This window comes from Pinus tabuliformis, chromosome 5_2 (genome assembly GCF_031772625.1).
Source record: "Pinus tabuliformis cultivar Carrire ecotype Pingquan chromosome 5_2, CPIR1, whole genome shotgun sequence".
NCBI lineage: Eukaryota > Viridiplantae > Streptophyta > Pinopsida > Pinales > Pinaceae > Pinus > Pinus tabuliformis.
This window is the reverse complement of record NC_142306.1, coordinates 797,799,042-797,871,130: the sequence shown is the minus strand read 5'-3', so window position 1 is coordinate 797,871,130 and position 72,089 is coordinate 797,799,042. Positions and strand designations below refer to the sequence as shown.

Sequence of the window (72,089 nt, the reverse complement as noted above, 5' to 3'; positions counted from 1 at the left end):
TGCAACCATACAATGATCAGTATCCGAATTGCCAATCAAACATAAACCCTTCGCATCTTTTTCCAACACTTTAATTCCAAGCTTTTGTTTCCTACAGCTCTGAAATACTGGAAATATCCCCCTGTAGTCATTGACATTATCAATATAAAAAAAATACTCTTCAATGTTCAAACAAATCATACATATACATATGAAGAGAATCGTTTGGCTATTGGCTTGGAAATATGAAATCCAATATAGTCCGAACAAAAGTATTGATATGAAGCAATTTTTTTATTTTATTTTATTTTTTTAAGAAACACCTCGATTATTTCATGGAATTTAGCTATGTTGCACAAGTTTTTGGTACTTGGGTACTTTTGATACGCAGGAACGAGTGTCTGGTACAGCTATAAGTATTGCTCAAATTTACAGGAAACTTCAAATTGGAAGTGGCAATAATATAATATATTAAAATTTAATATATATTAAAAATAAAAATACAATAATTTTTCATCTAAAACTTGCCAATCAAATTCCATCGTGCAAAGAAATACGTAAAACCAAAAAAGATCTAAATATTAATTCATCAACGATTTCTCAATCACTGGTTCAATTCTTCACCCTTATGTAACCTCACCAATATTATATATATTACATCTATTTATAATAGAGATAAGAAAACATAAAATATATATTAATAGTAATTAAAAAAATTAAAACAATAGAGTTTAAATCCAACATTATTTTAAAAAGAGTTTGTATAATAAAATTATAAATTTCCAAGTTAATATATATTTTATACTTAAATAAAAATGAAAATTAAATTAAAAAATGTTTTTTTAATAATATTTATATTTCATAATTTCAAATTCTTCTTTTTTGGTTAGCATTCCATCTTTTGTCCATTCAGTTCGGGCTATAATGATGGTTTTTCTCGTGGCCAACAATCTTCCTAAATTTTTTTATATCCATCGGCCATCCGGGTATATGAGGAGAATGAATAGCTTTCCAATGACAAAGATCATGATTGGCCAGGCACCTCATCTTCATTTGGATAGAAGGGATTTCCATAAACAGGTTGTTTCTCTTAGTTCCAGACCCATATCCAGATCTAAACCCAGCTGCATACCCTTCCCTTCGCATAGTTCCATCAATTTAAGCAGCACCCAAGCTGGAAACGTCAAATACACCTAAGTTTGCACTTATTCATTGCAGTGAAGCTCCCAAAACGTCAAAAATCAGTTGCAGTGAAGCTCTCGAAAAGCTCCAAAGTACTCGTTGAAGCTCCTGACAGTTTTGGAGCATTTCCAATCAGCGCCCAGGAGCGGGGGAGCTTTGGGTACATGCTATCCAATGCCTGGGATCAGTACCTGTGTAACTATGGAATTTAATCTAATCTAGATTCAAACAAAATTTATTGATTTTAATTCCTAATCCAACTTGTTTCATTGCCTATGCATATGACTAGAATCTTCGTCATTTCACATCTCAACTAAGAGCTATAAAATTGCTACATCCCTTCTCAATTTGTATGAACCTTCTTCCCAAATGTCATCATGCAAAAGAAGAGCACGACAACATCAACATTATTTAATACCTCTTTCCTGGAGAGAATTCATGAAATAAAAATTGATTGGGAAGAAACAAAATCGAGTAAACATTCTATTGAAATTGACATAATTGTACTTGAAAGTGGTAGCCATTTTCTCATGGTAGCTTGAAAAAAGACCTTGGGGTTCTTATGTTGGAAATCTTGAGGAAAGTTTTTCAAATTCATGAATTTAATTGTTTTTTTCAGCATGTTAACCCTTGATTACTTTCAGGAGAAGATTCATACACTTGACACAAAATCTCAAGTATAAATTCCACAAACATAGGTTCTTCTTTGGCCCCTGCAACCTTCGTCAGCACAACCATCTTTTCCTTTGGGATAAAATGACGGTTTCCCCATAAGACCCCCTTCAATGCTATGGAGCTTGCCCCAATCTTGGAAACATAGAGATCAAAAAAATAATCTATATAAAATCTCCATCTATCCAGTTCACAAGCAACGGAATATTGCCTTTGTGTGGCTCTCGTTCAAGGAAGGTTCACTCATAGGCTAATTATAGTTGACTATATGAGGCACTCCATTTAAACCTTGTGTAAATTCCATTTCCATTTCCTTCTTCATCAGACAAATCAAGTTTTCTCCCATTAGAACCAACAAACTAAGGATCCAAAGCATCCAACATTGATTCTAACTTTTGAATGATTGACTTCCTTGCTTCCTTCTTCAAATGATTTGATCCCACAATTTAATTGACTATAAGCAAGATATTCTCGAAAAGAGGGTTGGATAATCACGACAACAAATTTTAAAATGAGGCAATCTTCACCTCCAATTTTCTTTTCACCTAAACAACAAGCATTGGAAAACATGACTACCATTAGTGTTTGAAGACCTATGTGGTGGATATGTTGTTGTAGTGATGTTGGAAATTGCTCCACAGTAGACATTTTTGCTTGTCGATGTTTCGAGTCTAAACCAAGACCCATCGTCAGGATCTAAACCCCTCAGAACCCAAGGAAGACATTGAGGAGGACCTTTGGTGGTATATGAACCAAGACAAGCTGTGTTCGGCCATATAATCTTCCCATTACTTCCAATATACACTTTTCTAGAAGTAATGTAGGACCACTTGCATCATTGCTTTAGAGGCTCGTTTCATAAAGATCACACACAATTTTACACATGGTGCTCCACGTCCTCGTTTAAAGCCATTTCCCTCCACTTGATCACACACTATGGACCATGGCTTTGGATGACATCCAACACATTTCGATCCATCTCACACTACAATGGCTAATGGCTCTTAATTTTTATTTGGCTTTGACATAGAGAGTTGAATACCTTGTAACTACAACAGATCTAAAGTAATGGGTAGCCTGCACATGCAAGTCAAGAACGATGACAACAGTAGGAAATCATAGCAACCTCCATTTATGTGGATCATTTACAACCCCATTTACATGCATCATTTACAACCCTGAAACCATAAGCAAAATAGCGGAGGGGGTGTAGTGGTATTAAAAATCTTCGGGAGAGGGGTTTTATTTTAACCTGTTGCTCCCACGTTAGACAAACGCCATTTTCAAAAAACGATAAATAGTGGATTCCCCCTTTTATGTTAAATTTTGAATGAAAGAGGGGGTTTGTGCTTGAACTGTAGCCATCGATTTGATCTAGCGGGTCCATTGCTTCTCCGAAGATGTACATTCTTTAACCATAACACCAACACTTAACTAGAACACTTGTAAGTCAATACCACAACCATCAGTCTATCTGGATTCTCTATCACTTTAATGTTATAATAGTTTTCATTTACATTTTTATTGACCAATGAATGCTTCACTGAACACTTGGCTCTCACCTCAATGCTCTTTGCTACTAGGAACTTGCTATCAGCATTTGTTGCTCTTCTATTTACTTCAAACTTCCAAGCTATGCCTAAAAAGTAGAAAGGTTAAAATACAACCACTCCCACTGATTTGTAATGGACAGAGACAATACTAGACTTCTCAAATTGTGATCTTTGACCAAGGTGTTTACACCATGCAATTTCTCTCCTCATTATACCATTGTTATCGATCCAGACTATGGAAGATAACATTAACTTTTTGTTTTAGAGAAAGGATGTTGCTGATGCATATCACATTACACACCATATTTGGAGAAGCACATGTTGTAGTAGCAACATAAGCCTATTTTTATTCACCTTCTTAGGAAGGAATTACAACACCACATTATATATTTTCATAACTAATATACTGATGAGGAAGGGGTACCAACATGTGTAGGCATTCAGATATTTTACTTGTTGTTTTCCCTGCTATGCTCAATTAGAATTCCCAAGGAATTATGCTACAATAATTTCAATTAATGTTGAAATCCAAAGCTAAAATACTTGGTCTAAATGATCCATATTTGTCTGTGATCACTATTTCGCTGAAATATTTCTATGGATTCTCTGTTGAAATATTCAATCTTTGTCACCATCAGATGTTCAATTGGCCTTTTGCAATGCATCAGAATCATGCTTGTGTAGTGGTTATCGAAGCTTATTGATTCTTCAAGAACATATTGCAAGTGATATTTGTAATTAGTTGGAGCCATTTGTACTAACCAAATCAGTTTTGGCTTTGCATTTTTCACCATACAACACACCTAATAGTTTTATTTTCTTGTTTATCTTGAATTACAAAAACCATTTTTGAGACCATCGTTTTCCAAAAAGGCTACCAGTTAATGAGATCATCATTTTGCAAGTGCTTGTATAACAACAAAAAAATTTGTAGTTGTGAAGAAACCCTTGGCTAGGTGCTACTTGGGAACTTTTACTCCTAAAATACTTTAAGACTTTAGATAAAATCATTTTATGTACTAACAAATGTGAAACTTTTTGATCTTTCAACAAAGAAAGAGATCATTATTCTGCATCTAAGCTTTGTTAATGAAAAAAAACAATTTAGTCAAATATTTAAACTTTCTCGCACTTGAGATCCATTGGATAGGTAGGCACTAGATTAGGACATGAGTAATATTTTAACTCTTTCGGACATTTTTATTAGAGGATGCTCCAATAAAACCAAGAAATGAACCCCTTCATTTGCATACCCTTTTCATTAGGGTGCAATCAAAACCCTAAAAAGGTTGAGTTACAGTGTGATAGGTGCACTAAAGAAATGCTACATGGAATAATGATTACAATAGTATATAGGCAAGATTAGTTCGTTGGTTGTTGAGTGATTTTCCCAACAAGCAATTTCTTGGTTTGGAAATTGTTAGATCTTATAAGCACTATATATGTGGCATGTAATTTGGTTTTGAGTGGAGTGAATATATGAATACTTTTGTAAGTAATTTGTGCAACATGTCTTCTCCTCTAATTTCTTTCTTGGTATTAAAGCCTATTTTGGCCTGATTTCCTTACAGGAAGGCCTAGAAATTGAGAGAGATTGGAAGGTTTTTATACTTTGTACACATATTAGTATAGGTGTGTGCGGATTATTGGTGTGTAAAAAACAATATTGTTATTTGTTTTATGTGACGAGTTTTATTGTTTTGTGCAGAATCCTGTCCAATCCATGAGCTACTTTGTAATAGGTCTGAACTAACTAATGCAAATCATGAAGAAATATCCAATGATACTCAAGAATCTTAGGTGGAGGATCTATTCCAATTTTTTCCATGTTGGAGTGTGTGTTGATTTTGGAGCAACAGATGCTCGAAGGTACTCCAGACAAACTAGGAGGCAACGTCCAATACCTACCTTGCTTCAATGTTCCCTATCTGCCTCAAATCCACCTCTGCGCTAGTGACCATCACAAGTGTTATTGCAGATTTATCCTTTCATTCCTATCTGGAGCACTTTGACCGTTGTGAGGTTCTATGGTGTAGGAGAGGATCATTTCCTGCATAGGGGATCAAGTGATAGAGAGGAAGAATAATAATTGTTGAAGTCTAGTGGTGAGACCTTCTCCCAATGTCAACCACTGACGTTAGATATTGGCATACTCTACCATTTAAGCCAAGGTTTTGCTAGATATTGCATTATTGTGTGTATTAAAGTGACATTGGTTGGCTAGAACAATATATACTGCAACAATGTATCGATGTAAACTGATTTGAACATGGGAAACATAATTCCTTACTTTTTATTCGAAGGAGGCGCCTTTCAGTACTTACTGATTGACTTCCAATAAAGAGGGGTCCTATATGGCTTCCACGATAGAGAGCTCCAACGAGAAACCCATATGAATTTCACGCAAGAGTATATTTATGAAATACATCCCAACACTCAATGTTCGACTAGTGGTTTCCATTCGGTTACCATGCAGCGTAGGTTCCATGGTGATGTAAATCTTAGAATGAGATAAAGACGGGAGGCACATGTTTAAATCTATTTTCTATGACGAGTTTTCGAGAATAAAGTCAGCGGAGTCAGTCTAGAGCATAGAGAGGTTTTGGTCAGAATCCAACGTTCTACTGGAAGCGTTGGGCTAGAATGCTAATGTTTACTAGATTGAAGTACACGAGGATGATCATGTTTAGTATATGAATATGATAAATCCTGAAATTCATGGAATTATTAATCGAATTATGGTTGGTATTGCATGGGTCATTGTGATGTAGAATTTATTCTTAGTTAAATTATTTGTTTGTAAAAGTGCAGAAACAACTAAAGAAAAAAGCAATATAATCAAACTAGTGGTTCTTGATGTTCTTCGATGCCGAGAAAATGCATCACTAATTTGATTGTATGAGTTTGTTATACGTTGATGGGTATTTTTATACATCGGGCTTCAAGAGCATCAACTACAAGTTATTTTTATGAGATCCATGTGTGTGAGACAGGTCAAGTTGTATGGTCAAATTTTGAACACATTCAATACCTAGACAACTATTATAGATAATTGCCAGATACAACTAGCTATGTCATCTAACAGATGGGAGCTTGTCCATAGGATGGTTCATTACTTGGCTAATTTTTCTTACAGTTATAACTAGCTATGTAATTTGGTAGAATAAAGTATTTTAACATTGTTGATCATTCATGTTCGTCGAACACAGTCAAAGGCATTTATGTTTTAAATGGAGTTCAAGTGACAACTCAAAGTTAAGGTGGTGAAGAAAGAGCGGTGTTTGCAAGATTCTAGAGTGGATATGACTACTGATGAAGAACATATGTGACTATGTGTAATTTATATTGTAATAATCTTTCTAATTATGTAATGTAATCATTAAAGGGGGGACTTTGAATAATTCTTACAATAGTATATAGGTAAGATGATTTTGTTGGTTGTTGAGTTTTGTTGAGAGATTTTCTCAATAAGAAATTTCTTGGTTTGAAAACTGTTAGATCTCATAAGCACTATATATGTGGCATGTAATTTGGTTTTGAGTGGAGTGAATATATGAATAGTTTTCTAAGTAATTTGTGCACCATGTCTTCTCCTCTAATTTATTTCTAATCTTTTTTTTCAAAAGTAAAACCACTGAGATATGTCATTAATAGTCATTGCATGATACGAGCTTAAAACATCTTGAATGCACCTCGGCTATGATGTGGAGCATATAGTGAAATCTATTTTGGACAAACTCCAAACATTGAGGGGATGAGAACACCTAAATAAAAGTTGGAGAAGAGAAAAATCCAGTAGATTTTGAGCCAATATAGAGGAAGTAAAATTATTTTGATTAGGTTAATTTGAGCTACAACATGGTCAAATTGTTCTAACATCAATCATACTCAACATGGGTTCCATGGTGAAATGCAGTCACCATAGGCATCATGGTTGAGAAAAATAGTTTATAAGTAACAACATTGGTTAATTGTTATTAATAACATCTAAATAATAACATTATTATTAACAATATACCAACAATAACATTAACAGTGCTACATTAGGATTAAAAACCTATAGGGGATTTGAATCTTGAATCTCACAATTTACATAATACATCATAACATGATGATTGCCAATTGAGCTACTCCATGGGCTAATATCATAATCTTAACATTAATACTAATAACATCAATATTAACAGTAACATTCATTAATAACATTAACAATATTGTATCATTGACCATAATACATTAATTATAACATTATACACTATTAGAATCATTAATATAATAATATTATTATATCTAACAACTCATTTTACTGTAATATTATAATGTTATTACTTTAAAACATTATGTTTAATCATTAGCAATATTTTTAATGTTATTAATAATATTAATATAATTAGCATTAAAATTAATAATGTTATTGTTTTTAATTTTTTTTTAAGGCTAGTTTCGTTGATTTATTATTATTATTTATAATATTAATACTAATATTATTATGAATAATAATTATTAGGTTATTAATGTTGAATGTTAATGTAATTAATATTGTTATTATTAATTTTAATGTTTTTATTAACATTATTAATGTTTAACAATAATAATGTTGTTATAAATGTTAATTTTAATATTTATGTTAATTTTAATGTTAATATTAAATATTTAATATAAAGTTATTTTTAATATTATTTAATATCTAAATGTTTCAATATTTAATTTTAATATAACTTTTATAAACAAATTATAATATAACTTTGATATTACTTTTACCTTATTTCATTAGCAATATATGTTTAATAATTTTAAAGTTGCTTGTAATCTAATGAACATATGACTACATCACAATGTGTTAAACAATAATCATGTGACAAAGCAACAAATAATAAATGTTGTTGCAATGTGACAAATATTAATCATCATCACAATGTGATGAACAACAAACACCATTAGAGTGTGATAAGCAATGTCACAATGTTATGAATAACAAACATTTTTGCAATGTGCATAACAACAAATGCCTTCCCATTGTGATCAACAATGAACCTCATCACAATATGGCCAATAATATGACTTTAATAACTTTAAAGGTGTTTGAAACACGATGAACAACAAATGATGTCATAATGTGTTCTACAACAAATGACGACATTATGTGATGAACAATGAACAATTTCGCAATGGGATGAATAATAGACATTGTCACAATGTGAAGAATACCAAACGCCATTGCAATGTTCCAAAAAAAACACCATTGTAACGTTGCAAACAACAAACACCCTTGCAATGTGACGAGAAACAACAAATGTCACAATGTAATGAACAATGCCATGTTATGAATAATCAACGTTGTCACGATGTGTAGAATAAGAAAAGACACTGCAATGTGATGAAAAATATATATAACCGCAATATGAACTGAAATATAAACTTATAAACTTTAAAGTTGTTTGAACCATGATGAACAACAAATTATGTTACTATGTGATGAATAATAAACATCGACACATTGTGACAAATATTAAATATCATTACATTATGATGAAATTCTTTTCCATTGTAATGTGAAAAATAATAGCCATCATCATAATGGAAAAAACAATAAATTCCATTGTCATGTGGTGAAAAATAAAAAAAATCACAATGTGATAAATAATGTTATAATGTTATGAAAATCAGCATTGTCAAAACGTGATTAACAATAAACATCATCTCAATGTGACAGACATAAATATCATCCAATTTGCCAAAAAATGTATATATACACTAATGGCATATGCATTGTACTATGGGTTGACCATAGTTGATATACATTAACATAGTTGTGATTGTAAAAAATGTTCAAGCATGGTCAATGATAGTCAACATGGTTGAACATGGACATAAATTCCTAACATCACAATAGTAAATCATGGTCGCTATGTTCAACATTATTACATGGTTGACCATAGTCAACATAATCACATAGTCAACATAGTTAACTATATTCATACACAGTCAACACATTCAACACAGTCAACCATAATCAACATATCCACATATAAAACATGATCAACCACAATCACCCATAATCAACCTACTCAAAACTTAATTAACCATTCTTGAAACAACTCAAAAATAGTCAACCATGATCACCATAATCAGCCATGGCCACCATGATCATCGATGGACATTCATGCTTAACCAGTTTATCAAGCATAGTTAACATGATCAACCATATTCGTCTATTGTTAAATTTTCCATCCATGGTTAGCCATAGTCAACCATGATCAACCATAGTCAAACATTCTCTTACAAGCTCATATGTGGTCAAACAAGCTAACCATGGTTAAACGTAGACGACAAGTTCAGTTATAGTCAACCAGCTCAACAATGGTCAACCATAGTTAACATTATCGTTAGTGGTCAACCATAGTTAACCATAATTGATCATTGTCAATCATTGTCATCAATGGCCCACCATGGTTAACTATGGTTAATTCTTTTCAATCCTTTGCCAACCATGGTCAATCCTCATCAACCTTCTCAACTATGGTCAACCATCATCAACCATGGTTCACTCTCTTTAACCATTTTCAAACAAGGTCATCCATAGTAAATAATGGTCAATGTTAATCAACCTTACTCAGCCATATGTTAAACATAGACAACCATAATTAACCATAGTCCACAACAATCAACCATAGCTAATAATATTCAACCATTTTACACCATAGAAAACTTAAGAAATTTTGGTCAATCAAGGTCAAACATGGCCAATCCATTTTCAATAAGGGTCTTTATTATATCTATTTCTTGAAGATAGTCTCTGGCTGAAAATTGTGCCAAGAAATCAACTCAACCAACTTTAGGCTCAACCTAACCCTTGAACAAGAGGGGGATCCCTAAGATGTTATGACACTTAATGCCATGACAATGAATGGTAGAATTTTAAGCACAGTGGCCAGATTTAGGTGTCTTTTAAGAGGTGGTTTCTTAGGGTTTTAAATCCATACATAATAATTAAACCTCTTCCTTCCTAAGTTTGACCAATGATCCAATATCCAACTATAATAGTATAAAAATCTTTAAAGAGTGAACAAAAGATATAAGAAGATATCTCAGTGACCAAATATTCAATCTAAGTAATTAAATCATAGGGAAATTCTTAAAGTGTGAGAAGATCCTTCATCATCTCAACAAAATATAAATCTCAATTTCACAATAGAAATAATCTAATGATGCAGAGGAGATCAAAGTTGGCAATATGTTTACTTGATTTTCCCAGTACTGAACATAACCTTGTAGTGGAATGTCAAGGAGGTTGATTCTCAACCTATCCTTTCCCAATAATTGATACAATCTCAAAATATATGAAGAAAGTAGATAATGTAAATTGGAAGCACATATGTATGATACTATACTGCTATTTGTTGGAACTATAAATCTTTGATTTAACTTTGAAGTATCAGGATTTTACAAAAATAAATAGGTTTTGTTCGAAAAGGCAACCATTCTTCATTACAAATGAAAAAATATATAGGAAATTACAATTCTGAAGTTGTTACAAACTTTCAAGAATAAAAAACTAACAATTTACTAAGAATAAATAATATCTCTAATTTGTTGCAAGAAAATATGGAACTGATAGGAGATTATTTACCTTTAAATCTGGGAATTAATTTCACTACGTGTTGATCCTCTACTAATTAAAATTTGAATTAAACCCTTTTCCTTCTGATCCTCTCGCAATTAAAATTGATTTTTTTTAAGTTGCTTATGAAAATCTACTAACTTCCCTTTAAACAGGGTCAACCCTGCTACCAGTTCAACCAACTATCCTTTTATCATGTTTCTAGATTAAATGAATGTTGTTCCTTTGCCTTTTGAATACTTCAATTCTTCCCTTGATGCTTGAAATAATTGTTTGTTGGTTGATTCTCTACCTTGAAAAATACTAGAAATACTATAATTCTTTCCTAAAACATTATCAGTTTCCCTTTAATAAAGCAAGCCCTACTGCTTTTTTGAATAGCCATTTTTTCTTTCAGCACATATATCTTTGAATTAATCTAGAACTTTTATGCCTATGTGTTTACCTCAATCCCCCAAGTTTAGTTCAAACACTAGTCAAGGTGTTGCTACCCATGTTAATTCTTTTGTTAATACTTATTGATAGCTTCTGCAAGAGAGGTGAATCTCCAAATTGATAGATTTAAGAAACCTCTACCAAATATGCATCAATCATGTTAGAAACTTTAATATTTGAGTTGTTTTCTACATATATGATCTTATGCTCTTCTGAAAACCCTAAGTTTTCATTTGACTGTGTTTTTCTCTTTTCATGTTAATATCTTCACTAGAACGAGTTTGTTGGACAAATTTAGTGTTATCTGTACTAAAATGGTTCTTTCCTTGAGAAACTTCAATACAAATTGGCACGAGATCGAACCCTTCTTTGGTGACAATAAAAGCATTTGACTCTAATAGTAGATGGTGTTTATCATTAATCTTTGTATATTTATCATTAAAATCATTTCTTGCATTTCCTTTTTCTGTTTCCTCTAGCACTCAAAAACATAATCATTAGTCTTTTATGTTCAATTGTATGATATTTTGAGACTTTAATCAACACCCTTTCAACCAATTCTAAATCAGATAAACACGTAATTCTTCCTAGTTCTTCCATCTGCATCATAATCAAGAATAGAACTAACAACTTCGTCCTTCATTTCTTTTATATCTACATCAATTTTTTTGTTGTTATCCAAGAGAAACATTGATACAAAATCATTAGATATCATCCTAGTATGAGTTTTAATTAACCTTATTATGACCTCAAATACACAACCAAGTCTAGAAACATACAAATGAGAAAACATGATCAACATAGTTGGCCTGATATTTGTACTGCACATGGACGTTGACAAAAATGACATAATGAATAATATCCTTGAAATGATCACAGCCAAAATGATGTCCGTCATCTTTTATATATCCCACGGAACTGACATCCAATTTAACTCATTTGATATGAGCATGCTGTTACAGGGAAAAGTGTCTATATATAACTGCTCTATCCCACTAAGGTGTGATAGCTACCTTAGAAACAAACAAAGTAAAGCTACTTTCGTTTTTCCTTTATGAAGTATAGATAGAGAGGAACAAAGAAGACCAACCTCTGTCTTGCGCTAATCTCCTGGTTCGATTCCTCTTCCTTGATAGTCTTTCGCTACTTGTTCCCTTGCACGCCTAGCTTCACAGAGTACCTGTAAGATCACAGTAGCATAGCACTATACAAGAACATGGATCTATAATCATAAACAATCTAGGATCAGATGTAAATTGACCATACAAATGCAGCAAACATAAATGACACAAGAGTATGGAGGAAAACTTGAATAGCTTTTATTGATAAACAAAAAAGAGCCAAGGGGAGTTACAACCAGTTGTTCTGACCCAGCATCATCCTCTCAGCAAGGAAGCCCCTCTTCACCTCATACAAAGCTTAGATCACCCAAAAATCTGATGTTTTATCTCAAGAAACGAATAGCAATTCCTTACAATATGCAAAATTCCAGCCTCTGGATCTCTAGGATGAGGGATCCATATATAGATATATGTAAGGGAGATGAGTCAGCTTGTGATTTGACTAGTGTCTTCCCTCTGATAGTTCTTGCTTCCACTTGGAGACTGATGGTCTCTTACTCATCCTTGGTCGAATTCAGAGAGGCAAGTGTCACAGGAGAAGTTTCTGGAAGCTTCCATTGCCTCTCCACCTTGCGGAATGACATTGCCATTTGTCATTTCTCGCCCATTGCACCCCATAGAAGGGCTTTTTGAAATGCAACGCACCCACACAATGTATTTAGGTGCAATGCAACACACTTTGCCTATGGAGCAGCTGAAATGATCCTGTTTTGACCAATTCTGAGCAGTTTTTCATGGAGAACTTCCGGGAGAAGCTGTAATCAGTTGACCTTGTTCCTTTAGGGGTTAGAACAACACTTTTAGGGACTTAGGAGCCCTTGGTTTATGGACATTTCATGCTTGGGGTTGTAGTGCCCAAAAATGTCTATAACACATGCCAAAGTTTCTCAATGCAATAAGATCTCTAAGATGCACCAACATTTTTGTTTGTAATATATTCACGCTCCTTCAATCTACAATAATGATTGTAGAGGCCAAAATTGTTATGCTCTTCGTTAGTGTAGGGATCAATGCATCTAATTTATTTCCAATAAGTTTCATGACTCATATCATCCTTGGGTACATCCAGGTTAGGACCATATTTCCTAATCTCTTTCTTGAAGCCACCGTAGAGCTTACTGGTAAAGTTTTTTGCGCATGGGATGCTCATAAATGCCTCTTGCATGTTTCAAAATGTGCTTTTCTCATTGGTTATAGCCTTGATAATTCCATTAAATTGATAAAAACAAAAAAAAATCCTATCCATGAGACCACTAGAATACTTTAGCCTTCTCAAATTTGTATCAAGCTACTACAAAACATGTGAAAACCCATTCCATACAACAAAGTAAGTACTACAAGATATGAATAGATGACTAACCAAGGCCTCTCATGCATTGGTTATCAATGTGGATGAAGAATGCCTCCTCTAGAAACAACAATTTTCCAAATAGATCTCTCCACCAAGTTTGATGTAAATTAGTATCTGTCTTTGTAAAAAGGGTACAAGGGAATCTTCAACAACATAGTGTGGAGTGAGCATAATTCATGTAATTTAACCAATGATCTTCCCACATTACTTGATTTTCCTCATCAATAACTCTCCTTTCACATCCCATTTCTCTTAGATCATTGCCAAATTCATGCTATAAGACGTCTACACACTCGATATTAAAACATTTCATTGTGCTAGAAACCAAAATAGTTACTATTATCTAGAAGCCAAAAGGAAAGAAGTAAGAACATGCTTGCAATCACGAAAATAAAGAATAGTTTTTGGTTTCTATAAAATTTATTAAGTATTCACAAATATTGTAGGTGTTATCAACATTAAAATGATGGATACAATTATTCAACTAGATAATTACATTAATGATCTTTGACATGAAATTTTAATGTGGCATTAGATATTTGTACATGGGTTTATAGACTATTGTGTTGAAGAGCACATTGCGATTTTCAGTTGTTAATTGGCTCAATGTATAACACTCGTAAATGGAATCTCATAATGATTTCATCTTCAAATGCTAAATTTTTAGTGGTTGAGGCTACCAAGAGACACTTTTAGCAATTATTGTTCCTGTTATTCCATCCTCTTCCCAAAATTTTTATCTCAAATTCCCCAAAAATAAAACAAATTTCTCTACTTTAATGAGGAAGCATAAGCTTTAACCTAACCAGGTTTTGTACCTCACTTCACACAAACAATTTCCAACTAGCTTATTCAACATATCCATTTCAAACCTTGAAATGATCTGCCTCGCCCTTTCATTACAGAGTGGTTTTGAAAGGCAGTTAGTGGGAGGGTCCTAGTGACTTTGGAAATCACTAGGGTGGCCTTCGTTATTTACTTGATTGTACCACATATGAAAAAGAGTTTTTTGCTAAAACAATCAATAGCGGACCCTGCCCCCCCCCCCCTTTGTTAAACATCGAATCGGCAGGGGGTCGCTCTTTAAATCTAATTCGTCCAACTCTGAGTAAGGATGCTAGTCATTGAAAGCTGCAAGTGCTTTATTCTATGTGCACTTCCACTAAATCAGTTGAAATTGTTGTCTCAATTAGAGAGTATAACCCATTCACAAACAAGCCAACAATCATCATTAATGGAGTATTTCCATATATTGAAATGTCATTGTACATCCTATATAAAAATAGTATAGGAATTACAAAATACAAGAAGATAATTGAAGTTATGGTTGGAGCTTCAAGCCTATCTGAGATGTGACTAGCTATAATTCCTCCCAACACTTTCCTGTAAAAATTTAATGATCAATGGATATCCAATCTAGCCATATGATACAATAATATTCAATTCTTATAAGATAACTAGAAGAGAAAAGTAATGTTGCTTCATAAGATGTTCAAGCTTCCCAAACTATTGACTAAAGTAGTAGATATTTATGTCTTCCCCAATGCAATAAATCTACTCTCCTTGATCTATGAGAAATATGTTCCATTCTTTCCATAAAATCTAAAAATGATTTTCAAACTCAAAATATGCTCTGTCATATGCTTTAATTATATTTTCTTTCTCTTTGATTTGAAAAATATGTCATTAATAAATTTATAAAATCTTAGAAGCTATTTGAGTGATTTCAAATGTCATATTTATAAGAGAAAGTACACGATCACCATAATTTAATAAAACCAGTGAGTGCTAGCAAAGAAGAAAAAACAACCATAATGGTTGTTACAATCTCCTTCATGCGCTTTCAACCAAGATGTCATCTTTTTGGTTTTCCATGGGACTTTATCCCACATGCACAACACTGAAATATTCTTAGGAATTTATATAAAAAAGTGTTCACAAATTTTATTGATGCATTGGGAAGAGTAGATTACTTGTTGGCTACTCCCCTTGGAATAGGTAGTTGACCTAACTTGACTAGGATGAAGTTTGGTCAAAAAATTGGATGCCAAAACTTTTTTAATTTTCCAATAGTTTATATTTTAAATAAACAATTATATATATATATCTATATATATATATATATATATATATATATATATATATATATATATATATATATATAATTTATTTAAAATTAAATTTTATTATTTAACTTAAAATATCGGATTTGGAAATAAAATGAAGAATGATTTGATTTCAATGTTCTTGGTAGTAGTCAACCATGCTATTTAGATGAAAATATTATTGTGAAGAAGGAACTTGTCATTCTAATGGCTTGATTGTAGACTATGTTGAAATTTGCAACAAGAAATGTTAAAAATAGCATCTAGAAATTCTGATTTAATTTGTCTTTGAATTAAATTGTAATTCTATTCTCATAGTAACTTGTGATAGTTAATTAAGTTAAATTGATGTAATTGACTTAGGAAATTTGAGTTGGAATTCGATCTAGAGTCATGTAGATTGATCCCTAAATTTTAGGGGCCAAGGTTGGGTTCTTTTGAGTTGTAATTAGATAACTCAGTCTAACTGAGTTATAGTCAGTTAAACTAGTTCTAACTGTTGGAGGAACTAGTAGGAGGTCTAGTACTGGGGGCGGGCACTAGCGCAGTTTCACTACTCCTCTAGTTAATTGAAGATTCACTCATAAATAACTTGTGCATGTTAGTTTAGAGGAAGACCTAGTTGAGATTAGAGTTCAAGGACAATGTACTTTTAGTTATATAATTTTCTAAGTTGCACAGATGGTGCACGCAATCAGTTGGGGCCTATAATGGATTGCACCGTTATGGAGAGTGGATATCCCAATTAAATATGGGTTAATTCTCTAAGGAATTGTGCAAGGAATTAGGGGCTTGGAAGGCTAGTAAAATAGCTAAGTGTTGGCCAAAGTTAGCCTAGGAAGAAAAGAGTTAGATTGTACTAGTGCAAGAATTGTTTAGGACAAACAAACATTGTATTTTCTTCTCAGATCTTCTAGTTAATGCAATATAGAGAGTTAGGGTTTTGAGAAGTTTCTTTCCCTAGAGAAATATTGTGTTATGTGTGATTGATATTCTTCCTTTTTTGCTTATTTTTTTCATCGATCAATTTTTGTTTCCACTGAAGAGTAGAGTAGATTCTTGTCTTCTGTTTTACCATATCAAATAAGTTGTTGAATCTACAAGTAAAAATCTACATGGTATCAGAGTTGAAGATATTATAGAAGAGGAGAATTTGAGTTTGTTGTGTAGGTGAAATCAAATTTGCAAGTTCATACTTCAGAGTCAGCAATATGTCATTCTACGGCCTGAGACTTGAGTATGCCTTGGAGGGAAACTCGAATTACATAGCTTGGAAGGACAGGATGGATGCAGTGTTGGAAGACAATGGCCTCAAGGAATTAATATATCATGACATTCCTAAGCCTCCAACATCGGATGCTAAAGATTTGGCTAAATGGAGAAAGTGTGTGGAAAAAGTGAGAAGGATTATCCTGGAAGGAGTTTGAGACCACATTTTATCGAGTCTCCATGGCAAGGATACTCCATACTCAATGTGGAAGGAATTGATGGACCTATTTCAAAATAGCAGTGACCATAGAAAGTTGACACTGAAGGAAAAACTCAGAAATATTAAGATGGAGAAGGGAAACTCAATTCCGAAGTACTTGAACAACTTCACCCATTGTCAGGATGAGCTTGGAAGTGTCGGGATAACTGTTTCGAAAGATGATATGGTGAGCTTTGCACTTCTAGTACTTCCTAAGAGCTCGCATAGTTACCAGGACTTTGTTAATGGGAGGGAGAAGCTACCAGATTGGGAGTGACTGTGATCGGATTTGGTACAAGAAGAGTTTCGGCGGAACGCCAGAGATGGGACCTCTTCTAGAGAAGTGGAAGAGAACTTTCCAATAGTTAGCAAAGAAAATAAAGACTGTAGGTTTTAACCCTGTACAAAAATTACCTGCATATGAATTCTAAAACACAGAAAATAAACAATTCAAGAGCATAACACATAAAACACATATACACAGAGATTTTCCCCTGGATCCCAAAACCGGGACTACTAGCTTGATTTTTCATTATGTTCCTTTCATTGTTATAATACATATTTATACATGTTGAAGCATCCAATACCATGGACCGAAAACCATTGCGTCCAATACCATGGACCGAAAACCATCGCATCCAAAAACATGTTCGAAAATCATGCACAAAACCATAGGTGGGTCTGCCCAACCTAACATAGGGTCCAAAACCAAAATTTTCCGGGGCGCTACCCCGGACCCCATAAAGTGGGGTTACGATTACGCCTCAAACCCCCTGTGACCCCCCCCGCTACACAATTGGTGCAACGAAGGGGGGCTTCGCCCCCCCTCTAACCCCCCGGTTAACTATGTGGGCTAATCGTGGAAAGAATATAACACAACCCAACATTCTCCCACTTGTTGTTTTCTTTCCACAGGGGGCCACAAGAGAGCTTAGTCATTTTTCTAGCCTTGAAACGCCCATTGTCTCTCTACACCAAGAGAACTTCTCAGAGCTCACAAATTTTGTCAATGCTTCTGCAATATTCTTCAAAGTGTCCACCTTTACCAGCAACACCTTTTTGCCTTCTATGATATCCCTCACAAAGTGATACTAAACACCAATGTGCTTTGTCTTTGAATGATATGCGGGGTTCTTTGCCAAGAAAATTGCACTTTGGCTGTCACAATCTATCCTTATATCTCCCTGTACTAACCCCATACTTGAACACAATCTCTGCAACCAAACTTCTTCCTTTCTTGCATGAGTGGCTACCATGTATTCTGCCTCTGTAGTTGACAGTGCCACTACAGATTGTTTCTTACTCATCCAACTGACTGCACCTCCAAATAGGTTAAACACATACCCACTTGTAGATCTTCTCTGATCTAGATCTCCAGCCCAATCTGCATCAACAAAGCCATGAATATCCAACATTCTGTCCAATCCTAATCTTCCTTGGTAGCACAAACCATAATCACTAGTGCCACGCAAATACCTGAAAACCAGCTTCATTGTTGTCCAGTGCTCCTTCCCTGGTTTTGACATAAACTTGCTCAATATTCCCACTGCATGTGTAATGTCTGGTCTAGTACAAACCATTGCATACATCAAGCTACCGACTGCACTTGCATATGGAACACGGGACATGTCCTCTTCCTCTTCTTGCGCCTTGGGACACTGTTCAGCAGATAACCTAACACCTACAGGAATAGGAACCTTCACTGGTTTGCTATCCTGCATATTAAACCTCTGCAGTATTGTCTCGACATACTTCCTCTGGTTTAACCAGAGCTTCCTCTTTGCCCAATCTCTTTTAATTTCCATGCCCAAAATATAGTTTTCAGCACCAAGATCTTTCATGTCGAATTTGGAGGAAAATTGGGTCTTCAAATCCTGGATAATTTCTTTGTCATTTCCAACTAGCAACATATCATCCACATACAAGACCAGATAAATAACACAGTCACCAATTAATTTAAAATACACACAGTGATCTACTTTGCTTCTGGTGAAGCCAAGTCCCCGTATAAATGTATCAAATTTATGATACCACATCCTTGGTGACTGTTTTAACCCATACAGAGATTTCTTTAACTTGCATACCAGTTCTTTCTTACCCTTCACCGCAAAGCCTTCAGGTTGCTTCATGTATATTTCCTCTTCCAGATCCCCGTGAAGAAATTTTGTCTTCACATCCATCTATTCTACCTCAAAATCAAAAGCAGCAGCAACAGATAAAAGTAATCTAATAGAAGTTACCTTGGCAACAGGAGAAAAAATATCACCAAAATAAATTCCCGGCACCTGGGAATAACCTTTTGCTACCAACCGAGCTTTGTATTTCTCCACCTTTCCTTCTGCATTTGTCTTCTTCTTGAACACCCATTTGTTGCTAATGGGTTTCCTTCCAGCCGGCAACTCCATCATATCCCAAGCCTCATTTTTGTGCAAAGATGCCATTTCATCTACCATGGCCTCTTTCCAGAGTTTTCCATCCTCTGAATCTACTCCTTCCTTCACAGTTCTGGGATCATCATCAGTAACAGACAAAGCAAAATTTGAACAGAAAGCAGATGGACTATACCTTTCTGGCTGGCTTCTTTCTTGAACTAATCTTCTCACACCCGGAGTTTGTGGCTCTTCATCTTCTGATTCCTCCTCTGTTGTAGAGTCTGATTCTTCCTCCTTTAGCTCAAAGTCTATCTTCTCAGGTTCCTTTGGTTGGACTTCATGTTTAATAACATCTTCCACCTCTCTGAACACCACATCTCGGCTGTACACAACCTTCCTTGTTACTAGGTTCCAAAGCTTATAACCCTTTAAACCATCCTTATACCTAATAAAGATGCACTTTTGAGATTTACTATCCAACTTGGTTCTTTTCTCCTTTGGAACATGTACATATGCATCACATCCAAATACCCTCAGATGTGAAAGAGAGGGTTTCTTGTACTAGTCCATACCTCTTGTGGAGTCTTATCCTCCAACGCTAATGAAGGTGATCTGTTAACCAGGTAATATGTTGTCTCCACCGCCTCTGCCCAGAATTCCTGTCCTAACTTGGCACCACTGAGCATGCTTCTTGCCCTTTCCATCAACGTCTTGTTCATTCTTTCTGCAACTCCATTTTGCTGAGGTGTATATGGAGTAGTCTTCTATCATGCTATACCACACTTCTTACAGAATTCTTCAAATTCCTTACTGCAAAACTCTCCACCGTTATCTGTCCTCAGCACCTTTATCTTCTTCTCTGTCTGGTTTTCCACCAGAGCCTTAAATTCTTTAAACTTGTCAAAGACTTCAGATTTCTTCTTAAGGAAATATATCCATGTATTCCTTGATAAGTCATCTATAAATGATACATAGTACACAGACTTACCCAGTGATGGAACCTTCACAGGTCCAAACACATCACTGTGCACAAGCTCTAATATTTGTTTCGCCCTCTTACTACTAGAGGGGAAACTCACCTGATTCTGCTTCCCATATACACAATTTTCACAGAAATCAAAATCCAAAGAACTATTACTCATACCTTCTACCATACCTTTACCATGAAGTATTCGAAGGCCCTTCTCTCCAATATGTCCAAGCCTTTGATGCCACAACATGGTCTTCTCTCCAGAGACCACTAGATTTTCTGCTCCACTTTCAGGAACCACAAAACTGTTGCACCCATCAATAACAGTGCTACCTTACAGCTTGTACAGAGTTCTAATTCGAACTCCCCGCATCAATACCAGTGCTCCCCGAACCATTTTGCAGGTATCCTTCTCGAACACTGTTTTTACACCTGCATCATCCAGCTTGCTTACAGAAATCAGATTTCTGGCCAATGCAAGAATATGCAGAACACCTGGAAGTGTTCTAACCCTTCCACCTTGCAACTTCAACTTTACTTTTCTGCGACCAACAATTCTAGCCTTCCTGTCATCCCCTAAGAAGACATCACCACCATCATATTTCTCATACTCGTAGAACCACTCTCTATGGGGAGTGAAGTGAAAGGATGCACCTGAGTCAATCAACCATGCCTCATGATCTACATGTGTACTTGAAGAAGCCAAGTACACATCCCCACCTTCATCTGAGGTGGTTTTCACCTCTGCAGAAGGAGCATCATCAGATCCCTTTCCTTTATCAAGAGCTTTAGACTTACAGTCCCTTTTGTAGTGCCCTTCCTTTCCTCATTTCGAGCACACCACCTTTACAGGTTTTCCTGGAGATTTAGATCTCCCTCTAGATTTATATCTCCCACTCGATGACTTATTTTTGTTTATGTTCTAGGACCATCCTCGTACAGACAAGGAATCACCATTCTAGCTCTACATATTTTTCCGTCTCATCTCCTCCGTCAGCAAGAATGAGACTATTTCATCAAACTGCAAGGTAGTTGCATTACTACCTATTGCAATAACCAGACTATCCCATGAATCTGGTAGAGAACACAACAAACTGATGCACTTATCTTCATCTGAAATTTTAATATCAACAGATGCTAACTGACTTACCACAGTATTAAATGCGTTCAGATGCTCTATCACCGAGTCTCCATCTTTCATCCTCGGGTTATATAGCTTTTTCTGTAGTAATAGTTTATTCACCAGAGACTTAGATTGTTACAAAGTCCCTAACTTGTCCCACAAAGCCTTCATCTTAGCTTCCCCTAATACATTCAGCAATACTGAATCTGAGACACACAATCGTATTGTGCTCTTTGCCTTCCGATCCAACTTCTTCCATTCTTCATCGGACACTCCTGTTGGTTTAATACCTAGATCTACCACGATCCACTGATCTTTATCCACCAACAGATCCTCCATCTTGAGTTTCCACAACTCAAAACTCTGACCATTAAATTTCTCGATCTCTATCTTTCCACTGCTCGCCATCTTCTTTCACCACCAAAATCGATCTCGCAGATCTCCCACTGAACAGGGTCTACCATAGGCCCGAGCGAAACCCCTCAGCAACAAAGGCGTCCCCTTGAAGCCAAAACTGCTCTGATACCAAATGTAGGTTTTAACCCCATACAGAAATTACCTCCATACGAATTCGAAAACACATAAAATAAACAATTCGAGAGCATAACACATATACATAGAGATTTTCCCCTGGATCCAAAAACCGGGACTACCAGCTTGATTTTTCATTATGTTCCTTTCAATGTTATAATACATATTTATACATGCTGAAGCATCCAATACCATGGACCGAAAACCATTGCGTCCAAAAACATGTGCAAAAATCATGCACAAAACGATAGGTGGGTCCACCCAACCTAACATAGGGTCCAAAACTAAAATTTTCTGGGGTGCTACCCCAGACCCCATAAAGTGGGGTTACAGGTACGCCTCAAACCCCCTGTGACCCCCCCGCCCTCGCTACACAATCAGTGCAACGAAAGGGGGCTTCGCCCCCCCTCTAACCCCCCGATTAACTATGTGGGCTACTCGTGGAAAGAATATAACACAACCCAACAAAGCCAAGGGAAAGAAGTCCCAAGGTGAGGAGGTAAGCAAGAAGAAGGACTTGGAAAATGTCACGTGTTTTCACTGTCACAAGTAAGAGAACTTTTCCACGAATTTCCCACATAAGTAAGAAGGCAAGAAGGAGCATCCAGTTGTAGCAGTAGGTCAAGCTCTAGCTTCACATTTCAAACTTGATTTAACTCTAATTGCATCCATGGGCATTCTAATGGGAAGCATGTGGTACCTAGAAAGCGGTGCCTTGTTCCATATGATGGGGAATAGAGATCTCTTTATTGACTTTGAGGAGAAAGATCTCAAGCAGAACATAGATTTTGGAGATGATGGGAGGTATAGCGCGACCGAGATCAGTATAATTACCTTTCAGAGGGAGTCTGGATCCCCTCTCAGAATCACAGATGTGATGTATGTTCCAAGACTAAATAATAATCTTGTTTCTGTCAAAGTATTGGAAGACTATGGTTATGATGTGATTTTCAGTAAGGGAAAGGTTTTCCTTAGACACATCGTCATGAGAAAGATGAAAGAGATCAGTGTGTGATTCAAGAACCTGTATTCTCTTGACGTCAAAGATGCATGCAAGGCCATGAGGAGCAAGGAAAAGGTTAGAGACTTGGTGGTTGAGAGGGATAATGAATTACCTTTCAACATGCAGCCCCAGAAGAAGCCTCAGAAGCAGCCTCAGAAAGTTGTGGGACAGCCATAATTGGAGAAGCAGAGAGGAGACCGAATGGAGGCATCCACTCAAGAAGAGACCTTTAATAGGGGGGATTTCGAACCAAGTGGGCAGAGGGAACACATGCAGACATACCTCCATGTGAGAGGTGGGGTGATGTGAAGTGATAGTCCCAACAGTGAAGAAATTTGGTAGGGTCCATGCAGATGGTTTGTCTCATGGATCATTACCTTGCTACGAGAGCCCATAGTACACAGTAGCAGGATGGATCACTGGTTGTTGATGTAGTCATATGTCAGAGTGATAGAGGCAGAAACTAGTGGTAGTCAGATACTGGGGAGCACATAGCAGAGTTGGGATTAGTGCAAATGGCACAATGCATAGGCAACAAAAGCACAGAGTTTTTAGTAGATAGTGTAGTAGTTAGTAGCATTTAGAGACTCTGGTGACAGATGCATCATACTAATTTAGGTTGGATGCTTTTTCAGTTTCAGAAGTTGCAGTAGCAACAACACTAGAGAGAAGTGTTGCATGCAGAACATTCCAAAGGTACCAGATCATGATAGAGTTGAATTCCTTTCTTGTTGAGAGGGAGTGTTGAAATTTGCAACAAGAAATGTTAAAAATAACATCTAGAAATTCTAATTTAATTTGTCCTTGAATTAAATTGAGAATTAAATTGTAATTATATTCTCATAACAACTTGTAATAGTTAATTAAGTTAAATTGACTTAATTGACTTAGGAAATTCATGTTGGAAGTATATCTAGAGTAATGTAGAGTGGTCCCTAAATTTTAGGGACCCAGGTTGAGTTTGTTTGAGTGGTAATTAGATAATTCAGTCTAATTGAGTTATAGAAAGTTAAACTAGTTCTCATTGTTGGAGGAACTAGTAGGAGGTCTAGTAGTGGGGACGGGCACCAGTGCAACTTCATTGTTCCTCCAGTTAACTTAATATTCACTCATAAATAAGTCATGCATGTCAGTTCAAAGGAAGACCCAATTGAGATTAGAGTTCAAGGATAGTGTACTATTAGTTGTATAATTTTTCCAGTTGTACAGATGGTTCATGCAATCATTTTAGGGCCTATGATGGATTGCACAATTATGGAGAGTGGATTTCCCAATTAAATATGGGCTAATTCTCTCAAGAATTGCGCAAGGAAGTAGGGGCTTGGAAGGCTAGTAAATTTGCTAAGTGTTCGCCAGAGTCAGTCTATGAAGTAGAGAATTAGATTATGCTAGTGGAGGAATTGTTTAGGATGAACAAGAATTATATTTTCTTCTTAGATAGTCTTGTTAATGCAATATAGATAGTTGGGGTTTTGAGCAGTTGCTTTCCCTAGAGAAGTATTGTGTTATGTGCGATTGATATTCTTCCTTTTCTGCTTATTGTTTTCATCGATCAATTTTGGTTTTCACTGAAAAGTAGAGTAGATTCTTGTATTGTGTTTTATCATATCACATAAGCTATTGAATCTACAAGTAAAAATCTACAGACTAAAAAATAGCGCAACTGAAGTATTTCCACAAACAATTGTGTGTTAAGACCCATCTAATCAAGGCCAAATTGTTGACAATGCTGTAAATTGCCAAAATAATATTATGGTGGAAGTTTGCATTTGTGGATGGCTATTGTTAATGATCCATACAAAATTAAAGCGTGTTGTTAGGTAAACTTGACTCAAGATAGAGTCAAAGTTGACCAGGTTAAACAGTGATGGTTTTGGGGCACATGGTATTGTGCACCCATGGTATTCTGCCCGTGGTATTATATGTAATGGAGCTTATAAAAGGCTGGAAGGACTTCATTGTAATGCAAGACCTGGAGGTGAGCGGTGAAGGCTCACTTGGTCGGATTGGCCAGGGTTTTGGCCAAGGATAATGAAATTTCATTATGGTTGGGTTTTTCCCCGGATTTGGGGTTTTCCCGGATAAACATTTGTGTTTATGTGTTTATGGTTGTTGCTGGTTATTTTCTTATATATATTCCTCTCGGTAATTATTTATGTTATGCAGTAAAATTTCTTAACAACTGGTATCAGAGGCATATATTGGTTTCAAAAGGATTCTTTGATGCCAGGTGTTTATAGTGCATGATGAGATCAATGCAGCCATTTTTACAGATTTGGGTCTGAAAATAATGGTGGAACAATTGTACGTGGAAGAACCTCGAGGAGAATGTGCGGAAGATAGTGACGTAACTGTCAGGGATTGCAGTGCATTTGTGATATTTACCGGTTTGGAACATGCTGATGAATCGTTTGGGATTCATGCGGCTTCGAAAATTGTTTGTTTTCTGCTACGTGAGGCCACTGGTGCTAGAATATACAAGGTTCTCGTCGGGCTTGCAGTTGGAGCAGCTTGATAGAAGTTTTTGACCACATCAAATTGAGAGAGGATGGATCAGAATCCCAGCAGCAATAAACAAAAAAAAAATAATGAAGTCAAAATTATTGCATGTAAATGGACATACCACTGTAAGACCTAGTAAGGCATGTGTACCCCTCGGTGATCACCGGTAAAGTCTGGGTTAGACCTAGGTGATAGGGGGGATGTCGGGTTAACAATACCCCGGATAAAAACTCTGAAGGGGGTAAGAGCTAGAGTGAGCGGGATTGTCTCTTCGACTCTATCCTGAGTCAAGTTTACCTAACATGTGTTTCCTATGCTTGTGATTAAAATTTAATGGATTTTGTTGGTGTAATTATAACCTCGAAAAGGTGGAACCACAGTGTGATACATACAACAAAACAAAGATCCCCTCCCATAGTGAAAATAATAAGATACGCCTTTAACATTATCTGTATGATACAAGCTTGAAATATCTTGAATTCAACTTGGCTATGATGCAAAGAATTCAATGAAAATTCTTTGGGCCATGTACTAATCACCAAGGGGATCAAGGCACTAAAGGAAGTTGATAGAATTATGGAAAATCTCAAAAAAAATTGTGTATCATTTTTCCAAGAAAATGTTACAACATAGACTCCAACCAGGGAAAACTTTCCCCTGTGGGATGCCGAGAACTAGTAGACCATATGCCTTGAATCCTTTGGGAATAGAGTCATGTCATAAAATTCAATTCATATCAAATCCAACTTCTTCAGACTCAAGCTACTGAAGAAAATTGAAAAATCAACTGATCTATTTGAAAAGGAAAATAAATCATTTATAGTGCTTTATCCATTTGGCTATGGAATCATTAATCCACATTAATAGAGTAACCTACAATTTTCAAACTACCTTCTTCTATTTGAAACCTGTTGAATGGTGTTTCCATTGATTTCAACGTCGGTTCTTGAATGCTCTTAATATACGTCACGATTACATCAATGGAAAACATTCAATGGACAAGTAACCTTAGAAGGATGGAAAAAAACCATAGATGCACCACCTTCATTTCCCAAAATTACTTGGTAGATCTTAGTGGCTCAAGTGTGGATCATCCTTGCTGGATTCTCCTCTTCAAGCTGATACCATTGGTATGTGGCACACCACAATAGGCCTCACAATTTGAGAGATATGCTCTCTTGAAGTTGGAAAGACCATTGTGTGGGAAAAGCTCCAAGGGAATATGATGTGGCACATGGCACAAGGGTATTTGTGGAGAGTCACAAATTTAATTTTTAAATTTAAAATACTTGAGGGATAGTTGACTTGAATGAAAATTCAAAAATGATTAATATAGGTAGAACGCCTCAATATTTTTTTAACAAATAAAATCTTAATTAGGGTCTTTCTTGAGTCAGGCTTACACAATGAATTCAAATTTTTCACTTCCTTTATGGTGTTCGTTATGCTCTCTAAACTATATAAATACATGACTTATTACTCTTCCAAAATATACATGAATCTAAATCTTATCTAAACATTTTTCTCTGAATTTCATCCTCTGCACTGTGGACAATAAAGTGATATTTAGGACGCATGTTCAATGAGGATTTATAAACTCTTGCTCATGGTTATGAGGCATATTTACGGGGTTCTAATGAATGATCATTTCTCTAAGGCATATTTATTGGGTTCTAATGAATGGTCATTTATCTAAGGCATAAATATTGAATTCCAAAAGTCCCTCTAGGGAATATATTTGATGGTTTCTCACAACTAACTTAGCACCCATTATGAGGCAATTCGTACGAAGAACTCTGAAGGCAATCTGCATAGTAAGTCTGAAGCAACTTTGCACCCTTGGAATTATGAAGAAACTGATTATCGTGGTACCCTTGGAACTTTGAAGGGAAGTTCTTGAAGGACACGAATGACTTGGAACTCTTGGAATCAAGAAGAAACAACTGAAATATAATTAATATATGATAATCATATTAATTCACATAATGTTGTAAACGAAGTTTTAGAACCAAGAAGCTAAATCAAGAATAAACCTTGGGGTAAAGGGAGAATAGGAAGAAATAAAAAAATTGGACCACTTGAGAACTCTACTCTCTCCACATTTGGAAAATATTAGGGAGATAATGTCCATAAGTTTTTTAATAAGAGAAGAGCAGAAAAGGATGCTAGCGGGAGGTTTTTTCTACGGTTTTTCTGGGGTTGTAGTATATGATTGACTCTGGGAAACGAGTGATAGGCTACTTGACATTATCTTTCTTGGTAGAACAAAATTCCTTCCCCTAAGTACAAACAATAATCTCGCAAATAAGGTAGAATTCACCTTTTTACCAGATTTATGCAGAGGATCGGTAATCTGATCTGTTCACCCACCTTTGCATCTGCCTTGGGATTGTTGCCTTAGGGATGCATACAGTATACGACATCGGGCGTAGTGAGACAAGGACGATAGTGTCTTTGGCATTTTGCAAGAAAAAAAGACAGGCCGAGATCGTTGTCTTGCGGAGAACATTACAAGGTTGGATCTTGAACTTTCAACAACAGATCCACCTATAGGAATGCTTATTCATCTCTTTATCAAATCACTTGAAGGGAAATTTATTTTTCTGCAAGTCGGGAGTTGGGAATACATAAAAACACTCAAACAAATGCTTCAAGAAAAGATGGGTATACCAGCTAGATTTCAAACTTGACTCATGCTGGGAAAATTTTTCAGGAGGAATATAAGCGAAAAGATTATAACATTGGTTGCAACACAACCATCTTCCTTAGTTTAAGACTTTTAGGAGGATGTCCTAGGACAAGCTCAAAAGGCCCAACTACCTTCAAAGACGCAGTCAAAGGGAAGATGGAGAACCAAAACAACCAGAACAACCTACCACTATTCCTAGTGCCTACATTGTGGAGCAGATGACCCAGGTGCCTGCATTAACAATTACATTGCCTGAGGTAAACCAGATTCACGACGAATTTCTTCCAAAAGTTACGATATGCTGATTCAATGGGTTCTGGCCCAAATCAGAGGCCCTACATCAATGAATTTTTTCCACATGAACATAAAACTGTGACATCCATTTATGCTTTAAAGTATTCTTTATTGTCAAGTTTGGCAGAATAAAAGATAAGGAATATGCATTGCATGAGGGACCATGCTTTTGGGGTAATGCAAGCCTATTCATGGCACCATGGTTTACATGTTTTAATGAAAATACTATGGTGGTTTCCAAAATTCTAGTGTGGGTAAGGTTACATAATCTACCCCTGCATTTTTGGCATCATAAAGTATTAACAAGCATTGGGAATTTCCTTGGGAAATTTGTAAAAGTATATGAAAATCACCTCACGAAGGATATCTTCACCTTTGCTAGAATCTATGTGGAGGTAGACCTAAGTAAGGGATTACCAGATCACATCCTATTATATCACAACAACCAACAGTGGTCCCAGTCCCTTGACTATGAGAATACGACCTTCAGATGTCGTATATGTCTTCAAATTGGTCATCTTCAAAGTATTTGTCTGCAAAACAAAAAGGAAAGAAAAAAGAGACAACCACCAAAGCCAAAAGGATGGCAATTTTCTGAATCACAGGTAGCGGAAACAGAAGAAGAAGAAACTACAAACAATACCACTAATAACAATGCACATAATTCCCAGGACACCACATAGAAGGACATGTCAGAACTCATCTCAACATTATTTCCAATTCCTTCTGAACAACAACAACAAACTGTGATGACTACCTCCGAAAAAGAAGCAATTGGTACCAAACGCACTCATACATCAGATGGCTCGGGCTCTGACAAAGAAATCCTGTCAAATATAAATGAGTCTCAAATGACCATTGTATCATCCACACTCAACACTAGTGGTTTGCAAAAAGTGGAAAAAAAGAAAGGCAGGAAATAGTAGAATAGGGTAACTCTCTTATGAGCTCTTATTGATCTTGGTTTACAAGATCTGTCATTATGCATATGCTTTGAGCATCTACTATATGTAATTTTGTTCATTTCATTTTGAATAAAATTGTGTTTTTTCCTTGGGAAAAAGAAAATAAAAGACCAGAAAGGGGCATAGAGTTTATTAGAAATATTAATCTTAAAATATTTTAGCCTCATTATGAAAAGATGGTGGTGAATGAAAATAAAGAATATTAAATTAAATTAGAGAAATTTAATTTCATGAAAGAACCTCCATGTGGTAAGAACCAACAGAAGGATCTCCATGTCAGAGTGAAATTGACTTAAACTAAGGTGTAGTTGGGAGACCAAATCTCATACCTGTCAGTTGACTTTAGTAATGAACAAAAATTAAGGAGCACAAGGGGGAATTAAGAGATAACTAGGATAAGAGATAGCGAGTCATACTGGGATGATGAAAACTATTATTTTTTAATAAGAACTTAAGTAAATAATTTAGGAGAACCTTGGTGATAGGGTGACACATAGGTGGGTGAATAATTAAACTTTTATATTAATAAAAATAATTATTTATGCATGAAGTGCCAAGTGTCACCTATGAAGCCTCCTATAAAAGAAGGGGCAAGCTATAAGAGAGGGGGGTACCTTTTTTCACTATTATTGGATGAATGAAATAATGTTATGGTGAGTGACTACAAGCTATAGTGAGTTTGGTGAGGTGGAGGTCTTTAGAGAGGAGACTCTTGAGCCAAGAGTGCTCGCCTCCATTAGCTGACATTATTCCTCTATTGTATAACCCCATTTCATCTCAGGGGTTCACAGGGAAGAAGAATACCGAAGGAGAAGGATGGAAGGTAAATCAGTGAGTCACTAACATTTAGCCAGGATACATCAACATTCACACATGGATGCAGATGATAGAAACAAAGCAAAAATAACAACAAGTCCGAGAACTGTAGCTCCACTCCTAGCTGAATGATACACTGTGTATTCATAATGTTTTATATATGATTATTGATGTATTTATAATGATCGGATTGTAAATGTGAATGTTATGGATCTCAATTTATGTGATTTTAATAGTGATGTAAAATTTAGTAGTATGGGAACTTGAGTACAACTCTAAAAAAGATTCCTCTTAATAGAGAAGGTCCCTACCAAAACACCAAAATCTAATCCTTCTGAAGAAAAAAACTTCTTCTTCTATATAATAAAAAAAAGGTTTGAATATTGTCCATGATATTAAGAATTAGTTAAGCATTTTAAGTTATGAGTTCTATTCCCTCAAAGGAACAATATTGTTTTTTTAAGTTGAAAATTAGATCCAAAATGTTTTTGGATCTACTCTAGAGAAGAGAAGTTTTATTTATTATTTTCTAATATAGTATCTATTTTTCTTTTATTTATGGTTTTGTACCAATTTATCTTGTCATGAAAATCAATTCTAATTACTTATATAGCAACTTTACACTCCTTATCCTATAAAAAAAAAGCTTTCACACTATATTTTAAAAAGATTAATAATTCCAAATAATTATCTAATTTATTAAAAAATTAATGAAATTTTATTTTAAACTTAATAATGTATTAAGAACCATTTTTTCTGTTAATTTAATATCCAAATCATTACATTTAACTTTTATTTTATACATATACACCTTAAATAAACAAGTGTTGCAGGATAGTTTAGTCCTTGCTACTCAAGCTAGAAATTATGATGAAAAATTACATAAAAAATTATAACCGATATTGGTCATTGCTAAATAAGTGCTCAATAGGAATCCTAGAGTCTTTGTAAGTCTACACATTCACATTTTTACTATATAAGTGTCAAAGAAAACATAGATATTGGTGGGAAGTAACTCTTCATAAGTATATTTATTCGCATTTTATTCCTATCCATTATTTTTTTATGTAAAAACTTGTTTAAATTATGGTGAAAATATCTGGGGTAAATATGTTATTTAACGAGTATTAAAGATTTTCATAGATTTTGCTTTTGGATGGTTTTTTTGCAAAGCCTAAGAATAAAAAATTATTATACAAATGACATCTAGAGGTCATGTATGAATATCCCAACAATATTCATAAATTATGGCATAAAATATGTGACGTAGTTATATACACATCATTATATTATGCAAAGGCTAAAATTAGATTTTCAAGTTATGGTCCAATCAAATGTTTAAGAAACAGTTTTTAAATAATATTTTAAGATATAAAAATTAAACATTATAAGTTGCATTGGTCACTACTAAATTTATTATAATCTAGAAACAAATAAATTACTAAAATCTTACATAAACCTATACTTATAACTTTTAAAAATAAAATCTTATCTTTTAAATACCTAATTTTCTAAATATGTTCATATGATATTAAAGTGTTAAAATTTATTATTATCGTTATTAATGAGACATTCATGTGACTGACAAACCATTCAAATATTATTACAAATTTGAAAAATGTTCCACACAAAAAGGGTGCCGCATTATCATTTATGTTCGGTGGAGGGCGGAGTATACAGACACGTCTCGGGCAACGTGGGCGCGGGAAGAAATATTCCCTGTTTGGGGGAGAACCCACGGGAGTGAAAATCTGACTAGCGCCTGATACGCTGTAGCCAATTGAGGAAAAGGTCACAGTCTACAACATCTATCTTGGAGGGTTTTTTTGGGCTTATTTTGTGGTATAGTTTGTCGAAAATTAGTTAGAGATTTATTGAAACCCAGACTGTTTTTATTTGTTGAAACCCAGACTGTTTTTTTTGGGGAAGTTATGAAAATTTGCCTAGAAAATTTGATAAGAATAATTGTAAATCCAAGTTAAAGTTGTTAAATTTCAAAATTTTAGGTGTTTAAAGTTTTTTTGTTTTGGAAGTTATGGAAATTTCCTATTGTATTTTGAGAAAATTTGGTAAGAATTTTTGTAAATCCAAGTAAAGGTTGTTAAATTTCAAAATTTTAGGTGCCTAAAGTTTTTGATAGTGCTGAATCTATTTCCACGATCAATAAAATTTTTGATGGTGCTGAATCTATTTCCACCATCAAAAAATGAGGATTCTACAAGATTTTTTGAATTTTTTTGATAGATTCCACCACTTTTAGCGGTTCCTCAGTCTAAGTCAGACTTAGACGACTACTTTGTTGAAAGCTCAAATTTATTTGAGTTGTGAACTTTTTCATAATAGAAATTCTAAAGTATTAAATTCATATATATAAATTTTCAATTTTAACCGCAAAAATCAAAATTTAACCCAAAAAAAAATTCACCAAATTCTTCTGATTATATTAAACAGTTTCAATACGCACATGCAGAACACAACATTCTTTCAAAGTTGTCAGTGATCCATTAGCTTTGGCATGGTAAGGTAATATTGCAAGATGGAAATATTTGCAATCCTGCGCCATGATCTCCACGAGGGAGGAGAGCATATTATGAAGAAATTATTCAAGTGCTCCGGACAAGCATCTCTTCATAATTTCTGTACGACTTCTGCTTTTCCAATTTCATCTGTTCATGAAATTTGGCGATGAAGGCATCTGCCAAATTGTCAACCTCCTCCTCCCTCATCAATATTCTGTGGTCTTCATCAATTCTCTGCAAGTAACACGACACCGAATTTGGGTCTGCAGTTGTATCGACCGAATAATTACTGCTGTACTGCTGATGACGATGAAACCAAGTTTCAGACATTACGGCAATGGCGTCCGAGCATCTTAATGCATTCTTCTGCACGCCTAGACGTGTAGAAGAATTTTTTATTGCAGAATACCGCTGCTTCTCCGTCTTGAATAGCAGTCCATTAAATTCATAGCCAACTCCTTCACTTTACTTGCTGCATTCATCTGCTTAAGAATATCCTGCAACTTTTTAACCAGACGGAAATATGAATTCACCTTCATTTTTGGGTGCTTCATAATGGCTCCCAGAATGTACCAAATGTGCTGCAATTTCAGTGACCAAGAGACCACTGGATATGTGTAATGCATGTACTATGAACGTTGGGAGTATTTGTATTTAAAAGGTGAAAAATAAAGCAAACTACATGTGTGGTAAGGATGGGATAGGAGGGAAAATTTGGAACAACCACCACGTGTAAAGGAATCACAACTTTATCAAACTGTGCTATGCTTTTGGCATTGCTTGGTGGCATGAATATATAAGGCCACGCATTTAATGGATGAACGAATCTACAACAGTAAAGATATATGTTTTCTCTTTCTCTCTGTGTGCTTTTGGCTTCACGTGGTTGATTTTGATTAAACAAACATTTGTTACCATTTTAAAGATACCAAGGTGTGACTAGACGTACTGTACGTATGCAACATAACCCAGAGAAAGATGGGACTGACAATATTTATCTTCTACACATAATCCAACCAACTGAGAACCATAATTGGTTTTGAGCTTAATTTCGACCTGTAATATAGGAATCCCTAATACTATGAAATCCCTGAAATTGTTTTTAAATATAAATATTTCTGTTATATTGTTATATAAAATAATATATTTTTGTAGGTAGTGAATTTAACATTTAAGACGAAGAAGCTAAATTTGGATTATGCTTCAATTTTTCACTATAAGTATATATATTGATACAAAACTAATAAGTCATTTAAAATAAATGTTATTTTATTTTAGTGTTTATCATTTAAGTTAGAAATTATGTTTTAAAAAAACAATATAACACATTATAATTTGTATTAATTAATGTTAGATTAATAGTGGTTAATAAGTAAATTGATTTGGCATGAATAAATAAATTGAGATGTCTACATATTTACAATAATACTCGTGCATAAATAATGGTGATAGATACCTCAACAAAATTTTTGTCTAGAAATAGAATTTGTTGCAAGTCCAACTACTTTCTCTATTGCAATATAAACTTTCCGGCAAGCCTTGTCATAGAAGTTCAGTGCAAGTCTACCTCGATTTGCAAATACACATACAAATACCCAAAAACTCGCCATTGTAGTAAACAAATTTCTAACAGATTTGCTTGTCACAAAAACTTGTCATTGCAGTAAACAAATTTCTAACAGATTTGCTTATCACCTTCCTTAACACAGACAAAAAGATTATAAAAACTATTACAATTACTATCGATAAGTAAAACAAAGTATAATAGTAAACATTTTTAACAGTCATTTAACACACTATAGAACAAAATAATTATTTATATAAAATAATGACATGTTCCAAAACTATTTATAATTAAATCCTATTTTATCTCTGCACATCGTCTAAACCATAAAACTACCTTTACCATTTCCAATTTTCATTTCTAATACTTCAACACCGAATGCTTCAAAAACCCATCCATGTTTTTATATAAAATTTATAACATTAAATTAAAACGTATCCACTCTTCCACCTTCATTGTCATTTATATTTCAGTTTTAGTTTCATTATTTTTCTTCTACAAAACTATTTTTTCTCTCCAACATTAGGATCATTTTCAGAGGTAGTATCATCGTCATCGGTATCATCTTCATTTTTCAAGGTATTATCATCATCGGAGATATCATCCTCATGTTCGAAAGACCGCATAAAGTAAATTCTAGTTGAGAAATCCTTAGACATGTTATCCAAATATTGGGAAGGGAAATAGGAAAAATATTACATAAGAATGTTATCATTATGCCTCTCATCTTCTCATTGAGCATTGGTGACTTTCCTTCAGCCATTCTAATAAGATTAGGAATCATGTTTTCCACCAGACCAAACTGTAGACATTTGCTCACGTGGAATCCTCCTCTTTGTAAGCCCAGCGAAAGCTAGTCCTCCATGTCGTTAAGTTGAGAGCACTGCGCCGCTCCTTCACTTTTCACATTCTAATTCTTCATGCCTATAAACATTCATTTTTTGTTTATCAATTCTCATCACTGTTATCAATCATCTGCTCTATGTCCAATATATCATTACAAATGATAAAATTCAAGTGTTAAAGAGTGATTGTGTGTAGCTAGTAACGGCGATGCTTTCCTAGCAGCAACATTTTCCAACAGGAATGTAGCATAGGTGTTATCTATGTGCCTCCCTAATGGAAGAATGTATGGGGGAGGGCATGCCAAATGACATGGCCACTCTATTTTCAACTTTGATGTAGGCGCCGCGTACAAGCTTCACACCCATTTTAATGCCCCACTTCTTGGTCTCTTCTGATGCTCCAATTATTCGGGGCAATGAGTCTTTCAAGTAAGCTTGCACATTGATATAACTGACAGGCTTACTAGGTGATCGGTTGAATTTGGAAAATGCTTTGTAAACTACGTAATGAAAGGCAGGCTGAACAACTGTGTATTTTGCACCCACCAACAAAGGAAGCGAGGTGGCTTCGTTGTCTCTACAAAGTTGAAATAATCTTTGCTCCGCTAAGTTAAATCGTTTTTCTCTATGGGACTCAACGGCTCAAGCATAGAGGTGGTGTGGTGATGAGAACTATATGGAATTCGAACCAACAGAGTTTCTTCCTTCCATGGTAGATTCAAGTCAGGATGGCGGTGCTGCAATCTTAGCAAATAACTGACTCTTTTCAGTAGTTTTCGAGTACATAGTGCAGACAATTTAAGGAACATAAATGTTACCTGATACAACAATTAGGTGACATGGAGAGAAATAGACGAAACATTTTTAAAAACTCTATTTACGAATCATGACGGAAATAGAGAGGTTTGAGATACGATGTGCAGAAACTAATCAAGATTGGTGTCGCATGCAGTGTTGTCTGTAGTATATTGTACCCTGTATTGGAGAATTCTCTTCCAACCCAATTTGCAATCTTCTCGAGATTTTTCCAAGGGAGTCGATTAACCAGAGACTCCTAGCTGTTTTCTCTCTGTTTTTTCGCTTCGGAGTTTTAAAGTTTTAGAAATTCTACTTTCTTGTTGCGATTCGAGTCTTGCTGTGATCCCTTGGACAGTTTTATAAAATTACTAGATCTTCGGTAGTTAGATTCTCCATTTCAAAGATTGGTCATGGGAGGATAACAAATGTTGAAATCGTAATTTCAACGCAGACGCCAGAAACCGTCGAGCAAACCCGCCGGAGAGTTCTCGGGCCAGTTTCCGGGGAAGGGAATCTCCGTACTCTTCAACCCGAGAAAATTTGGAGCCGCCACGTGTTTCTGACCTGACGTAACGCAACGTCACGTTCTCGGGAGGTAAACCTCAGCAGTTGTATGCCTTCCGATATCATCCTCCGCCGTCCGATTGTCCTCTTCGTCCTCTGTCGTCGATCTCGGAAGCTGCTGCCCGCCTGCGTCAATTCAATGCATTGCGTGGAGTGTTTGACTTTTCCGCTGACCGCCGAGGATGGAAGCGTTAATGCTCTTAATGGTTGGTCGTAGTTTTTTTTGGTAAAGGCTTTAAATGATTATGGGCACATACGTTTTATATTTTTTTATATGTACGTAGTTTAGGTGGGCCTTTAATATTAGTATGGGGCCACGTTTTTTATGTATGTTTTGTATTAAGTTTTTATATATATGAGCCATGTGAAATGCGCTCTATGTGGTAGCGTTGACCATTGTAAAAAGGAACGATGGAGCAGTTAAAAAAAAAGGAGTGTGCTCTGTATTTTTTTTTGATATACACGGGAGGCAATGAAAAATAGGGTTGTGTTCGCAGCAGCGAATGAGAACCAGAAATGTATTCACAGCAGTGCGAAGAAATTACAAGGAACAGATTGTAATGTTTTTGTGTTGTATTGTAAAAACAAAGGTGTAGCAAAAACCATGTGTGGTTTTGCACAGTAGTGCATGAAGAAAAGAAACGAAGTGGAGCGCATGTGTTTTGAGTAAGTTTTTTTTATAGGTTGGATTTGCATTGAAATGCAAATGAAAAGAGCGCTCAGGTATTTTATGAGATTGTGAATGTAATGTAAAGATTACTGTATGTGTAAAATATTTTTACAGCAGTATGTGTAAAAATAGTTTTACACCAGCAAATGTAAAAGGGATTTTACTGCAGTAAACCCAGCACAGTGATTTCTCAGGTGAAAACAGAGTTTTGATGGGTGAAAGTAATTTTGGTGAATCCCTCTCAGCAAAGAGGATGAATGTTATTTCAGGCTTTATATTTTAATCAATAGAAATATTTTTATGGCTGTGTAATGGGCTGTTATGAGTATATTTGATTTAAAGCTTCGTTGTGCAAAGATCCTGGAACAAAGAAAACAGAGCATTGGCTCTGTGGTGTTTGCTTGTTTGGTTTTTGGTATTTTCCCCCATTTAAAAAAAAATACCCAACAGTGGTATCAGAGCTAGTCCAGGCTCTTTGAAGACTCAAAGAAGTTGAAGGAAGGTGTGGTTGCAGCACAGAAAGCTTCTCCAGCAGTGTGAAGTTTCAGCCAAAGGGATTCAGGTATTTCTCAAATTTTTGAGTTATTATTGAAGAAACAGTCAGTGATTTAAAAAACACAGTCAAGTATTTAAAGCCTAGATAAGAATGGCGAGGTCAAAGAAGAAAGCCTCCAGGCCTGCTAAAAATGTGTCTCCCTCCTCTATTAAACTAGAAGGCAATCTATTTGAAAGTATTGTATTTGAGGTTCCAAAGTTTGATGGAAACTTTGATGTATGGGAAATAATGATGAGGGCTTTCCTAATGTCTGAGGGGATTGAAGTCTGGGAGTCAGTGATTGATGACAGCAAGATGGATAAAGAATCCATGGAGTATGATGCACAAGCAGCAAAGACTATCTTGGATGGACTTCCTGATTCTGTGAAGAGGAATCTAGGAAAATACACATCAGCAAAGGATATATGGGACAGACTGCATGACCTTCATGCAAAAGGAACACTGACCATGACCATCAGTGAAGAAGGAAGTTATGAACCCATCATAGAAGCTGAGAATGAGAAGCTTGACCTCATTAAGCTTCAAGTAAGAGAAAGGGATGAAGAGCTTGCCAAGCTCAAGAAGGAGCTTGATCAATGCAAGAGGAAACATCATGAAGAAGTCATATCCATGACAAATCAGCTGAATGAAGCAAAGAAGCAGGCAGATGCCTTGACAAGTCAACTTGAACAAAGACACAAGAAAGTGAATAAGCTTGTAGAAGAGATTGGACAGTACAAGGTAGAGGTCTCCTCCCTTAAGTCTGAACTACAAGAAGCCAGGAAGCAGGCACAAGGAGCTGAGAAGAAAATGAAGAGCAGTCAGGCAAAAGATGAAGAAATCTCCAAGATGAAGTCTGGCATTATCTCCTTCAAAATAGTAGCAGCTGAAGCTACTCGTAGCAAGGAAGAAACTGAGGGACAACTAGCAAAGAAAAATAATGAATGTGAAAAGTTAGAAGAAGAGATTGTCCTCTTCAGGAAGAAGGTTGAAGGGATGAACAAGATGATGAAGAGCTCTCAAGCTTTGGATGACATGCTCAGCTATCACAGATCTCCATCTGATAAATCAGGACTTGGGTATGTAGGTGAACCCTCAAACAAGGATGAGGATGCTTTAAGCAAAGGAGATGTGAAGAAGCCAGAAAGAGATGGTGATGCTCCTAGTTCCAGCAAAGGCAAGGAGAAAAATGAAGGCTGCAATAGAAGAAATCCTGCTCCAAGAAGAGAACCAGCTTCAAGAAGAAATGTAGCTGATGTCAAAGAGGCAAGAGGCAATGATGATCGTCAAAGGATCTCAAGGCAGCAAGACTTCAGAAGTGCATCAAGAAAACCTCCATCTCCCAGGTACCAAAGTTCATTTTATGGTTATTGTTATGCTTGCTCAAACTTTGGTCATATGGCAAAAGACTGTAGAGCATTTCATGGAAATAGATGTTGTAGTCTCCAACAACCTCCAAGAAACAACTTTGCAAGAAGAAATCATGAAATGTCATTCATGAAAAATGTAGAATGTTTCAAGTGTCATAACATTGGGCATATGGCACGAGATTGTAACTTGACATGGGATCTTACACAAGCTAGACCCATGCAAAAGAAGAAAGTTACACAAGTATGGAGAAGAAAAGAAATACAGTGTGAAAGCCCCTTAAGCAATGCAGCTGATCTAAGTTTGTTTTGAGAAGAGTCTGCCAAAAGAAGACAAGCATACATTAAAGGGGAGCTTGTAATTTTTTGTTTGCTGAACTGTATTAACAATCATTTGTTGATGGAGGATGTATTGCAGCACAGCAGTTGCAAATGAAATCTTTGTTAATCCCTCTGAAAGGTAATATGCAGCAGTGATGAAATCAGCAATGTTTTTGCTTTGTTTTTATGCAATATGCACAGAAATGCATAAAGAAGAAAAGATGGCAGCGCTGAAATGTAAAGAGCAGCAGCAAGATAAGAGAAAAATGCAAAGTATGGAGACCCTCACAGCAGTGGGAAGATAGAGCATAAGACAGCAGTTTGGAAATTTTTTTTGGAGCACATGGATTAGAATGAACAGCAGTTTAAATTTTTTTTGGAGTACATGCATTGAAATGCATAACAGTGGAATGTAGTTTTCTTCTATGTAATGTGAGAGAATATACTCACAGCAGAATGAGTTTAATACACAGCAGATGGAAATGTTTTGTATTGGGAATGAAAATGCAAAGAAGTGAGAAGAAAATGAGAAGAAGGCAAAACGCAGCAGAGCATAAATGCCCAGTGGCTGAGAATGCGATGAAATTTTTCACACAGCAGTGAAAAATGTAATATTTTTTTTATGCAATGCAGCATGCAAAGAAATGCATAAAGAAAAACAGGGACAGCAGATTGTTAATGCACATGGGTGAATGAGAATGTATGTGGCAGCAGAAAGCCAAAGGAATTTCACAGTAGTGCATTGTGTAAAAAAATGAAGACTAAGATTGTGTGAAGCAAGGGTGCATAAGCAAAGGCAGCAACCTGTATTTTTTTGTGGAGAATGAAGTGCCAAGAGTATGGGCACACAACAGTATTATAAAACAAAAGGCAGCCACAGTGCAAATTGGAGAGGCAACGCAACAGCAAATAAAACCCAGGGATGACAGTCTATGGTTATGGGTATGGACAGTAGTGAATATAAAAAAAATTGCAGCAGCAAGTGTATGGACAGCAGCAGCTTGAAGAAACGTTTTCCCATCGTGAAGAAGGAGAAGCACACAGCAATGCAAATGTGAAAAATGCAGCAGCAAGAAGTTTCGAACAACAGCACATGCAAAAGAAATTTTCCTTACAGCAGTAAAGGTAAATGTGATGAATTTTGTTGTTCATTGAATTGAAATGCAACATATGCAACAGCAGTGAGTGCAAGAAATGTTTACACACAGCAGTGTAAATTTGTAAATTGGGACAGTGTAATTGTTCCAAAAAAGACAGAGTATTTTGTCTTTGAAGAATGCACAGCAATGCAGAGTTTGTAAAGAAATGTAAGAGCAGTGCAGGTGTAAACGCAGTAGCGTGGAGCAGACACAGCAGTGTGGGGTAGATGCAGCAAAGAAGATGGCACAACAGTGCAGCAGAGAATATGCAGCAGCATAAAAGAACAATGTAATGAGTTTGCACACACAGCAGTGCAATGATTGTTTGTTTTGAAACTGCATGTAAAGCAGTGTCTGTTTGTAATCCCTCTGTTAATGAGGAAGGTGCTTTTCAGCACAGTGTCATGGTGAATCCCTCAGTCAAGAGGAAGATGCTTTTCAGCATAGTGTGGTAAATCCATCTATCAAGAGGATGATGCTTTTCAGCATAGTCACAGGTGAATCCCTCTGTCAAGAGGAAGGTGCTCTTCAGCACATTGTTATGGTGAATCCCTCTGTCATGAGGAAGGTGCTCTTAAGCACAGTTTCAGGTTAATCCCTCTATTAAGAGGAAGACAACTTTGTTGTTTGTGGAGCTTCATCAGAAGCAGTTGGTGAATCCCTCTATGTGAGGAAGATATCTTTGTAACAGCAGTGTTGGGGAATCCCTCCGTGTGAGGAAGTGCTTGGGTATGTTTGAATGCCCAGCAGTTGAAATTAAAGGGGAGTGTTGAAATCGTAATTTCAACGCAGACGCCAGAAACCGTCGAGCAAACCCGCCGGAGAGTTCTCGGGCCAGTTTCCGGGGAAGGGAATCTCCGTACTCTTCAACCCGAGAAAATTTGGAGCCGCCACGTGTTTCTGACCTGACGTAACGCAACGTCACGTTCTCGGGAGGTAAACCTCAGCAGTTGTATGCCTTCCGATATCATCCTCCGCCGTCCGATTGTCCTCTTCGTCCTCTGCCGTCGATCTCGGAAGCTGCTGCCCGCCTACGTCAATTCAATGCATTGCGTGGAGTGTTTGACTTTTCCGCTGACTGCCGAGGATGGAAGCGTTAATGCTCTTAATGGTTGGTCGTAGTTTTTTTTGGTAAAGGCTTTAAATGATTATGGGCACATACGTTTTATATTTTTTATATGTACGTAGTTTAGGTGGGCCTTTAATATTAGTATGGGGCCACGTTTTTTATGTATGTTTTGTATTAAGTTTTTATATATATGAGCCATGTGAAATGCGCTCTATGTGGTAGCGTTGACCATTGTAAAAAGGAACGATGGAGCAGTTAAAAAAAAAGGAGTGTGCTCTGTATTTTTTTTTGATATACACGGGAGGCAATGAAAAATAGGAGTGTGTTCGCAGCAGCGAATGAGAACCAGAAATGTATGCACAGCAGTGCGAAGAAATTACAAGGAACAGATTGTAATGTTTTTGTGTTGTATTGTAAAAACAGAGGTGTAGCAAAAACCATGTGTGGTTTTGCACAGTAGTGCATGAAGAAAAGAAACGAAGTGGAGCGCATGTGTTTTGAGTAAGTTTTTTTTATAGGTTGGATTTGCATTGAAATGCAAATGAAAAGAGCGCTCAGGTATTTTATGAGATTGTGAATGTAATGTAAAGATTACTGTATGTGTAAAATATTTTTACAGTAGTATGTGTAAAAATAGTTTTACACCAGCAAATGTAAAAGGGATTTTACTGCAGTAAACCCAGCACAGTGATTTCTCAGGTGAAAACAGAGTTTTGATGGGTGAAAGTAATTTTGGTGAATCCCTCTCAGCAAAGAGGATGAATGTTATTTCAGGCTTTATATTTTAATCAATAGAAATATTTTTATGGCTGTGTAATGGGCTGTTATGAGTATATTTGATTTAAAGCTTCGCTGTGCAAAGATCCTGGAACAAAGAAAACAGAGCATTGGCTCTGTGGTGTTTGCTTGTTTGGTTTTTGGTATTTTCCCCCATTTAAAAAAAAATACCCAACAACAAAGTATTGCCGAGCAGGAGCTGGAGTACAACAGAGTTGCCTCCATCCTTGGTCATCGTAGAGGGGGGCTCGTTTGGAGTTGGAAGGTGAGGGGGGCTCGTTTGGAGTTGGAAGGTGGTGCGTTAGCATTATTACACGAAGGCATTTTTAAAAGAAATCTTTTGTTTTAAGGAGTCACTTTTTATTTTAATTATTTTACAATTTGAAACAGAAGCAGAGAAACGCCGGTATTTTGTTTTGGTGAAAACTGAACAGGTAATTTACAGTTTTACGAAAAGACTGCCCGAGGATAGGCGGTTTTGACGGTCTGAGTGAAGTAATGGACGAAAGGCAGGGGAGGGGAGAGATCCCCTCCTTTAGAAATGTAATGGCAGGTAACTCCGGAAATAGTAGTGGGAATGGGAGGGTGACGGAATTAACCGAGGAAATACCAGCAATGGGAAACCAATGGCAAGCACGACTGGTGAACAAATGTCTTCCCCGGGCACAGAAAAAGCCCAGGTATGTGATTCCAAATAACAAGCTGGAAAATTACCGATGTTACATGAGAGATCACACGTTAATCTGTAAGTTTATAGGGTATTGGCCCTCTGAAAGGGACCTCATGAGATGGATTCAGCAGCGATGGAAACCCAGAGGGCACATAGATCTCAAATTGGGAGCTAAGGGATTTTTTACAGTCATTTTTGCAAACTTACAGGACAAGGAAAAGGTTTTTGAGGAGGGACCACACTTTATGAATAATGCAGGGCTGTTTACACGATATTGGGAAGATCGATACAACCCTGATGAAGAGAAAATCATGGCAGCCCCGATATGGGTTCGATTATTTGGGCTACCGGATGAATTTTGGGATCCTGAAATATTGGAAGGAATTGGTAATTCAATTGGTACTTTTGTGAAGGTGGCTGAATCCACGAAAAGGGGCAAATATACTTCTTACGCAAGGATTTGTGTATACATGAATATCTCAGCCCCTTTACCAGAATCTATTGAGCTTGAATATCAGGATGAAATTTGGCAGCAACCTATTGATTACGAACATATACCGTTTCGGTGTAGACGCTGTCATGTATATGGTCATCTAGCAAGGGATTGTCCACAAATTAAAGTAGTGGAAGTAGAAAAGGACAAGAAGGAGGACATTAGAACACGAGAAGGGATGGAAGGAGAAGCACATGAATTCCAAGAGGTACAGAGGAGAAGGAAACCAAATCTTGGGGCTCCTAAAATGCACTCCAAGGAAAGGAATTCATCACTCGAGAGTAAAAACAAGTTCAATATCCTTCAAACGCAAGAAGAAGAGTTTGAAGGCGGAAAACAGGATAAGGAGAGTAATGAGACAACTCCAATGGAACCGGAAAAGGAGATCAATGTGATAGCTCCAATGGAAATCATAAAGGATGGAAAGAGAAAAAGTAGAAGCCCAAGCAGAGAGCCGGAAGGGGAGGAGGGAGTACGAGATGATATTATTACAGATCAATCAAAGAAGGGTAAGGAAATTGTAAAAGAAGTGGGAACAGAGGAAGAAAAAATAATGAAGAAGTTACTTACTGATTGGAAAAAATTGGACGAAAGGTTCATCCCAGAAAAAGAGAAACAGTTGTACAAGGAAACCTTTCAACGATATAAGGAGAAGAAGGCCGGATTTATAGAACACAGGTCTGATCAAGACAATCAGGACTCCCAAAGTCTAGAAGGAGATAGTCAAGGTAAGAGCGGAAGGAAAAAAGGGAGAAGAACGTTAAATGAGTCAATCCAAGCAGTGGGTGAGACTCTCGTAAACTCAGGAAGGGTGATACCTCTATCAGAGGTATTTCTACAAACTCCTAAAAAGTTTTAAATGATTGTTCTAAGCTGGAATATCAGGGGACTTAACAGTCAAGGGAAACAGAGATATTTGAAGGAAAGAGTAAAGAAAGACAAGCCAAGTATTATGGTAATTCAGGAAACGAAAATGGAAAGCCTACCGATGACAGAAACTGTAAGGAAACTGAAATTAGGATATGAGGTTATGGCCATAGATGCAATAGCGACAGCAGGGGGATTGGCTATTTTGTGGAACCCAGAGGAGGTAATTTTTGAACATTGGTTTACTTTACCTAGAATACTTTCAGGTCTGTTTAGATTAGTAGGGATGGGGGAAAGAATTTTGTTCACCGGGGTATATGGGCCTCATAATCATAGCGAACGGAAAGATTTCTTAAAGAACCTCCATACTATGAGAAGTTTAATCCCGAATATCCCGTGGATGATGGGAGGGGATTTTAATATGATCAGGCATTTAGGAGAAAAGAGAGGGGGAGTAAGGAGAGAGGATCAGAATATGGAGGAGTTCAACGATATGATTAGGGATCTGAGATTAGTAGATATTCATACAATGAATGGAGTACATACCTGGAACAATCGTCGAGGAGGACAGAGTCAAATTGCCTCTAGACTCGATATATTTCTACTGTCGGAGCAAATTTTGAATCGGGATGTGTTCATTGAAGCTAAAATTCTCCTGAGCCTTGGTTCCGATCACTGGCCCATTCGGTTAGAGGTTGATATCAAGTAGGTCAAAGGGAAGAAACCTTTTCGTTTTGAATCCTTTTGGCTTAGGGATCCACAATTTATAAAGAAATTGGAAGACTGGTGGAATCAATGCACTAGCAGGGGCAAAGGGAAAATGCATACTATACAATTGAAGCTTAAGGAACTAAAACAAAGAATCAAAGAATGGAACAGGAAAGAATTTGGGAATATTATGGAGGCTAAGCAGAAATTAGAAGGAGAAATGGAGGACATCCAGCAAAAAATAATATTGGAGGGCAGGGATGAAGAGAAGAGTAGGGAGGAAGGGCGTATTATCAGTCAGCTAGAGGAGAGAAGAAAACAAGAGGAGATTTTGTGGAGACAAAAATCAAGGGTACGTTGGTTAAGGGAAGGCGAACGAAATACAAAATTCTTTCACCAAGCTATGATCCAACATAGGCAGAGGAATAGAATTTTTTCAATTAAGAATGCAGAAGGAGAAAGAGTGATAGAACAGGCAGATATCGAAAAGACTCTAGTTGATTACTTTAAGGGGGTGCTCACGGAAAATCAAAGGGATAGAGGGGAAGCCATTACTAATATCTGCAGGGAGATACCAAGAATAGTAACAGAGGACCAAAACAAGGCACTAATGCGGGCAGTAACCTTGGAAGAGGTAGAAGAAGTAGTGATGAATATGGGTAAGAATAAGGCTCCAGGTCCGGATGGATATACAGTGGAATTCTTCCAGGCAAGCTGGCACTTTATAGGCAAAGAGATACTGGAGGCGGTGGAGGAATCACGAATAAGACAGAGAATCTGGCCAGGTATTAACTCAACCTTTTTCACCCTGATTCCTAAAAGTAATACATCAGAAGAACCACAGGGCTTTAGACCCATAGCCTTGTGTAATGTTATTTATAAGATTATATCTACCCTGATTGCGAAACGGTTGAAACCTCTCCTACCCAATTTAATTGCGCCTGAACAGACTGGGTTTGTGGAAGGTCGGCAAATCTTGGATGGTATAGTGGTATCTCAGGAAGTGATACATTCTTTAAAGGAGAGAAAAAAGAAAGGGATGCTTATGAAGTTGGATTTGTCTAAGGCCTATGATCGATTGAACTGGAGCTATCTAAGCGCGGTTTTAGAAGCTTTTGGATTTGAGAACAGGTGGATAGCATGGATAATTAGTATGATCTCGACTCCGAACTTCTCAATTTTGGTTAATGGGATTCCTACAGATACGTTTAATGCCACCAGGGGCATTAGGCAGGGGGACCCAATTTCTCCGTTCTTATTCATACTGGCTATGGAAGGATTAAGCAGAAAACTTAAGAAAGAAGTAAGTGAAAGACGAATCAAAGGCATTAGATTGTGGGGAAACAATCTAATCATCACACATCAACAGTTCGTAGATGATTTGATGTTGTTTGGAGAAGCGTCGCTTAGAGAGGTAAGAAGTTTCAAACATGTCTTAGAAGTTTTCATGAACGCTTCAGGTATGGCGGTTAATAATGATAAATCTTGTACTTTTATATTTAATTCACCTGAAGCTGTCAAGGCTCATTTAACCAGAGTTCTAGGCTTTAGACAGGGAGAGTTACCTACAAAATATTTGGGCATTCAGCTGGATATAAACTCAAACCGCATAAAGAATTGGCAAAGCTTATTGGAAAAGATTAGGAAAAGATTAGCCAGCTGGTCGTTCAGATTGCTGAATATAGCAAGCCGAGTTATTCTTTTAAAATCGGTATTATTATCTATCCCCATATACCCTCTGTCCATTATGGCTGCTCCCAAAGGCGTTTTCTCTAAATTGAGAGAAATATTGGGTAAATTTCTTTGGGGGGGACCTAAGCAACAGAAAAAATGGACTTTGGTTTCATGGAAGAATGTAATCAAGAGGAAAGAGGAAGGAGGCCTTGGAGTAAGAGATCTGGAAATCGTAAATAAGGTTTTAGGGGCGAAATTATGGTGGAGATGGGTACAGGGGGGAACTGATGTGTGGAAAAGAATATGGAACCAAAAATATGATATGCCAGGTACAACTGAAGGGCGTCTACGAATAGCAGAAACTCCACGAGGATCACAAATATGGGAGTTAGCAAGAAATAATAAGGATCTAGTTAGGGACCTAGCCTTTTGGGAAATCCGCGAAGGAAGTTCAGCAAGGTTTTGGGAGGAAGGTTGGCAACAGCGTGATAAGCTGGATAGAAACCAACCTCTGCATGAAATCCAAGCAACAGCGCAAAGAGCAGGAATGGAATATGTAAGGGATTATTGGAGAAGAGCAGAATTAAATGATATTTGGAGAGTCTGGAAAAGACCGCAGGAATGGGATGATAGTATAAGTCTGGAGACTGCGCAAGTGTATGTCAGAGAAATAGAATCGAGGAAAATTAAGATCCGAGAAGGTAAAGATATCCTTAGATGGGGTAAAGCAATGCAGGGGATGTTTACAGTCAAAGAAGCATATTACTGGGCTACGAAAGAGGAAAGGGAGGATGAACCAATGGATTGGAAAAAGATTTGGGAAGGAAAATGGTGGCCAAAAGTAACATATTTTGCATGGTTGGTGTGCAGAGGACGGATCCTGACTTGGGACAATATGCAGAAACGAGGAATGATTGGACCATCAAGGTGTTACCTGTGTAGTAAAGAGATAGAGAATCAGGAACACCTACTGAATCGATGTATATATACTCAGAGTCTATGGGAAGAACTTCGGGTACTCTTTGGTAAGTCAAACAGGGATCCAGATAGCCTTAGGAATACCATACTTCAATGGGGAAAGGGGAATTTTCAAAGTAAAGTTGTAAGGAGGATATGGAATTTAGCGGTTGGTTTTGTAATATGGGAGGTGTGGAAAGAGCGAAATCGAAGACTCTTTAGAGACAAAAGATGCCAAGAATCAAGAATTTGGGATGAAGTATGTAGGTCGATCAAAGAAACGGTTTTGTCTGAAGTCTGGAGTGAAGACGATTGGAAATTAAACTCGGAAGAACAGCGAATAGTCTCCAAATTGAATATTGACTTTACGATGTTATATCCCAATACAGACAGGAGAAATAGTTATCGCATGCAAAGCCCAAATCATTTTAGATTTCCAGGAGATAGTCGGATCAAATTGAACTTCGATGGGGCATCGAAGGGTAACCCTGGGCAAGCAGGATGGGGAGGTATCTTTAGAGATAGTAGAGGGATTTCGCAGTGGGCGTATGCTGAATGGGGAGGGGAAATGATGAAAAATGAAGCGGAGTTATGGGCAGTTTATAATGGACTTCGAATTGCAGCACGAAATCGATATAGGAACCTTGAAATTGAAGGCGATTCCAAACTCACGATAGATATGCTAAGGAAATTGAGGGGTGGAAAAAGCTGGGATCATGTGGCGAAGAGTTGGCGGACAGCAGGGATTATACAGGACATAGAAGGGTTGATGAGGACGATTGAATATATAACGATAAATCATGTTTTGAGGCATGGTAATAGAGCAGCCGATTTCTTAGCCAATTGGGGAAGTGGAGAGCCGAACAGGGTAATGGATGGCAGTTGGTTATCATTTCAGGAGGATCCACGGTGGAATGATTTAAAATCTATATTAAAGCAGGATAATGATGAAGCGATTGCGCATGAAAGGATTGATTAGTTGCCTCCTCATTATGGATAGGAGGGGAAAAGACAGGATAATTAATGTTCGCTCCGGGAGTATGAAGACGAGAGTAGATCAAATTAAAATCAGGAATGGAGAGTATACTCTAACAATGGGAGGAATGATCATCCCAAGAAGGAATGGGGGTAACGTACCGAGGAGGAGAGGTGGAAGCGTCAGACGGACAGTGTACGTCTCACATCACAATCCAGGAAATGAGACGTGTATTAATGAGGAGGATAGGCAGCAACGAAGTATCAAGGAGGAAAGGTGGCTGAGAAGGGTTATATTACTGTTTGTATGTAGTCGACCGGAGACAAGAACAAATTTGGGAGTGAATAGCAGCCAAGTGAGGGGGAGAGTTACGGATTTACTGTTTGCTTGCAGTCGACTGGAGACAAGGACGAATTTGGGAGCGAATAGCAGCAAAGTGAGGGGGAGAGCTACGAATTTGCCGATAAGCAATATGGCAGCGAACCCGGAAAGGGGAGAAGGCAGGCAGACGCAAAGCCAGGGGGCGAGTTTGGATACGAAAGGGAAGAGTGCGGTTGAGGAAACATCGCAGAGGATTTACCTTGACATACCAGAGGAATCAGAGGAGGAATTCGACATACGAGATTTTATTGTAGAGGAGGAGCAACGTCCGACATCGGGTGGAAAAGTTGGTAAATGGAAGCAGTGCAGCGCTCAAATGGGAGACAGGGGAGATACGGAGGAGGGTTCGGAAGAAGACGAAGAGGAAGAGGGTGACGAGCGCGAAAGGACCAGAGGACTGAGGGGACGTGGTAACCAGAGGGGTAGAGGGAGGCCTAAAGCATGTGGAGGTCGAGGGAGCAGAGCTCAAAGATCTGCATATGAGGAAGGATCAGCCAGTGAGGTTAGAGGCAGGAAGAGAGGGAAAAAAGATATGAGGAAAAAATTGCAGGAGGCAGAGGAAGCTTATCTTCATGAAACCAACCCGAACATCCGAAGAATTATTGACCACTTAGAGGAAGATGCTTTGCAGGAAATCTCAGATCCTGAAATGGAAGATTGGGAGAGGTTTCTTCCTGACCCGGGGCACACAAGAGGAAGAATGTCCTTATACAAGCAGTCATTACATGTCTATTGGGGCATGAAGAGATTATTAGCCAAGGCCATGGAACAAGTGGCCATGGAAATGGTGGCGCTGGCTCAAGGATTTCCCACCCTCAAAAGGGAGCTGAAGAATATCCAAGTAACTCTTCTTATGCAGGACAGAAAGATGGACAAGCTGCTGCAGATGTTTAAAGCAAGTGGAATGGAGGTCAAGGTAGAAAGTGAGGCCAAGCCAGATACAATGAATCAGTAGAATATGCAGTTGCTGCAAGGAGGTTTTTCTATACTTCTTTTTGTCTTTTTGAAATATTAGATGGTACTGCTTCCAGTCAAGAATAGTTTGTTTGTAGTAAGAATATAGGGGTTTTTTGCATGGTTAGATCGACTGGTCATATACTTTTTTTGGATGGCTGTTAAAAACTTTCGATGGTCACCCGGTTTCCCTTCTGGGCGGGTGGAGACTTGCCTATGTATGTAATATCTCCTTTTTAGTAATAGAATATCGCCTCAGTTTACAAAAAAAATAAATATATTTTAAGACAAAAATTTAAATTTAAGACAAAAATAGTTTAAGACAAAACTTTATATTTAAGACAAAAATAGATTGAGACAAATATTTTAAGACAAATTTATATTTGAGACAATGGCCACTTAAGACGAAACCCATTTAAGACAATTAATAATTAAGACAAAAACATATCAATTTAAGAAAATATTATCTAACAACTACAAAATTGACTTTGACAGTGCACCCTAAGTCTGCAAACTTGCGGGCTACTACTGTATCGTGCATATACCAATGCTGTTATTTCACTTTCCAGTCATGTTATCTTATATAAAGACAACGACTTGTTGGGCTCTTCGTTTTGTGGGGGTAGCCGACTCTAAAGAATGTGAAAACTTTCCCTGGCAAGATTTCCCATACATTAATTACTCTTTTGTCCCTTCAATCTCTGTTGATACGATTAGAGACAACTTGTATGTATTTACATTTGACACTACTACATGAAGGGGAATTTTATAAGATAAAATAAATCTTTTGTCTTAAAATTTTCAATATGAGGCGCTAGTAGAAAAGGTAAAGGATTAGGGATTCATCTTTACGCTATTGATGGGTTCTTTGGGAAGTAGAGCGATGGAGATTGACAACAAATAGTGGGATTTAGGGCAATGGACACTAACAACAGAGGTGTACATTGTGAGAGGAGCGATGGAGGTACTTTTGATGAATGTGGGCAGGTGATAACATAGTTGGAGTACTTTTCACAATCTCCATCGATTGTTGTTTGATATGCATTTTTTGATTGTTTTATTTATTTTGAATGCTACTTATATCCATTGGTTGTTGTTATTAGCACATTGTTGTGCTAGATTGGCAACATGGATTAGATTCACCTAAAGGATTGTTGAAAAATGCAACAAGAAATTCTCAATTTGATGTTGCCTTATTAAATTGAGAAAATTTGAATGTCCACATCACCAGACAACTTGGATGCAATTACCTTGTATGACATGGCTTGTGTCACCCATTTTACTTAATAAATTTCAGTTGGAGGAGTTAGAGTTCAGTTAAGCATGCGTGATTGTCAATTTGTAGCAATCAAAGTCAATTATTTTAGGTTGTTTTCAATTAAACTAGCTCTAACTGTTGGAGGAACTAGTGGAACACTAGTTGTGCAGTGGAAATTTAGTCAAATGCAGTGATCATTTAGTTAATTGATTAATCAGCCCAAAATAGCTAGTGCATGCAAAAAATTTGAGTTCCCTAGCTATGGTGGAGATTCCAAGGCAGTGTAACATTAGTTGTAGACTAGTCTTGAATGTACAGGTGTTGCGTGTAGTCACATGATCAACCTTAGGAATTGAAACAATTAATTTTGGAAAAAAACCTAAATAATAGGGGCCTAATTTCTGAAGTAATTGCACAATGAAATAAGGGCTCAAGCAGAGGCTGAAATTGACAAAGTTTGGGTTTGAGCTTCTTAATGTGCAGAAAGATAAGTTATTCACTTACAATTTGTGCACAATTGAGTAAAGCAATTGTAATACATCTATATTCATCAGATTGATGCAAGAAGGCATTGGATTTTTTAGCAGATTGCTTTCCCCGGCAAAAATATTGTGTGCATGTGTTTTATTTCTTATTGCATGTCTGAATTTTTTGTTCTAAATTGTGAATTAACTTCTGTAGAGCAGTAGAGTAGGTTTACGTCTTATGATTTTGAAAAACCTTCATGAGAAGTTGCAAATATACACCATAATTTCTACATCGTATCATAGCAGGATTCACATTAGAGCAGGAATTTCGAATTTGTTTCTCAAGAGGTTCAAATTTGCAGTTTAGTGTAGCAAGATCTCTTAAGAGCTGAGAAGATGACCTTCAATGGGCTGAGTCTAGAGTATGCCTTGGAAGGCAGATCTAATTTCATTGACTGGAAGGATCGCATGGAGGAGGTATTTGATGACAATGGATTGCTAGAATACATCAAGAGAGATGTTACAGAACTAGCAGAATCTGATGCCCAAAACCTTGCTCAATGGAAGAAATTTGTAGCCAAGGTTTGGAGAATAATATTGGAGGGAGTACAAGACCACATTGTCAGCAATCTCCATGGGAAAGAAAATCCTTATGCAATGTGGTAGGCATTGAAAAATCTGTTCTAGAATAGTAGTGACCACAAAAAGTTGGTGCTCAAGGATAAACTTTGAAATATCAAGATGTAAAAGAATGACTTTATCCTACAATATCCAAGGAGGTTCACGCAAGTTTGTGATGAGTTTGTAGAAGTTGGTGTCACTGTTTCAAAGGATGACTTGGTAAGAATAGCCCTTCTGGGCCTTCCCAAGAGTTGGCATAGCTATCAAGATTAAGTGAATGGGAGGGAGAAACTACTGAATAGGGAACACTTATGGTACGATTTGGTATAGGAGGAAATAAGGAAAAATACCAGAGATGGGACCTCATCCATGGGCAAGGATGAAAAAAACTTTGGATTGGTTGGAAAGGGAAAGAAGGAAAAAGGGAAGAAATCTCAAACCAAACCAGAATCCAACCAAGAGGGAAAGAAGAAAGGTTTGTGAAAAAATAAATGCTTCCATGTCATGAATACAAGCACTATTCCACAAAGTGCCCATAGAAAAAGGCAAGCAAGAAGGCCTTAGGAGGAGTAGTGGGTGAAGCCTTGGCTTCACAGTTCGACCTTGACTTTGCCCTTATCACACACATGTTCAACACAGTGATGGGGAGCATGTGGTACTTGGACTCAGATGCATTGTTCCACATGTCAAGGTGAATATATTCTTTCAGTGACCTAGATGAGAAATATCTTGAGATGCACATCAAGTTCAGGGATGATGGAAGGTACAACATGACCGGTATTGGTACAATAACCTTTCAGAGGGAGTAAAGCTCCCCTCTCAGGATCAAGGATGTCATGTTTGTTCTAGGCCTAAAGAAAAATTTCATCTCTGTTGCAGTTTTGGAAGAAAGTGGTTATGACGTGATATTCAACAAAGGAAAGACATTCCTAAGACACATAGCCATGATAAAGGTGAAGAATATATAGGTTTGCATAAGGAATCTATATAAGTTAGACATGGAAATTTGTGTTGCATTAAGCACTAAGGAAGAGAAAGTGCAGGGCCACGTTGTAGGTGAACTTTAGCACATAAGACTTGGCCATTTGCATCATAGCACCTTGAATATTATACAACAAATAGCCACTAGCCTCCCTATAGGAGGACATGTGCAACAAGATGTATGCAAAGGATGTACCTTGGGGAAGTACATAAAAACTGCATTCCATGATCGAGACAACAAAGCGCATGTAGTCAAGAAAGGATCCACTATGATGTTTGTAGACCTTTCTTGATAGCCTCCACTACTAGACACAAATATTTTGTCCTTTTTATTGACGACTTCTCACATAAGTGTTGGATCTCTTCATGCGGAAGAAGATGAGACATTCTCCAAATTCGTAGAATTCAAGCCATTGGTTGAGAAAGAAACCAACAAGAAGGTGAAGGCGCTCATGAGAAATAATGGAGGTGAGTATGTGTTGAATGGTTTTAAAAATTTATGAACGAAAGAAGGCATTCAATTAGAGCTGACAACACCCCACAACCCACATCAGAATGGGGTGGGTGAGAGAAAGAATTGTAGCATTTTGGGAGAAACGAGGGTGATGTTGCATGACCAAGGCATACCTCTGCATTTATGGGTTGAGGCATGCAATACAACACTCTGTTTGCAGAACAAAAGTCCTCATTGGATTCTTGGCATGATTACAGCGGAGGAGGTTTTCTCGGGAAGAAAGCAAGATGTGACGCATTTCAAGATTTTTGGAGCTTTTTTTAACTGCCGTGTCTCCAAAGAATCAAGGAATAAGCTTTAGTCGACAACATAATTGGGGGTATTTGTGGGTTACACATAAACTCCCCACAACTAATATGTGTACTTGACATCACTCATAATTATACTTGTGTGAAGGGATGTAAATTTTGATGAGGAGAAAGCTATGTGGTGCTTTCTTGAGAGGGGGATTTAGATCCCACCAAAAGATGAGATTTTAGCTCCAAAAGAGGAACCTAAGGAAGTTGTAGAGAAACCAAAAATTGTGGATCAGAGAGTGGAGACATTTACTAAAGTAAAACCCTTAGAGAAGGCAGAAAAATAACTAAGGAAGTTGATTGACTTGTGCAGGATGCGAGGGAGAATGTGGGATATCCTTCAAATTTGCGTAAGTAAATGAGGTCACTTGAGAGGTACACTAGCTACATGGCTCTTATGACTGAGCTTATAGAGATTGAGGCATCATATTTTGAGGAAGAAATAGAGAAACCTGTATGGGTTGATGCAATGGTGGAGGAATAAAAATCCATGGCAAAGAACAATGTTTTGGAAAAGGTCCCAAGACTAGCATATAAATCAATAGTGGGTTTGAGATGGATCTTCAAGGTGAAGCAGGAAACATACAAAAACATAGAGAAGTATAAGGCAAAATTTGTGGCCAAGGGGTACTCTCAAGTTGAGGGAATTGACTATGAGGAGACCTTTTCTCTTGTAGCAAGGTACTCATCCATTAGATCAATTCTTGGTCTGACTACGTAGATGGGGTGCAGTATCCACCAGATGGGTGTAAAATTAACATTTCTCAATGGGGTTATTAAGGAGGAGGTGTACATAGAGTAACAAAAAGGTTTTGAGACATTTTATCAAGAGTCTCATGTGTGCAGACTCAAGTGAGCATTGTACGGTCTCAAACAAGCACCTCGTGCTTGGTACACCAAGATCGATAGTGAAGTGGATGTAAACCTCATTACATCTGGATAGAAGGTAAATTGCTTATTATTGCCTTATATGTTGATAATTTTATTTTAACTAGTGATGAGTAGTTGATCATATCTTGCAAGGAGGACCTTGCAAGGGAATTTGAAATGAAGGACATGGGTCTCATGCACTACTTCTTGGAAGTATGGAAAGGTGATGGGGAATTGTTTGTCTCTCAAGGCAAGCATGCAAATGAGATATTATAGAGATTCTACATGGAGAGCTGTAAACCCATGGAGACACCTCTAACGAACAACTAGATAAAGGAAGATGCCATTTCAAGTGAAATGGATGCTACCATTTATCGGCAGCTAGTGGGCCCACTCATGTATCTTGTGAACACATGACCAAATATGTGTTGTGCAGTCAACCAGATAAGTCAAGTTATGGTTAGGTAAAACAAACTATTTTTGAAGGCAAATAAGCGTGTGTTATGGTACCTCTGAGGCACTACCTAGTTTGGAATATGGTACAGACAAGCAAAGGGAGCGAAGTTGTGTGGCTTCATAGATGCAGATTGGGCATGAAGTCCATTAGATCAACAGAGTACATCAATTGGAATTTTCAGTGTTGGGTCCACAGTTATTTCTTGGTACGACAAGAAGAAACGATATGTGGTGCTCAGCTAGACAGAAGCATAATACATGCCTGCAAGTTAAGCAACACGTGAGGCGATATGGATGAGAAAGATACTTTTCAAGGACTATTTGGTCATATGATGGATCCAATTGTGATAATCAGAGTTGCATCAATCTCTCTGAGAATCATGTATTTCAGGATCGATCCAAGCATATAGATATCTAGTTCACCATTTACAGGATTGTGTCTAGAGGCAGATGATGTTGCTACACACCATTCTGACATAGGAGAAATATGTTGACATTTTGACAAAAGCTTTGTCAAGAGGGAAGTTCAAGTTCCATAGTTGCAGGATGGGGGTGGTTGATAATCCCTTTCTTCTAGAGAGGGAGTCTTCAAAACTGCAGTAAGAAATTCTCAATTTGATTTTTCTTTAATTAAATTGAGAAAATATGAATTTCTACTTCAATGAACAACTTGGATGTAATGGAATTGTGTGACATGGCTTGTGTCATGAGTAAATTCAAGTTGGAGGAGTTAGAGTTCAGTTAAGCATGTATGATTGCTAATTTGTAGCTATCAAAGTCAGTTATCTCAAATTGTTTTCAGTTAAACTAGTTCCAACTACTTAAGGAACTAATGGAAGGCCAATTGTGCAATGGGACTTTAGTCAAACTTAGTGATCATCCAGTTAACTGATCAATCAACCCAAAATATCTAGTGCATGGAGAATTCGAGTTCCCCAGCTGTGGTGGAGATTCCAAGGTAGTGTAACATCAATTGTAGACTAGTCTTGAGTGTACAGGTGTTGCATGTAGTCAGATGATCAACCTTGGGAATTGCGCAATCCATTTTGTAAAAATTCCTAAATAATAGGGGCCTAATTTCTCAAGGAATTGTGCAAGGAAATATGGGCTCAAGAAGAGGTAGAAATTTACTAGGTCTAGGTCAGAGCTTCTCAGTGAGTAGAGAGATAGGTTATTCACTTGTAGATTGTGCTCAGTTGAGCAAAGCAATTGTAATTCATTTCTATTCATCATATTAGTGCAAGAAGACATTGGAGTTTTTAGCATATTACTTTCCCGAGGAAACATTTGGTGTGCATGTGTGTTATTTCTTATTGCATGTATGAATTTTTTTATCTAAATTGTGAATTAACTTCTGCATAGTAGTAGAGTAGGTTTGTGTCTTGTGATTTTGATTAAAACTTCATGAGTAGTTGCAAATATACACCATAATTTCTACAAGGATGGTGGAGGAAAATTACAGAATATTGGTTAGTAGACAATATGCCTACTTCAAAATATCTATGACAACTTTTACAAGCAAAAGTTGAGGATAAAAGAATGGATTGTGGTAGAATTAGTTGCAAAATTCAGAAGGGAGGTAATTTTGGTTGCAGGTGTGGAGGTAGATGGATTAATTGTAATTTTGGTTGTAGGTGTGTAGGAAGACAAGTCACAGTTACACCTTTGATTTTTGTTGATGATGTGTTACTCTTTGGTAGATTGACCTCTTTTGATCGGTCTCTAAACTCTTTATGAATAATATTAAATCTCATATGATTTCTTCTTACTCAGATGATGCATTGGTACTGGAGATTTATCATATTTTTGGTGTTATCTGCACTGCATTGGATGCGTTTTTTAAATATCTTAGATTTATGCTTCTACCTAATTGTTATGGAATTAAGGATTGGATTTGACTTATAGAGAAAATCCATTGTAAAATTTTATCATGGGCACACAGGTGGCTCTCCATAGGAGGAAATTTGACTCTAGTTCAAGCAGTCCTTCAGAGCATCTCTATATATTGGCTTCATATTTTCGCTCTACCTAAGAATATCATTAAATGTGTCTTTTCAGCTTCATTTTGGCATGGGACAATTTGCGTCGTAAAGGAAAGAATGGGCCTAGTTGTTTTTTACTCTATATGGAGGTGATGAATGACCGAACTCATCTATTTATTTGATTCTCCTTAGAAAAATCAATTTGGAATGTTGTATTTAATATGTTGCATTTACAGGAATATTAGAACTACTCTTTTGTGGTTTATTGTATTTTTTACTGGATTATTGAATATAAAACATTTGGACCACTTCCAATATACATTGGGGTTTCGACCCAAAGAATGCATTACTGTCCCAAGCTCCTTTGTTCTGATACATCCACCTCCATCCTTGTCAAACAAGCTAAAATCCTCCCTGAACTTAGACATAACCTCCATCCCATATTCCTTTAGTAGATAAAACCATTCTCTCATTTTTTGACCATGCCAATCTACCCTCCATCCCATATTCTCTCATAAGCCCTGTGTAAACCACCATTTCATTCAAGGATGGGGATTTTGATGCGTACTCTAACCATATTTGTTAGATACTTTCCCCCTTTTCTTGCTTATGGTTTCTTGAGTTGGCCTCCTCTAAATATGCCCTACTCTCCTTAAATTATTTGGAAGGTAGCCTTTGGTTGCTAACCCCATTTTACTCATCCAAAAGAAGAAAGAAAGAAGTTGTTAACATCATCAAGAAGTCAAGGTGATATCCATCTAAGACAAGGATCACTATTTGAAGGTATACATATTCTTCAAGAAGAAATATTCTATTATCATATCATCATCAAAAGCAAGAAGGAAGCATATTGAAGATATAGGGCTTCTCATCATATGGCACCAACCTGACAATTATTCTCTAGTTTAACAAAGCAAGACTAAGTAGTATAACATGATCTTGGTGATGCCAAATACCTAGTAACAAGAGTAGGTATTATTCTCTTCCACCTTGAGCTAGGTTTTAGATGTTGATGATGTTTTTCTTCACCATTGGTGCAAAAGGAGACACCAAAAAATAAAGGATCATCATGCCTATATTAGGGAATTTTAATTTTTTGCCTTGAAACTTTGTGTTGAGGATAGGCAAGTATTGTATATAAGGCGTCCTTTATGACATTTAGTTAGTGCTTCACTTTCTACTCTGTTTATAGGTCAAATGATCAATATTCTACTCTGTTTATAGGTCAAATGATCAATAAAACATTTTGACCATTATATGTTTATGATATGTATGGATTGTAAAATGAATGAGTGGACATGTCTCTGTACAATGCATTAGCATGAAGTATTGCATAGAAACATTATTGCTAGTTTCATTTTAAACTTGCCCCATTTCCCTCAATCAACATTACCCTGTATGCATGCTCAAGAGTACACAGATGAGATTATGTTGCGATTGTGTGAGACATTTTGCATACTTCTTGACATGAGACCAAATCATGTAATCAAAAAGTACTAATATCAAAAACTATCCTCTTTTGTACCAGTGATTTCACCTTAGTATACAAGTTAGAGAGTATGGGTTTGACCTACATGAGGCTTGCATTCAGTCTTTGATCCTGAAACAGATCTGGCTTGGCCCAAATTGTTGGCTTTGATACCATAACGCGCCCTTCAAACTCGCTCTTGTATTTTGTCAGTGCCTTAGATTACAATCCTAACTCAAACTCAAACTCAATTACAAACCTTATTATTTCCTAAAAGATAAGTTAAGCATTATGTTTATTTTCTTATTTTCTATTTGTGTTATGTGTAAGGAGTTTTCAGAATCCCAAAACTGATCTTTTCTTGGTTCATGAAAAAACTATCCTGCACTTGTTTTAGGTGATTGTTTATATTTTTTGAAATTGTTTCCATGTGCAAGCTCTCCTGTGATGTATTTTACAATTTTTCCTATGAGACGGGTATTGAAGAAGTGTGTGTACAGTATAAGTTATGCTTTGATTCGTTGCAATTGAGTATCAATGTTTGTAAAAAATCAGAAGCATAGTTTTTATCTATCAAATTTTGAATTTTTTAGACATTGAATCCTCTATAGAAATCTGAACTATGTCTTTCTTCATAAAATTTTTGAATTTTCCGCTAAAAAATGATATTTTGTGCTTTAAATAAATTAGGGGTAAAAATAGCGTTCGTGTCATTTGCTTTAATCTTAGGTGCATGATAAAGTAAGTAAATATTAGGATCATGAAAGAGTAATTTTGTCCTTAACATTTTACATTTTTATTTGTTGGATCAATCAAAAGCCTCCGACATTACAGTTTATACAGTGTACTTTTAGCTACATATAAGTCTATGTTAAGATCCATTCTCTAGATTAAGGTACCTACCTATGTATTAGTGAAGATATTAGGATTGAAGAGTAAAGTATAAGCCAGTTCTAATGGACTACTTGCACAAGTGACCTGCCTATTTTTGGTTGGATTTTGAGATCGCGAAACTAATGGTTCACTCCATGCTTCTTAGGTCCTCATCTTTTTACTATGGGTTGGGATGTCCATGCTTGCAGCTTACAAATATTTGATATCATGGTTTGTTTGCCTTTGATTTTGCTCATAATTGTCCTGGTGACCTAGGGTGCTCCAAAAAGGATGCAACAAAGTTGTAGGAGAGAGGGGTCTTCCTAATCATCTATGTCTTACCTGAGGTAGAAGGTAAGATTATCCCAACCCTCCTAATGGTATTCTTGGTCACCCAGACACTCTAGAAGGAAGAAACAAAGTTGTAGGAAAGAGGGTTCTGGTTGTGTGCTTGTCTGAAAGGTCTTAACTGAGTTAGAGGGTAACATTATGCCAAACCTTGTAATGAAGGTAAGATACCTCATGTGCTTGTTTTGAATAAGTCTTGTCAACTTGTCCTTAAAGGTCAACCTTCTAAACTTAAGATAAGTAAATTGTCCTTGATCTCTTAACTAAGCATAGAAATTTGTTTGTCTTATTTTGTAATAATGTTGGTTCTGATCGATAAACTATTTTTGGAGAAGCATTATGAAAGGATTTTTCTATAACTGTTGTGTTTTGTTGATTGATATCAGTTTTGTGATGCTTGTCTCTATTTTAACAACCCAACTATGTTTGGGAAAACATTCTGACAGAACCCTCAGTTTGAAAAACCTAGTATTTGCTGCTAGATTTTTATCTAGGAATATTAATATTTTAAAACTTTTCCTTGTTTGCAGGCATATACTGTTGAGTTGGAAGCTGAAGTAACAAAACTCAAAGAAGAGAACAAGGAATTACAAAAAAAATAGGTATTGTGGACAAACCTATAATTGATATAAAGATCCACAAGATGTATTTCTTTCTTTAGGCAATTGGTTATTTTATTATCATAAAATCTATGTACTAATTATTAATGGATCTTTTTGTCTAAAAAAACAGGCAGAAATGGCTGAACTGCTAAAAAAACAGGTATACAAACCTAGAAATCTGGGTTTGCCATCTACTTGGATGAATATATATCTATGCACACCATTTGAATGTGGGGATTAATATTATTTTCATATCATGTTACAATAATCTAGATAGCAGTTTTGAGGGGGTGTAACATGGCCTTGAACTTTTGTTGTTTACCCATGAACCCATTCATCACCATTTTTCCTTAATTTCAATTAGTTTTTATATATTCCACTAAGATGTTTGGAGAGGAAAGAAGATTTAGCACTATGTTTGTTAAATGTGATTGGTATATGTTAATTTGATTCTTTTAATTCTTCACTGGTTCATATATTTTAATTTTAGTTTGTTATTATTCACATTCACATCTAAAACCTATTTGTGAGAGTTGAAGACACAAATAATTCATCTTGAGGATATTGGATTTGCAGGTGTGGGTGAATTCACTTCTTCTAGGGTGAATATATATATATATATATATATATATATATATATATATATATATATATATATAGCAAAAGATACACCGAAAGAAATTATGGGATTTAAAATATCTCAAAATTGCAAAGCTATTGGCATATTTGTGTTGCAAGGGCTTTTATTGTTTTGTTATTTTGGGTCCGACTTTAATGTAAATCTAGTTATTTTGTTTTCGACCATTCCATGCAAAAGTATCATTTTCAATTTACTAAGATTTGTGACAACTTTGTAAAGTGTTTTTTTAAATCTATTTTGAGAGTGATTTTGATGTAATTTCAGTTGTGATTTTAATTTGGATGTATTTTTATTTTAACCATTTAATTCAAAATTGTATTGTAATTATAAGTGAACTAAAGTTAATAAAAATTGTGAGTTATTGATATTTTATTTTCATTAGAGGAAATTTGATTTTAAAACTTAACATTGAATTTCCATGTCATAATATGTAATCCAATCAAAATCTTTTAAAATTAAAAAGAGATACAGGTACCTAATATGACATGGCAAATTTTAATTATCTTATATGGGTATAGGAGATTTTTTTTAATAATATGGTTTACCTACCTTAAACATGAATGGTGTCGAAATGACATAAAACTATATTAAATATTTAAAAAAAAAAAAAAAAAAATTTAAGGAAGAGTAAATCATGGGTTGATTATTAATTAGAGAAAAAATTTAAAATTTCCAACTCATCTAATATTAATAATATATTTTTCTATGCACAAACATCTAGAAACATAATTCATAAAATTATAAATATTTTAAATATTATCTTTTCTCAAGTTTATGAAAACTACCACTTTCCATTTCCATTTATTGAGATTTTACATTTAATTTTGATACTCTTTCTTTCTAACTCATCTAATATTAATGATATATTTTTCTATGCACAAAGATTTAGAAACATAATTCTTAAAATTAGAAATATTTTAAATATTATGTTTTTTTAGAAAACTAACACTTTCCATTTCCATTTATTGATATTCTACATTTAATTTTGATACTCTTTCTTTCTTTCTCTTTATGTTTTAGAAATTTATTAATAATATAATATTAATAATATATTTTTCTATCCACAAATATTTAGAAACATAATTCATAAAATTAGTAATATTTTTAAAATTTTAAATATTTATCTTTTTTCAAAAACTTTCATTTCCATTGTTTTTTCAAGATTTACAGCTTTTCAAGGTTTTTTAAGATTTCAAAATTTATGATTCTTCTCTCACTTTATAATTTTCAAAGCACTTGGCTATTCTAGATTCTATACGGAGGAAGCAAGGAATTTTGAACCAAAATCGGAGGAATATGAGAATTTTTTTAAAGAGATTTACGACTTTTCATTTTAACATTTTTTTTTCAAGATTTATGGCTTTTCATTGTTTTTTAAGATTTCAAAATTTATGATGCTTCTCTCAGTTTATAATTTTCAAATTACAGATGATTGTAGGGCACTGGGCTATTCTAGATTCTACACGAAGGAAGCAAGGAATTTTGAACTAGAATCAGAGGAATATGAGAAATTATTTTTAAGAGATTTACCACTTTTCATTTTAAGAATTTTTTTTCAAGATTTCAAAATTTATGATGCTTCTCTCACTTGGCTATTATGGATTCTACGACACTTGGCTATTCTAGATTCTACACAAAGGAAGCAAGGAATTTTGAACCAGAATCTAAGGAATATGAGAAATTTTTTTAAAGAGATTTACTACTTTTCAATTTAAGATTTGTTTTCAAGATTTACAACTTTTCACTGTTTTTTAGGATTTCAAAATCTATGATGCTTCTCTCACAATATAATTTTCAAAGTACAGGTGATTCTACGACACTTGGCTATATTCTATGCCACTTTGCTATTATGGATTCTACACAAAGGAAGCAAGGAAATTTGAACCAAAATCACAGGAATATGAGATTTTTTAAAGAGATTTACAACTTTTGATTTTAATATTTTTTTTTCAAGATTTACCTCTTTTCAAGGAATTTTGATCTAGAATCAGAGGAATATGAGAAACTTTCAGCGGGACTCTCTAGCAGGGAATGAAAATTAGGATCAAATTATTATTAATTTAGATAAGTATTATTATTTGTAAAACTTAATTGTTGTTTTAATCATGTAAACTTATTCTCAATAATAATAGTAATTGAAAATTATATATATAACATGATATAAATATATGTTAATATAAATAGCTATATAAAGTAAGAGACCCTCATATTGTACCACAAAAGGAATCTCAATTAGACTCATTACATATGGCAAAAACCGGGGAGAGGGTTTGTGATGACTATCTTAAAAAAAAATAACTTGTTTATTAGCTATTAGTTAAAAAAATGTGAAAAGACAAGCAATTTTTTATAATAAAATATTTTCAATTCAAATATTTGGAAAATTTTATTTGATGATGTTATTTTTTGTGCATATTTGTTTTTATATTAAAAAAAGAAATATTGTTAAAACAAATGGTACTAATTTTAATCATTTTTTATCAATGACTAAATTCATTCCTTATATTTAGGAATTTATATGATAGATTTGTCCCTTATATTTAGGAATTTATATAATAAATTTGAAACAATATATTAAATTTTGAATTACCAAATTTTATTAAATCTTTTGTTAATAAACTAATTTAAATATAAAATATATATAGAGTTATTTTGATAAAAGTGACATTTATTTGGGTAATTTTGGTAAAAGTAAAATAATAAAAATGAAATATTAAAAAATTGTCTACATGACATTATTTTATTTATTTCTTAATTTTTTCTTAGGTGGTTATTTTTTAGTTGAATTTTCCTCTAAGTGAATTTTAATTCTATTATTATTTTGTTTAACCAAACTATTTTTAATAGTTATTATTTTTATTGCCATTTTTATTGTGAATCTTTAAAGGATGCTAGCTCAATGGAAGAGTAATTGGTTTATAAGCAGGAGGTTGGTGGTTCAATTCAACTGTGTCCTAATATGAATTACTCAATGATATTGTAGTTTATTTTTAATTAAATACGTTTAATGTTGATTTATTTCAATAGTGAAATATTTTTCTAGATTCATTATATTGTATTGTCTCTAAAGAGACAAAAGTGATGTTGTATTGTCTTTGAGTGTAATTTTTTATTGTCTCTAGAGAGACAAAATAGAAATTGTCTCTCGAGAGACAAAAATGAAAATGAAATTGTCTCTGGGGAGACAAAAAGATTTGTGTTATATATTGTCTTTATAGAGACAATATTTTAAGACAATTTAATTTGAGACACCTGATTAAAGAAAATATTTGAGACAATACACAAGTTTTCTTTTGTCTCAATTTAAGACAATTTACTCAAAAATTGTCTTAAATATTGTCTTAAAACTGCCCTTTGTGTTGTAGCATCGTTGGTGTTGGTGTGGGTGGCCTATATCCGTGGTCGATGCAGCACTGTCTAGGTTATCAACTAGACATGTTCTAGGTTTGCTTCTATGGTATTATCTCCACATTTCCTTACAACCTTTTCATTATCTATTGGTTCTTATAATATGATGTTCCCACCCTACAACACTCTTCTCTCCTTTTATTCACTTTGAAGTCCTCCACATCGTTGTTCTTCTCTGTACTACTACATACCTCCTCATCTTCTTATTTCTTCTACACCTACTGCCTCCTCCCAAACGTCCATGTGGCCCTCTGGACTGACCTCCACAGTATCATTTGTCCTCAGTCTCTCTTGGGGGGATGATTGTCTCCATATCACTAGTTACAACATTCTCTATTATCGTTGGTATAATTCCTTCTTTATCTCCCGCCCCTGCAACTCTTTCGGTATCTAACTTTGTGACAAATGGTGGACTTGACTCAGTTGTTGCTGCTGTGATGGAAATTAATTGAATTCACTCCTTGCCATCAAACCATTTTTACCCTTTCTATGCCTCCCATTCTCGGCTCTAGTTTGGCTTCGACCTAGTTCTGATTTTCTGTCACCGTATTTTCTTGATTCTGATAGTTTAAAAATTGGCTAGTGTTGTTTTGGCTCCCTCTTCTGAGACGTGACAGGGGTCTAAATCCCACGTCCTCTTCTGCCATTCGCCATATTCCCATCTGGATTGGGATCTCCACCCACCGTCCTTCTCCATATTCTATATTTAAACCCTTCCTAACTCTCGGTACTTACCACATTTGGACATTACTTCTAGCGGCGTCCCCCTCTATTTTTGCTTATTGTGGGTACCCTCTTCGAAGCAGAATTTTTCCTCGACTTCTAACCTCTGCACACTACAACAAAACAGGCAATTTACGCCAGATTTAGCACCAGATTTTAGTGTATTTTTCTCTCCATTGGGATGAGCAGCCTGGCGCTAAATCTGGCTCTATTGTACAATTTTTAAAGCGTCCTTTTTTGCGCCAAATTTTGCATATTTTTTCTACACCCAATTTTGCATCATTTTTTGCATCATATTTTGCACCAAGATTTGCATTTGATTTTACAATAGTTTTTGCTTCTAGTTTTGTGCCATTTTTTGCATCTATTTTTGCATCATTTTTTGCTCCCTATTTTGTGCCATTCTTTGCTTCTATTTTTGTGTCGTAATTTGCATCGAGTTTTACACCATCTTTTGCATCTGATTTAGTGCCTTTTTTTGCATCGAGTTTGTGTCATTTTTTGCATCTAGTCTTATGCCATTTTTTGCTTCTAATTTTGTACTTATTTTTACATCTGTTTTTGCATCAGTTTTTCTGCCTTTTTTTACACCATTTTTTGCATCTAATTTTACACCATATGTTGAATCCGATTTAGTGCCAAAATTTTCATCCACTTTTGCACCATTTTTTTCATCCACTTTTTCGTTTCATTTGTCTCCCTTTTTTGCATCCTATTTTCTACCTAATTTTGCATCATTTGTTGCATCCAATTTAGCATCATTTTTAACAACATTTCTTGCATCCAATTTTTCATCCTTTTGAGCATCTAAATTTTTACCTTATGTTGGACCATGTGTTGTGTCCACCTTTGAATCCCATTTTGTGTCTAATGTTACGTTCAATTTTGAGCCATTTTTTTCGTTATTTTTGCATTTGTTTTTGCACCAAGTTTTGAATCATTTTTTGCACCTCATTTTGCATCCAATGTTGCATTCAAATTTGAGCCATTTTTATGCCCATTTTCGCACCATTTTTTTACTTTTGTGTCTAATTTTTCACCATTTTTATGTCCAATTTTGCATCCTTTTTGGTGTCTAATTTTGCATCATTTTTGGCATCCAAATTTGCATCATTTTTTCTGCCACATTTTGTGTCCACATTTGCATCTCATTTTGCACCTAGATTTTAGTTTGAATTTTCATCTAGTTATGCATCATTTTTGGCATCCTTAGTTTCACCCTTTTTTAGTCCCATTTTGCTTCTTGTTTTGTGTCTTTTCTTACATCCTTTTTGCACCCAATTTTGCATCCTAATTTTACACCATTCTATGCATCCTCATTTTGGTGTCCATTTTTACATCCTTGTTTGCACCCAATTTGGTATCTTTTTGTATGCCCTATTTTGTTCCCTTCTTTGTGTCTAGTTTTGCACCCTTTTTAATTCTACTTTAAATTTCTTTTTGTCTCATTGTTTTCATCTTGTTTTGATGGCTAGTTTAACATCCAATTCTACTCCCAATTTTGCATCGACGGTTACATCCACTTCTGGATTCTTGTTTAGAGTTTTACTTTTACTTCCATTTTACTAATTTTATTACATAGTGAAATATATTACAGTTTCTAAATATCATTTTGCTGTAGGATTTAATGCACAGTTAGATGAACATAAAACCCTCTCAGTTTATCCCAAAAACCTAAGATAGATTGATTAAGAGAAAGGTTGTTCTAAGGCTCATGATTCTTAGTAGATCAATATTTAGAGTACAGATTAAGAAAAGAAGAATGATTTCATGTGAGTCCGCGCATGCAGGTCTTGTTGGAGGAGTTTTTAATGTAGCTGGGAAGCGCTCCTAGATAGCTCCAAATCTTGGTCCTACACACAAGAGAGAGAACAAAGAAAACTTCACAATGTAATATCTTGATAATTGAAACTATCATAAACATATAAATATTACTGAATAAATAAATAAAAACCAAAATCCCATACATTCATTAGTTAAATAGGATAAGTAAAGAATGAATAGTAGCATATGGAAGGAAGAACAACTAATCTATATTAATAAAGGAGTTGGAGGAAAGTTACAACCATTAGATGCAGTTGCAACAATACCTCCCCCAATTCCTAGCTCCAAAACTCTCCCTCTTAGGATAAATCTCAGCAGCGTGACAATACATGAACTCCCATCATTTCCTTAATGGCCAAGCCTCCAATATATAGGAAAGTGAAGGCTATGAAGATTTCCCAAATTCCTCATTAATTCAATTTTGGCAAAAGCTTTTGGATGAATAATGTTTCCTCATATAAAAATGGCATTTTCCACTTTTTAGAAGCTTTTGTGCTTAGGAAAAGGCTTCCCCATGCTTTATGGCTCTTTCCCACTTTTGTATGCTTTTATTTTTTAGGAAAAAGCTAAAGATGAGGATAAAGAGATTACATTCCACCATATGAGTTTCCAAAAGTGAACAAGAGTGTCAAATTCTAGTTAACTCGAGCTTTTTTCCTCGCATTAGAGGAATTTTCATTTTAAAATGTTAACTTTGAATTTCCATGTCATAATGTGTAATCCAATCAAAATCCTTTAAAATTTAAAAGACATACAAGTGTGACTAGGTAGTGGATTTTTTTTTAATAATATAACTTACCTAATTTTACTGTGAATAGTGCCCAAGTGACCCAAAACTATATTAAATATTAAAAATTAAATTAATATCTTAATCTATACAAATTAGAATATCGAGAATATTTTTAATGAAGAGTAAATCATGGCGTGTTAAATAAATAAATTTAAATATAAAATCATAAATCCTAAATTTAATTTAAATTTTAAATTTACTTTCTTAATTTAAATTTTATTAAATCTTATATTGATAAATTAATTTAAATATAAAATATAAACATATGGTTATTTTGAAAAAAGTGCATTTATTTGAGTAACTTAAATTTAAATTTAACTTAAATTTATATTTCAAATTTTCCTTTGAAATTTAAATTTTCTTAAATATTGTGTTAATAAATTAATTTCAATATAAAATACATGTAGATGGTGATAAAAGTGACATTTATTTGGGTAATTTAAATTTAAATTTAAATTTCCTTTAAATTTTGAATTTGTTTTTTTAATTTAAATTTGTTTTTTTAATTTAAATTTTATTAAATCTTGTGCTAATATATTAATTTAAATATAAAATACATATACAGTTATTTTGATAAATGTGACATTTATTTGGGTAATTTTGGTAAAAGAATAATAAAAATGATATATTAAAAAATTGTCTACATGGCATTATTTTATTAGTTTCTTAATTTTTTCTTAAGTGGTTATTTTTTGAGTTGAAAATTCCACTAATGTGAGAATTTTGATAACAAAAGTTAGATGAAGGGGACAACTTGTTGTAGATTAGGATATTGTGGTCCTCATCGTACATAACTTATATTATAGGCTTATATAGTTTAGGAGAAAGGGGTATTTCAACCAACAGCATAGTATTCTCCTCCAAGATGATGAGGAGGTATTTTCATGTATAACACATTTAAGAATATATCACAATTCAAATTCATAACTTATTATTTGTAAACAAATTTAAGGGTAATTGACAACATTCATAAAAAATATAGCAGTATCCTCATATATAACAATTCTCCATCAAAAAATCATTGACAATTTTCAATATACATATATTACTACTAAATCAACATTTATCGTAGATATCATTATTCCAAGGTAAATTCACAACATTACATCCAAAAATAGTAATATCATCATACATAATCATTCTCCATAAAAAAGCATTGATAGGTTTCAACACATATATAAAGTAACAAGATAATACTAATAATATCCTCATCATCTTTAATCAAATCAACTAAGATTGAAATGTGTGATTATCATATCAAAATATTTCATGAACACCATTATTCTAAGGTAAATCCACAACATCCATCAAAAGATAGTAATATCATCATACATAATAATTCTCCATCAAAATAATGTTGATAATTTTCAATATATACATAAAATAACAAGATAAAAATGATAATATCATCATCATATTTAATCAAATCAACTAAAATTCAATGTAAGATTACCAACTAAAAATGTTTCATAGATATCATTATGCTAAGTTAAATTCACAACATCCATAAAAAAATAGGAATCTCGTCATACATGATACCTCCCCCAATTCCTAGCTCCAAAACTCTCCCTCTCAGGATAAATCTCAGCAGCGTGACAATACATGAACTCCCATCATTTCCTTAATGGCCAAGCCTCCAATATATAGGAAAGTGAAGGCTATGAAGATTTCCCAAATTCCTCATTAATTCAATTTTGGCAAAAGCTTTTGGATGAATAATGTTTCCTCATATAAAAATGGCATTTTCCACTTTTTAGAAGCTTTTGTGCTTAGGAAAAAGCTTCCCCATGCTTTATGGCTCTTTCCCACTTTTGTATGCTTTTATTTTTTAGGAAAAAGCTAAAGATGAGGATAAAGAGATTACATTCCACCATATGAGTTTCCAAAAGTGAACAAGAGTGTCAAATTCTAGTTAACTCGAGCTTTTTTCCTCGCATTAGAGGAATTTTCATTTTAAAATGTTAACTTTGAATTTCCATGTCATAATGTGTAATCCAATCAAAATCCTTTAAAATTTAAAAGACATACAAGTGTGACTAGGCAGTGGATTTTTTTTTAATAATATAACTTACCTAATTTTACTGTGAATAGTGCCCAAGTGACCCAAAACTATATTAAATATTAAAAATTAAATTAATATCTTAATCTATACAAATTAGAATATCGAGAATATTTTTAATGAAGAGTAAATCATGGCGTGTTAAATAAATAAATTTAAATATAAAATCATAAATCCTAAATTTAATTTAAATTTTAAATTTACTTTCTTAATTTAAATTTTATTAAATCTTATATTGATAAATTAATTTAAATATAAAATATAAACATATGGTTATTTTGAAAAAAGTGCATTTATTTGAGTAACTTAAATTTAAATTTAACTTAAATTTATATTTCAAATTTTCCTTTGAAATTTAAATTTTCTTAAATATTGTGTTAATAAATTAATTTCAATATAAAATACATGTAGATGGTGATAAAAGTGACATTTATTTGGGTAATTTAAATTTAAATTTAAATTTCCTTTAAATTTTGAATTTGTTTTTTTAATTTAAATTTGTTTTTTTAATTTAAATTTTATTAAATCTTGTGCTAATATATTAATTTAAATATAAAATACATATACAGTTATTTTGATAAATGTGACATTTATTTGGGTAATTTTGGTAAAAGAATAATAAAAATGATATATTAAAAAATTGTCTACATGGCATTATTTTATTAGTTTCTTAATTTTTTCTTAAGTGGTTATTTTTTGAGTTGAAAATTCCACTAATGTGAGAATTTTGATAACAAAAGTTAGATGAAGGGGACAACTTGTTGTAGATTAGGATATTGTGGTCCTCATCGTACATAACTTATATTATAGGCTTATATAGTTTAGGAGAAAGGGGTATTTCAACCAACAGCATAGTATTCTCCTCCAAGATGATGAGGAGGTATTTTCATGTATAACACATTTAAGAATATATCACAATTCAAATTCATAACTTATTATTTGTAAACAAATTTAAGGGTAATTGACAACATTCATAAAAAATATAGCAGTATCCTCATATATAACAATTCTCCATCAAAAAATCATTGACAATTTTCAATATACATATATTACTACTAAATCAACATTTATCGTAGATATCATTATTCCAAGGTAAATTCACAACATTACATCCAAAAATAGTAATATCATCATACATAATCATTCTCCATAAAAAAGCATTGATAGGTTTCAACACATATATAAAGTAACAAGATAATACTAATAATATCCTCATCATCTTTAATCAAATCAACTAAGATTGAAATGTGTGATTATCATATCAAAATATTTCATGAACACCATTATTCTAAGGTAAATCCACAACATC

General features: G+C 35.3%; 1 protein-coding gene across 1 annotated transcript; it reads left to right on the top strand.

The window, feature by feature from the left end:
* Positions 1-45,770: 45,770 nt before the first annotated feature.
* LOC149161723 (uncharacterized) lies at positions 45,771-49,268 on the top strand. The gene has a single exon (XM_089434979.1). The coding sequence runs from the start codon at positions 45,771-45,773 to the stop codon at positions 49,266-49,268; it is 3,498 nt and encodes a 1,165-aa protein (XP_089291105.1).
* Positions 49,269-72,089: the final 22,821 nt, after the last annotated feature.

What these genes read in the sequence shown, in the direction of transcription:
- LOC149161723 (XM_089434979.1), top strand. Translation starts at nt 45,771, where the DNA reads ATGCATACTATACAATTGAAGCTTAAGGAACTAAAACAAAGAATCAAA.